The sequence below is a fragment of the Vipera ursinii genome (genome assembly GCF_947247035.1).
Source record: "Vipera ursinii genome assembly, chromosome: Z".
Classification (NCBI taxonomy): domain Eukaryota; kingdom Metazoa; phylum Chordata; class Lepidosauria; order Squamata; family Viperidae; genus Vipera; species Vipera ursinii.
Genome location: NC_139517.1, coordinates 77,575,468 through 77,647,556, shown reverse-complemented (window position 1 = coordinate 77,647,556; position 72,089 = coordinate 77,575,468).

The window sequence follows — 72,089 nt, the reverse complement described above, 5'->3', positions numbered from 1 at the left end:
CCATTAACCAAGCATAATCCTTTGGTAACTAAAATAATTGCTTGTATAAATTTTGCATTACATAATCATTACATGGGAAGATAAAGTTTTATATACCTATGGGAAAGGTAAACACCATTATCTAATTTATCCTTGCCAATCTGGTAAAACCATCAGCACTACAGATTCCCAAGCATCACTTTCTGAATTCAACATAATAAGAAGGAATGGAAATCCAACAACTAGTATAAAATGGTGTCAAAACTGCCAGGAAGTCCAAGATAATAATGTGATTGATGGTATAAAAAATCTTTAAGAGCCTAATGAAAACCAGAGAGATTGTGTTCCCACCTTCTACTTCTCTCTGCACAATCTGTACCATGTTCCAAGAAGGTTGAAGTATTCTCATTATCTTATCCTCTTAAAAAGCTTAATAACAATAGTTAATCTTAGAAAGTATATAATCTATATCTTTTAGTTGTAATGGAAATTGTGATATCATCATTTTCTCTGTTACCTTGATCCAAAATGTACACTTCAGGCTAGTTTATAATATTCCATTTTGCCCAAGTCTGTGGTTTAATTTAAATAATATACACATAACATTAGATTTTTGCTCCTTGCCATCTTGCACAAATTCATGCACGCTTGTTTATGTCTTGATAGCCTTGCTCTGAATACAGTCTTACTGTGCTGAATCTTGTCAAAGACAGAAATGTGCTTAATTTGTAAATTCTACTAACCGATTATCTACTGAAAACGGAAGAGAGAAAAGATGAACTGCAGACCACAATGCCGAAGTAAAATTCATCTAGAATTGCGCCAACTTTTTGGAAAGCAGTGAAAGCTGAATCTTTAACTGGTATCTTAGCAGGAGAACACCAATTTTGTTTCAATATTCAGTGATGATTTCATAATTGTGTGTAAACATAATAAAAATCATGTTGGATTAGATCAATTACCCACTTCATTTAAATTTCAATCTTTACACTATGATGGTAACTAGAATATTTTGCATTTTTCCAGCAATTGATAAATCTTATTATTCTCTATTTTCAACAGACTATTAGATTCCTGTTCTATCCACAGATAAAAGGAATATGTAGGATATACACATCCGCTGATCATGTTAGCTTTCAAAAAAAACAACAACCTCAGGTTGGATTTCCTAACTACATGTAACGGATTGAAAACTGACTGGAGCCCTCTATTTTACTCTTCAAAGTGATTCCCTTCCCTGGGATACACTCAGTGGTGGGATTCAGCCAGTTTGCACAAGTTCGGCAGAATCGGTAGCTAATTTTTTGTTGCCCAGGCCCAGAACGGACTTCCAGAAGCGGCATCCACACAGAGAAACAGTTGTTTATACATTTGAATCCCACCACTGGATACGCTATTGAAGTTCCAGGAACACATACAACACTGTGGAGTGGAATGCAGCGGAATGGAATGGAACAGAACACAAAAGAATACAATTCTTAAACAAATTTATATAACTGCCCAACTCACAACCTTGGTGACTCTGGACAGTTTGCAACATTAAAAATCCACAACATAAAACCATGAGACCAGTGCCCTCTGTGGCAGCAGCAACACCAACCAGATTAACCACTTTTATCATTTCTATCTCCATTCTTGATCCCATCTCATTAGCAACATCACTTCCCAGTCATGTTTATGTTCAAAATATAGCGCCCATTGCGAAAATACCAATAGAGAGGAACACCTGTAAATTCTGTGCAATGGAGTAACTTGGTGAACTAAAAGGAGATTTTATACACAGTTGCAGGCCTTCCTGGACTATTCTTTCCACTGAATTGGAACAATTACTTTGGACCTTATTTGGTATATCTACCTAGCCTAAGAGGATCCCCAAGCTGTTATAACCAGCGGTATCTTATTTACAAGAATTCCAGAAACTTCACTTCTTTCTTCTTCGAGTTTGTGAGCAGTTGTGGCTCTTGGAATCCTCTCTGGAGCCACAGTGGGATGGAGGGAAGGCAGGCATGTAGTAGATACTACGCTGCCTTTTCGGTACAGTCATGGCACCCCAGTGCATCTGGGTAGCTGTGGAAGCTCTCTCAGTATTCTCCTATCACTACCTTCTCAATCTTAATGAAAAGGACACAGCTACATAAACATGTGCAGGCATGGGAAACCTGCTCATTTCCTCATAAAGGAGCCAAATGATTATGCAAGTGTGGGGATTTCTTTCTTTATATACTTATTTGTTTATTTATTGGCAGTTTACAATAGTATTGTAACTATATATAGAAACAATTATTAAAAGACACAGTGGTTCAAAAATAATATTAATACTGAAATACCTCAATAGGAAATATATTTATTCTAAGCTGCAGTAAATGTCTTGTTTCAATTCTAGAGACAGTTTTTTTCTATAGAATGGACCTGATAATGGATTTTCTTTTTTTTAAAATGTTCATGTTAAATGCAACTGTGATAGTAGGAACTGCAACCCTATCCCTAATCCTATTGACGATGAGGATAAGGAAGATTTACAGTATTTCAGTGTATTGCTTTTCCATGTATGGAAAGAAACAGTTTGGGTGGGTTGCAGACATGAAGCTCTGCACCCCGCAGAAGAATGTCATCTCTTTTTTCATATGTAGCAGAGAGGTGCAGAAATGGAGGTCAAATCATCAGGATCTGAGCTTGTTTCTGAATCCTATAGGAAATGATAGTTCTCCACGCATGGAAAGGAACACCTTCCATGGGTGCAGAAACACAGTTCATTGTCAAGCTTTAAGCTCTTTTTCTCCACCCCAGTGAAGGAATTCAATCCCTGTCAGCATGCAGCTGCAGACCCCGGGGATGAGAGAGAGTCCACTTGGCAGGCAGCAGCAATCTTCCCTGCCAATTTCCCCACTGACTTTCTGGGGAAGCTGGCAGTGAAGATTGTGATCCCATTTTTTTGTGATGCTTGACAATTGGTCGTAATAGGTTTCCATGCATCCAGATTGCAATCATGTACTTTGGACCTAAACTGCAGACATTTTAAAGCAGAGGTCTCAGTCTCAAATTGCCATATGTTATTGTTAGCGAAATTGTGTCCAACCGAGCTTGATCCCATGGACAACGTTCCTCTAGGCTTTCCTGTCCTCTACCATCTTCTAGAGTCCATTTAAGCTCACGCCTACTCCATCCAGCCACCTCATTCTCTGTCATCCCATTCTTCTCTTTCCCTCAATCTTTCCCAGCATTAGGCTCTTCTCCAGTGAGTCCTTCCTTCTCATTAGGTGGCCAAAGTATTTGAGTTTCAGCTTTAGGATCTGGCCTTCTAAAGAGCAGTCAGGGTTGATCTCCTCTAGGACTGACCGGTTTAATCACCTTGCAGTCCAAGGGACTCGCAGGAGTCTTCTCCAGCACCATAGTTCAAAGGCTTCAATTCTTTGGCGCTCAGTCTTTCTTATGGTCCAACTTTCACAGCCATACATTGCAACTGGGAAGACCATAGCCTTGACTATACGCACTTTTGTTGGCAGGGTAATGTCTCTGCTTTTTAGTCTGCTGTCTAGATTTGCCATGGCTTTCCTCCCCAGGAGCAAGCGTCTTTTAATTTCTTGGCTGCAGTCCCCAATCTGCAGTGATCTTGGAGCCCAGGAAAATAAAATCTGTCACTACCTCCATTTCTTCCCCTCTATTTGCCAGGAATTGAGAGGGCTGGATGCCATGATCTTGGTTTTCTTAATGTTAAGTTTCAAGCCAACTTTTGCACTCTCCTTCTTCACCCACATCAAGAGGTTCTTTAGTTCCTCTTCACTTTCACTTTCTCCAAGAGTCTCTCTTCTCCAGAGAATTTTCGCTTATCACATTTATTTGATTTTGTTAACAGTACCTACTTACTCCCACATTAGCACTGCAGCTCCTCAATACCAGCACTCAATCAACATTCAATGGTACTTTGATGCTTTGGTGCAGCTGCTATAACATCTCAGCACAGCCAAAGTAGCCCCTTTATCTACCCAAAACCAAAGGAACCATTGGCATGGAAGGCCTTTGATCTGTGGCCAGATATACAGCCATTGCCTTAGGCATGCCTCCACTTAGGCATGGAGCCAAGTCCTCTGGAGGGCTGCAGTAGACAGGTTGCGTATATGAGGCATCCTTTGCTGTTTTGTCCAACCTTTCTAAGCACTGTTGTAGGCCATAGATCATGACTGAGGCTTCTGATTAAAAGCTGCTGAACATCCAGAAGTAGGGCTGAAAACACTGAACCTGTTTCAGAAGGGGGGTATAATGTGTATCTTATAATAACACCCCATTCTCTATTTATGTTGCTATAATATATGTCAGATGCAATATTTACATTGCTTTCAAGAGCACCTCACAGGTTATTGTATAATGCAGCTTAAAATTACCGGTTCATGAAGCTACCTGAAACAATTGGTGGGAATGATCTTGGATAAAGAGATGCTGACTAGGGAAAGGTCAAATAAGAGGGTGTGTAAACAACAGCTGCTGTAAAGGTGATGGCAGGAGAATTGTACTTTCAGGCTTTCAAAATTCTACTACTGTAGCTTTACTAGTCTACCTGATAAGGCAGATACCACCAAGTCAAGCCTGGTTTATCATCCAAGGCTGATAAATGGAGATCCAATCAACTTGACCCCTCATTAGTGCTGGATCCCAGAAGCTACTATGTATTATAAACCTGTTCTATATAAATAGGTCTATTCCCTGAATCCTACAGTTCTAGCCCTGCAATCTATTAATGTATTTGTTTTATCTGCATTTAGCTTCATTTTATTCTTCTGCATCCCATTCTATATGACCTAGGACACACATCTAATCTTGAACTTCCAGAACAGATAAAATACTGCTGAGTATGTCAGCTCTAGCTGTCCTATAGATCTATAGCAGCTTATTATATATCTAAATAACAGACAAGATAGATACTGGTGGGAATTGCAAGTCATCCTCAATTGAAGGGACATGTGTCCCATCATACTTTTATCTATTAAATTACTGCATGCCAGATCAACACAGCCAAGAAATTAAAAGACGCTCCTGGGGAAGAAAGCCATGGCAAATCTAGACAGAAGACTAAAAAGCAGGAGACATTACCCTGCCAACAAAAGTGCGTATAGTCAAGGCTATGGTCTTCCCAGTTGCAATGTATGGCTGTGAAAGTTGGACCATAAGAAAGACTGAGCGCCAAAGAATTGAAGCCTTTGAACTATGTTGCTGGAGAAGACTCCTACGAGTCCCTTGAACTGCAAGGCGATCAAACCGGTCAGTCCTAGAGGAGATCAACCCTGACTGCTCTTTAGAAGGCCAGATCTTGAAGTTGAAACTCAAATACTTTGGCCACCTATATGGAGTCACTGAAGCAATAGGTGTGAGCCTAAATGGACTCCAGAAGATGGTAGACGACAGGAAGGCCTGGAGGAACGTTGTCCATGGGGTCGCAATGGGTCGGACATGACTTTGTAACTAACAACAACAAACAACATGCCAGACATTTGTGCTAAGAGCAAAAGATCAAAATCATTTTAAAAACGAGGATGAAAACTCATGTTACACCATGTATTCCATATATTTCAGTTATTTGAAATTTAATTCATCCCCAAAGCTCTAGGATTATCTTGCCTTGTTCTTACATTATTGACTATTTCCATTTCCCATTTTCCCTCTAAAAATGAATTTTTAAATTAGATCATTACAAGTGCTGCATTGCCATTTGTCACAAAGCCCTAGTTACCAATAATTTGAATTAATGTTTGTTCTCTCACTTTATACGTTCATCCCTTTCCAGAGAAGAAATATTCATAATCAAGATGTGAGGGAGTTTTGTTTTCCTCCTTAGGAAAACTATTACCTCCTGAATCTTGACTATCACTATATGGCAGAATTGGCTAAGAAAGGTAAGAATATTTTTGTGAATTTGTACAGTGAGATCAATTGTCTATGTTTATTTTTAGCATGTTGGTGCATAATTGATCTTCTTGAAACAGAAGGACTCTAGTAACACCTTTTCAGATTAACAGATTTTTAGTAAAATACATTAGCTTTTGAGTGCTACAGCTAAGTGCCTAAGCTGTTACAGGCATCTTATGAAATAGCTGCAACTCATGGAAGCTGATCTTTTCTAAAATGTGTTAGTCTGAAAAGGTACTACTAGATACCTCCTAATTTTGGGCATCATGGATTACCATAACTCTCAAGTCCTTGAAACGACGTGTGTTGTTTATATCTCTCCTTTGATCTCAACTCTCTTTCATTGCCCTGGCCATTCCCTTGCTCACTCCTCTACAATATTTACATGTTTGTTTATGTAAATACCACCCATCTCCAGAAAGATTCTGAGTGGTATACACAAAACATCCATATTAGCCAAAGTCTGTTAGAAAAAAGTATGTTATAAAGTAGTTGTGTAAAGCCTGGAATAAGTAAAGCCTCCTTGGGAAATGCTAGAGAGAGCCTCTAGAGCAGGGGTGTCAAACTCACAACGTCACATGATGTGTCGTGACGTATTGCAACTTTTTTTCCATTGCCGGCATGGGGTGGGCACGGTTTCACCATGATGCATCCAGCCCGCGGGCCAGCAGTTTGACACCCCTGCTCAAGAGCCTCCCTTAAGTAGATGATACATGTGAGATAGATGGCTGTTAAAAATGGGTCCGTGTGCCATAGCAGATACGACTGATATGCTCTTAACTAGCGCTTCAGAAAAACTAACTTCAGGGTTGGGGAGAACAACATGGTATGGAAAATTTTCCATAGGCTGAAAAGAATTCAGCTATGAAGTCAACTGGGTGCCAAATGACTATTCTTTCTGGATTGTACTTCCTTGGAAGGCTCAAACGATCATGCAAATTCAGTAAAAAGCTATGAGCATTCAAGACATTATAAGATAAAGAGAATTAAGACTGAATTCAAAATTGAGATCCTGGCTGTGTGGTACCCTTATGCAATAGAGTAAAAAAGTTTTCCTGCATCTTCATAAATCAGTCAAGACATTTTCTAACTTTTTTTGGTTGTTAAAAATTCACAGAAAAATGCACTGTACAGTAAATGCAGTCTAGTCATAACTGAATAATAATTGGCCAGATTTCAAGAGGTAGACAAATAGTGCTATGCTATACTGTTGGCCAAATGTGGCTTCTAAGTAAGTGCCTTGGTATGCTAGACCCCGGTTATGATATTGAAACAAGAAAGATCAATTAATTCATTATTTATTTGAAAAGTTTAAATTAAAAAGATTATTCATTTCACAAGAGAGAGAACAAAGGGAGAAATCACACCTTTCTTTTCATGGTTTGCAGAGTAAAAAGAAAAGAACATTTTGATTGGACAAGGAAAAATCCTCTGTCCAATTACATCCTAAGAATTAAAGCATCCAATAGTATATGAGCATTTAGGATTGAAAAGAGCATTGTATTCTGAATAAAAATAAAAGAAACATTTGCAAGGGGAAAAAATGTCAGAATGGATATATGACAGTTTTCCAGAAGATGGGCTTGAATTCTTGTTTTGTTCAGGAAGGGTTGAAAATTTTATCTACATTGTATCCAGTACTTCTGCCAGACCTGGTTTCTAAAATACTTTTTTCATTCTTTTTGAAGGTTAAAGGCTTATGGCAAATTATTAGCAATACATTTGAAAAATGCAAATTTAAAATATAAGAAAACCCACATTAGTTAGCCATGCTGTTGTGATTCAGGGTCAGCCTGTGGGTTCGGCAGTTGGGTCGGACGACGACTCAGAGGAGGAGGGGGGTGTTGAAGATCTTGCTGATGATAGCCCTCAGGCAGGCCCCTCCCACTTGGTCACCATGGAGACCCAGCTGTGTGAGCCTGACAATGTGGATGAAGATGACCCACAGCTGGCCCTGTTCAAGGACGCCCGACGCAGGAGGCAGTCAAGTAGGAGCAAACAGAGGAAGGCTGTGGGGCTTCTCGGAAGGAGGCAAAGAGTGGCCACGCCCTGAACTCTTTATAAAGGGAATGTTTGGGGAGGGCTGGTTTGCTGAAAGCAACTGCTCAGATAGTGTTTCAAAGCTCCTGTATCTTGGTACTTGTCTTGTTTGTTTTTGTAATAAATTTGGCAGACGTATTCCAGCCTCTTGCCGTTTATAAAGGGGTTGCATTTTCTGCAAGGCCGGTAGCAGGCTGGTACAGAACACATGCAATGTACTACACAAACCATACTGCAAGTATTATAAAGTCCATCCTATTACAAAGTCCCTTAAAGCCACAATAATTAGCTAATCCAGGATGATTCTGCACACAGAACAGGAGAACAGCCCTTACTCATATATTGGCTTTGGCCAAAAATGTTAATTTTAATACAGAAATTTGAAGTTGTTATACATGAAATAATTTTAAAACATTAAAGCAAGTGTTTCTTGTTAATATGGCCTTGGCAGCTACATCTGGATAGTTGTATAAGTGTCCGATTTTCCAGTCCGACTCCAGAAAAGTGTATTTTCCAATTAGAAACACAAACTGTTAATTTATTTATGGTTCTTCTTGGACATAACAACCATTGGAGCAAAAGTGGATCCCTAGTAATTAATCAATTGATGAGCTTTACTGGCTTGCAGAAATTTCATCACAGATTAGCTCTGAAACTCTGCCAATCACTATGCTCAAAGTTGTACTTGAAGAGATAGACAAACGTTGCACTAAAGCAGGGGTCAGCAACCTGAAACAGTGAAAGAGCCACTCGGAACCGGTTCCCTCACAAAAGGAAAAACTGGGAGCCGCAAAAAATGTGTGCACATGCGCGTACATGCGCACATGCGCAGAACAGGGTTTGACTGAAGAGTGGAGCCAAGGCGAGATATACACCTACCCTGCATATTTGAATTGATTGGTTGAACTTTTTTAGTCCCACTTTTTTTTTGGGGGGACTGCACATGGAAGAGGACTGGGAGCCACAGGAGACGGCTGAAAGAGCCGCATGTGGCTCCGGAGCCGCGAGTTGCAGACCTGTGCACTAAAGCTACAGGTAATCCTCAAATTATGACCACAATTAAGCCCAACATTACTGTAGCTAAGTGAGACAATTGTTAACTGAGTTTTTGCCCCATTTTACAACTTATCTTGACACAGTTGTTAAGTAAACACTTCAGTTGTTAAGTTAGTAGTAAGATTGTAAAGTGAATCTGGTTTCCCCGTTGATTTTGCTGGTTGGAAAGTTGCAAAAAGATGATAACATGACCTGGAACTATGGATATGAGCCAAACTGCCAAGTGTCCAAATTCTGATCACATAACTATCAGGATGCTGCAACTGTTGTGAAAAACAATCATAAGTCATTTTTTCAGTGCCATTGTAACTTCTAACAGTCACTAAGTGACATATTGTAAATGAGGACTACTTGTGCTTGGTTATGGGGATAATAAACAAGAAAGTAAAGAGAATTTGCAGAGAAGGATGCATCATTACTGAATTTTAATTGACGTCTTGTTGGTTTTATGCTATGAAAGAGAGAGAAAAAACTGCAATGGGGAATTGCACTTGCTTGGACAAAATACACATGAATAGTAAGTCTTTATCTCCCAAACTCAAAAATAGACAGACAGACAGACAGACAGACAGACAAATAGACAGGCAGACAGATAGCCAGAAAAACAGATATCATTCAGTTTCCTTGCAGAAAATCCTAAGTTTCTATCCCACTGTCTGGGAGACAGGGAAAGGCTGAAAATCTTAAGAGAACCACGGACCATCATGCAGACATTGGATTCATTTTCCTGTATTTGGGCATTGAGGTTGATGAGGAAGCCGGGAGGTCAACAACGTAAAAATGATAGATGTGACTGAGCAACTGAACACACATTCCTATTTACATGCCTGGGATGGGACAAAATAGATAACTCAGAAGTTCCTACAATAATTGCTTCTAGAATGAAACACTGGTATAAGTATTAAAAGAGAAAAATATCATCCAAAAATAAATGGAATAATTTTTATCAAGTATGCACAACTTTGGAAGGAGAGCTGAAATTCATATTTGATCCTTAACTGAAACGTCTTATATCAAGAATGTAAGGTGGTTCTAACTTTTGCCCTAAAATTCGGAATCATTTACATAGTGACATATAGTTTGTATTTTGTCAAGATGTACTTCTCTCTCTGCTTAGTGAATTTTATTCTGTGCTAGAATTTGAATTTTGCTTTCCTTTCAATTCTAATTTTCCATCTTGAACTCATTCCATTCTGTTTCTACAATAATACAATTTTTACTCTTTATTCCCCAGAAACAATTCTTTTTTTTTTTTGCATAACACTTTAAATGAAGAATTGTCTGACATTGGGTTCCATGCATCTGTTGGCTTCCCAACTATCCTCAAAAAATTGTCTGACATTGGGTCTACAAGCAACTGGTGGATTCCCACCTATCTTCAAACAAAATAATAAAAATTAAATTAAAATAAACCAATAACTCATATGAATTGTATAGAACCAAGATAGAACTAAGGAGAAATTTCCTAACAGTTAAAACCATCACTGAAACGACTTGCTTCCAAAAAATAAGGGTTCTCCAACATGAAGGCTTTAAAAAGAGACTGGACAACCATTTGTCTAAAATGGTATAGAGTTTCCTGTCTTAGCAGGGGGTTTGGACTAGACAGGGGTGTCAAACTGCTGGCCCACGGGCTGGATGCATCATCTGGAAGCCACGCCCACCCCACTGCCAGCAATGGCAAAACTTTCCTGATACGTTGCGTGATGTCACATGATGTCGTGAGTTTGACATGTCTGGACTAGAAGATCTTTAAGGTCTCTTCCAGCTTTGTTGTTCTATCATTTCACATGATAAATCTTGTACAAATTTTTATAACGTATGATCATGATTAGTAAATGTGATGGTAGCAACAGCCAAAATGGGTTCTGACCCTCTGGATTGAATTGATTTATCTTCCAGTCCATAATATTTGGGGAAAGTGGCTGTACATCAGCTTTTCTACATATGCTAGTTCATAGAGCAAAATTCTCCTGTGAATCATGTGGGTGACAGGATTACTGCAGATATGTTTAATAAGAATCAAGGATTGCATTGAATAAAACCCAAGCCATTGTGCTCAAATATCAATATTGTCATCATGCACTCCATCAAAGGAAATATTTATTTAGCCTCTAGAATGCTGTTTCATTGTATATCTGCCTGTAATGGGGCTTGAAAATGGCCAATTCATTTTATTCTGAAATAGAAGTTCATTTAAATTGAAAGATGATCACATTTATGGCTAATCTACTTTACCACGAAGCTACGTAAATTAGATTAGGCAACCCTGACCTTCCAAGTTAAAGGTAAATGGCAACCAATGGTTACTGCGAGCAGTTGAAAAGGCAAGCCAGGAGGCAGGCAGGCAGACAAAGGTAGTTAGTTAGTTAGTTAGTTAGTTAGTTAGTTAGTTAGTTAGTTAGGTTGGTAGATATAGATAGATAGATAGATAGATAGATAGATAGATAGATAGATAGATAGATAGACAGACAGACAGACTGTGGGTTTTTCGCACCCGGCGGGCTCCTCATGAACTTGCCAATGAATGAAGACACATCTCTCTGAGCTTTCTCGGGATGAGGGCCCAGACCGAAGTCCCAAGCTCTCTTTTATTGAGATACCAGCAGCGCATAAGCAACAAGCAATTAGCAACAAACAATTATCTAAGCGTTCAGCTATCCATGAAAACCGTTATCTTAAGGTTGCGAATGGTTACATCTCAGCCATGCACTAAGCAATTATCTTAAGGTTATAAATCAGCTACATATCTGTATGGAATGTCTTTGTTCTTCTAACTATCTTGTATGTGTTACTTTCTTGTACGTGTTCCAACTGGTGTCCGTCTGCACGTAGCAAGGTCATCTGATTTTTAGTAAAACACAACTTATGAACAGAAACGAAACTTATCTCTGCCCTGAGCCAGACCTGCGCCATTTTATGTGAGCCTAAGGTGGAAATATGACAGGTTTCCTACATCTCCTCCCTTTTTGTTTTTTGACCCAAAGGGCTCAGTAGGACAGAGATGTGGTGCATTCCGGTGATAAGCATAAGGCTTTCTTTTGGCCCTCCTCGCCATCTGTGTCTAATACGAAGGAGGCCTTTTCAATGGCACGGTCCGTAGTATCTGACTCAAGGTCTTCTTGAGGCAATAACTGATATTTCTTTTCCCACAAGGCATTTACATGCTTGATGGCACGTTGTTCTGCTATAAATGAAATACTATTAGAGATAGTTCTAACAAAAATAGGTAAAATACAAGGCAAAATAATACATCCTAAAGCAATCATACTAATTAAAGCTACAATAGCTTGCAAACCAGGTAATTTGGGAAACCAGGAGCCAAATAATTCCTGAAAGTTAAAACCATTCTATGTTTGAACAGGAACATGAGCTACTTTTATCATTTTATCTGTGATCTCCTGAATCACTTTCCCACTGTCATCAATTTCAATACAACAATTTGTAAGATTAAATTTTCCACATACCCCCCCTTCTTTAGCTAAGAGATAGTCCAGGGCCAATCGATTTTGCATAATATAAATGTTTTGGTTATTGTTGTACCTAGCTTGGTGGTAACCATACAGAGTTCACATTGTCCCTCAGTCTGAGTATCAGTGGAACGTTATCTGTCTTGCCTTGGTCTTATGACGATGCATGTAAACAAACAAGTCCTGGGAGAGGGGAGGTTTAGCAAAGTTATCAATGGAAGCAAGTTCTACCCAGTCTTTAAATTGGCGTCCTCTACTGAAACCTTGACAATAATAGAAGCCAGTGGTCCCGGGGCTAACAATAAGTTGAAGCAAAACTCGACATGGATGATGATGGCAAATGACCATAGACTCGTTGACAACAGGTTGGTCCTTCTGGGTCCATGCGATGGGGCAATAAGGTTGAGAGTGATCTGATCAATGAAAATAAACAATATCTCCAGTATGTCCATAAACAAAGGTAGGGCCAAGTATCACCCCATGGGGTGGGGATCGAGAGGGGTGAGGATGTGGCTGCCAAATGACTCGAACCCCTATCCAATAATGTTCAAAATTATCAATAATGTCATAGCCAAAACACCAATAGTTGGCGGTTTGATCGATCATGGGTGGAAAAAGAATCAAGGTTAGCACTGAGTCTTGAATAAAAACAGTGTGAAAAGAGTCATTTTTGACTGGAACCAATGTCAAAGGTGTGAGCCATTGTAAAGAACAGGATGGGATAGCTGGTGAAGTGGAGGCACAATGAAATGCTGCAGGCTGAGTAGACAGCAAAACTTGACATCTGGGGTAAGCTTTCAGATGGAATTGTGTTTTAGTGGCATCAGTCTGTGGTGTTAGAACAAGGCTGAAAAAAGTCACAAACCATGCTGTCTTCGTTAATGGGTTCTGCTGTTGTGTTTGTGGAGGCATGATACGGATGAACGTGGCGACCAGGGATCCACAGCACTTTGTCTGGCAGTTGGACTGCAGCATAGCTTCTGCCCCAGGTGATAAGGTCTGCGGGGCCTTGCCAAGTCAGGTCTGGAAGTTGTCGGTACCAAACCTGTGGCTTAGGGAGATCTGAAGAAGAAGAAGAAGAAAAATGCCGCTCTGCAGCTGTGGTTAAGGGATGGCCAGTCAAGTTTGAAAAGTTCAGAGTGTAGAGGCAAAGGTTAAGAGTGTCTTGCACTGCTGGGAGTTTGGGGCTTCGTTTTCCCCCGTTCTGATTTTTATAGCGATCTAAAGCATGTTTCAAGGTTTGGTTAGCTCTTTCCACCAAGGCATGGCCTTGGCTATATATGGAATTCCAAATTTGTGTGTGATTTGCCAATGATGACAAAATTCTGCCATGGCTTGACTGCTATAGGCAGGGCCATTATCTGTTTTGAGTTCTTTTGGACATCCCAGCACTGCAAAGGTCCGAATACAATGATTAATGACATGTTTGGTGGCTTCTCCCCTTTGGGGGGTAGCCATGATGAATCCTGAAAAGGTATCAATTGAAACATGCAAATACTTCCATGGGGCAAATGGTGCATATTGTGTAACATCCATTTGCCAAATTTGGCAAGGCTCCAATCCCCTTGGATTGACACCCATAGGGATTGCAGTGGCTTGTTGACTGCAGGTTGGACACTGCTGGTGAATTGCAATTGCCTCTGCAGCAGTGATGCCAAACTGCTTTTGCAAAGCTTTGGAATTTTGATGAAAATATGAATGACTTTCCCAGGGGGTGAGGGGTTGCAAAGAACAGGCTGAAGGTCCGGAGGCAGCCTGATCTGCAACATTGTTTCCCTCTTGCAAAAAACCTGGAAAAGGCTGATGACTACGAATGTGAGCAACAAAAATAGGATGTTGGCGTTCAAAAAGCAAATTTTGCAAGGTTAAAAAAAGTTGTAACAAATCTGGTTGAATGGCGGGGGATAAATAAGATCCATAAATCACTTGAATTGTGTGATAAACATAAAAGCTATCCACAATAAGATTCAAAGGTTGAAAGGAAAAAAGTTGACAAGCCAATATTGAAGCAGCCAGTTCAGCTTTTTGAGCTGACCGCTGGGGTGTTGTTTGCTTGGTTCTCCATTGACCATTTTCCAACCAGGCACAGGCGCCACACTCCTTGCTCCCATCTGCAAAAACTGTAACAGCCGAATGTAGGGGGTGAGGAGACAAGGGTGACAACCAGTCAACGGGTACAGTGCGAACAATTTGCAAACGATAATCGGCAAGAAACCTTGCCATGCCAATCAGCTAAGGAAAATTGCAATTCACTCAAGGTTTGAAAAAATGATTCCCAAATTTGCAAAGACATAGGCACAAAAAGAGTGTCTATCTCCAGCCCAATCAAGGCTTTCGTTCGGATTTTAAAAATCAATTGAGCCAATTGTGCTTCTCTGGTTAAAACAGAAACTTTGGGCGTGTGGGATAAATGAATCCACTCCAAAATTTTCAATTGGTTAGCACGTTGAACAATAGCAGCAGTAAATAATCCAGGTGTGTTTAAAATAATAGCAGCAAAAGGAACATCCGACTCACATCATGCAACATCAACCTTTCACTTTCTTCTACTTCCCATGTTTCTCCCTATCCATATTTCTATAGTACATTCTTGTTCCTTCAGCATTCTAAGGCTTGTGTTAAGGCATACAATTCATGCATGCAATTCACAAATCTGTGCAAACCAACTTAAAAACAACTTTTCTGTTTCTCCCTTCTCTTTTCCATTCATTCACTGCCCTTCTGCCATTCTGGCCTAACTTCTGTCTTTTCTGCCTATCAACTTTTGCATGAGCCAACTGTTTCCCTTAGCTATTAATCAATCCTCTACATTTCTCTTCTCCAAAAGTATTGAAGATTCCATAATCATATTTGGAGTCAGTGTATATGTTCCTCCTTTCCTGTATTAACAATCTCAGAGCCTGTTGTAAGGCATAAAATCCACAGGTTAGTGCTGATTAAGGGAGGGAAATTTTCCCAGATATCACCTTCTATCAATGTGTCCTGCACACAGACACAAAAACATCAAAAACAAAAAAAACAAAAACAAAAAACAACTCCACAAAAAGATCAGAGTAATTTCTTTTGGGTGATGTTTAACTAAAACTCAAAGAATTCAAAAAACTTGTCCAACAAAGAATCTCTCCTCTTTCGAGTAAAAAAAAATTGCAAGCTGAAACTGCAAGAGTGGGCATCAAGTTTCACATCCACCCCCCTTACTCAGACTGGAATTCTAAGCAGAGAAAAAAAATGGTTAAAAGGACCAGCCACCCCCCCTCTTCTGGCTGTCTCTCCCTTTCTCACTCTTAAAGTAACAGAGCAGGGTTGGGGGGGTGAGTAAAAGAAACTTTACAAAAATCTCACCACAAAAAAAAAATAGTTTGTTCTCCTTTACATGCATTTTCTCTAAATTCTCACACACATTGTCCATGAAACTTGTCTCATTGTTTTTTTTTGTTTTTTCAATTACTTTCTGCAATTTACTATTCCTTTCACACCAGGGACTGGTGGGGGTGAGTGATGTTTGAAGACTTACACATACATTTACATATCAGCAAATTAACTCATTCACTTCCATTCTGACTGCTTGCATAAACAATTTCACATACCAAAATTCCATTTCATACTTTCTCCAGACAAACCATACATTGTTAAATAAGGCCTTTTTGTTTGGTGGTATCAGAGAGGATTTTGACCCTCTTCCAAGTCTTGGAAATAACACAGAACAACACAGACAGACATATATACACAGATACTATTAAAACAACATTTATTTAGACATATGGCTTGTCCTACGAGAGGCGAGAAAAATCATGAGTTGATTCCAACCGAACATGGTTTCTATAGGGCCCTTTAACCATCTCCTATTTTTCTCACCATTCCAAGTCCAAGCTTAATGTTCCAAATGTCCATATATATATATATATAAAACAAAACAAAACACACATATCAATTTGGGGTTTTAGGCCAAAACAATAGTCCAAAAAGCTAGATTAAAAGAAAAAGATAGAAGAAAAACTTGGTTTTATTTCTTTGATTTTTCTTTTCTTTAGGTTTACAACAACAACTATTTTCCTATTCTTTGATTTGGTAGACCAGAATTGTCAATTTAATGGGAAGCTAGATCTCAGACAACTCCAGGCAGTTGAAATCAACAGGCGCGCCCCTGGACTTTACTGAGAACAGCTCGCCCCAAGAGGCTCTTTCAAGCCCCACATTTGGTCGCCAAGATTGTGAGACATGCGTTTAAATAATCAGCAAGAGTGGCATTTGGCATGGCAATAATTGATTTTAACAATTTTTTACAGTCTTCATTAGCATTTTCATAAGCCAATTTTAACAGGAGTTCATTTCGGGCATATTCATTGTCTATTTGCCTTGTTATTTCTTCCTGCAGTCTATCCACAAAGTCTGAATAAGCCTGATTGGGATCTTGATAAACTTTTGCAAAAGAAAAGACATTTTAGCTTTTCCCTGAGGATATCTTGTGGAAAGCTGCTAAAGCCCCTTCCTGTATCAAATTAAAAGCCTCCCTTGGGCTTTGAGCCTGTTGGTCATTTGTAACGAATTGTCCTGTGCCAAATAATTGATCCCTATTTACTTCTTGAGGTAATCCAGCAAGAATTTTTTTCTCTATTTCTTTTTTATACTCAGATTCCCAAACTACATACGTATTGTGAAGGTGTCAATATCATGTGTGCAATGGACTTCCAGTTCCTCCAGCTGCCGGAGCTGGCTGGATGTTTACTGGATAGCAAGATAAATCTCCCAATGTTAGCTGTCCTGATCGGGCGGCCTGTCTAACAGAATTTGCCACCATTCCTTCTTAGGATAATTGTTAATTGCTTCTGGCTGAGCCTGAGGGGCACTGGGAGCCGCAGCTGAGGTGCCCTGCTGAGTTTCTCCTGGCTGAATAGGTTCCTCATAAGGAGGGGGAGCCGGAGAAATGGAAAAGGCTTCTTTAAGTCCCTTTTCGTGAATCCACAAACTTTCCATTAAGACTCGCCAGGCTGTTAACATTTTTGGAGGTGCTCGAGGAGGTTCGTGGAGCCATTCTCCAATTTTTCTCCAAGTCCCTGTTTTCAATGAGCCCTTTTCCGGATAAGCCGGAGTATTTTCCCAAATATATTCCATTAAAGCAATCAACTCCTTTTTTGAAACTGCTGGTAATTGTTTGCCACTACTTTTAAGTAAAATATTAGAAGTTCTGACTATTTCCTCAAGCTCTTTCAGGTGCGCTGCCTGTTGCTTAGAAAATTTGTTCCCCATACTCACGAATGGATCGTCATCTTCACGAGGCGAGATCGTGTGCACAGCCTATTCCAGGCGATGAGTATGGAGACCGTCAGAGACGTATCCACTCGCAGCAGATCACGTCGGGATGCTGGGAACCCGTTGCTTGAAGCAGCCGGGTTGCTGGGAACCTGCTGCCTGAAGCAGCCGGGTTGCTGGGAACCTGCTGCCTGTGAACAGCCAGGTTGAGCACGGCCACCATCGGGATGAGGATGGACGGCTGAAGACGTATTCCGCAGAATCACGTCGGGGTCACCAGTTGTGGGTTTTTCGCACCCGGCGGGCTCCTCATGAACTTGCCAATGAATGAAGACACATCTCTCTGAGCTTTCTCGGGATGAGGGCCCAGACCGAAGTCCCAAGCTCTCTTTTATTGAGATACCAGCAGCGCATAAGCAACAAGCAATTAGCAACAAACAATTATCTAAGCGTTCAGCTATCCATGAAAACCGTTATCTTAAGGTTGCGAATGGTTACATCTCAGCCATGCACTAAGCAATTATCTTAAGGTTATAAATCAGCTACATATCTGTATGGAATGTCTTTGTTCTTCTAACTATCTTGTATGTGTTACTTTCTTGTACGTGTTCCAACGGGTGTCCGTCTGCACGTAGCAAGGTCATCTGATTTTTAGTAAACCACAACTTATGAACAGAAACGAAACTTATCTCTGCCCTGAGCCAGACCTGCGCCATTTTATGTGAGCCTAAGGTGGAAATATGACAGGTTTCCTACAACAGACAGATGAAGGAAGGAAGGAAGGAAGGAAGGAAGGAAGGAAGGAAGGAAGGAAGGAAGGAAGGAAGGAAGGAAGGAAGGAGAGAGAAAAAAAAGAAAGAAAGAAAGAAAGAAAGAAAAAGAAAGTAAAAGAAAGAAAGAAAAAAGAAAGAAAGAAAAAGAAAGAAAGAAAGAAAGAAAGAAAGAAAGAAAGAAAGAAAGAAAGAAAGAAAGAAAGAATTATTAGAACACTTCCAATCTAGTCAGTGCGGTATAGGTTTTGATTGAGATATAGAGGAATAACTCTGGAATAGGAATTGATTCTGCTCTCATTAGTTCTTACACTTTGCAGGTGTTACAAAGAATTCTCCTTATTGTTCCCACAAAATATGGCAGAAATATGGACACACTTGGCAAGGAATACAATCAATCTGTTTCTGCCTAGTGAAGATGCCTGGAAATGAGATGCCAAGGTGAAATAGGTCAGATATTGCATCATCTAAAAAGGAGGTTGCCAAAGGCTAGAAATTGAGCTAGTTTATTGGACATGCAGTTGTAAGAAGGGGAAAGAGGGCACAAGTGGAAGGAGACAAAAAGAGAGATGGAAAACGAGGTTACTCTTTAATCATGTTTCTGCCACCCACACTCAGTATCTGAAAGAGATCTGAAGTATATCTTATATTTCACAGTGCCAAAGACAAAAAGACAAAAAAGGTTAGAAGATGAAAGGAGGTGGGGTTTTTTAAAAAAAAATAAAAATAAAAATAAGGAAGCTCGTATACAAGCTGCTAGATAAGCACTTTCAAACTCCCAGGTGGAATCATAAGTAGTTTCTTCTATCTTTGGTTGAAACTTTCGAAAGACACAAGACTTCAACATTTGCCTCTTGATGGCAAAGGTGTGTGTGCGTGTGTGTGTTTGTGTGTGTGTGTATCTTTGTCTCTAATAGAGAACTGATCACTTTGTTGCTTGTTACACTGATTGTTAGGATCTATGAGTTCAGACTTGTAACTAATGTCACCTTTAAAAGTATCTGCGCAGGAAGCATTTGTGCAAAAGCAACCTGAGTGCCAGAATCATGGCCCTGGAAGTGTTGCACTATAAGGGATGAGCCAAAATAAGTGCCCCAAGGGCTGCCTCCGGGATCCACATGGCTGTTTGAGACCAGTAGTGGTGCATCTCCAAAACAATTTTTTTTTGTGCAAAATAGAGTTTATGACTCTGAAACGGAAGTATCACAGTCTTATAATATTGTCAATGTATAGCTCCCTCACGAAGGTGAATATAATGGGGTTTGCTATATCAGCAGTTTCATAAACATGATCCAGATTCAACTCTGTAAATGCCAGGAAACCATCAGCTTCCATTTTCTCCGTGAAATAGCAATATCCACTTTCCTGAGTCCTCTAACGTTGTTGAAAATCCCTTACAATGTTTGAAATGGTGTTAAGCCTATCTCTTTATTTCCTCTCCAGCTGCTCCTTGATGTTACAGTCTTATCATGAATAAAAGATGCAATACAATGCCAGTATTAACAATTAGCTAACCCTGGCACTCACTCATCAGGCTCTAATTATAGACCAGAAGTCCATCAATGATGTTATACATCATACTATAAAGCATCTGAAACAAAGATGAGGGGGAGAGAGAACAGATAAATGAAAGATAAGAGAGAGAGAGAGGATGGATGGATAGATACATGGATAGAGATAATAAGATAAATGTCTGCATTAAATGAATGTTTTCATTGAAGACTATTGCAAAGAAACAGCTATCATAAGTATTAAAAGTTGCCAGTACTGTAATGTCAAATATAAGTATCAGTTCACTACAAGAAACAAATCAACCAATGGCTATAAGTGGTACTTGGGTATTTGACTGCTTCAAAACTTGTTGAATTTGAAACTAGACACATTTTGATGAGACAATATTATCCTGGTACTTGTTTGTTTGGTACTTGACGTATTGTGATGGGAAAAGGAGGACGACCATGGAAAATGGACAGGAAGTGAGCCATGCCAGGAGAATTGCTGCAAAAGGAAGAGGGGAGCAGCCAGAGAAGGCTGTGGCTAGGGGACAGCCACAGAGGAAGTTGGCCATGCTAGGAAGGTCATTAACATAGAAAAAGGGACTAGACAGGAAGTCCTTCCTAGCCAAAACAAAGGGTTACATGGTAAGTCACATTGTTTGTTGGGCACTCATCATTTTTAGTACCTGTTGTACCTCCTGGAAGCAAGTAATAATGAGTACTAAGGTACCAGTGTAGTTATAACTGAATACCAGGGATGCAAAATTGATAAACAGGAAAAAGCTATGTGATAACCCAAAGAAATAAAACAAGAATGCACAAGTGAGGTAGATAAGAATAAAAAAGAAGTTGAAATGAAAAAACATGTAATAACAGAAATGGTGGGGAAAGAGGCAAGGAAGATCAAGAAGTGGTTAACACCAGGTAAAGATGAACTGCATCATTTTTTATTGAAACAACTCACTGGTCAACACCCAGTCATTGCTAAACAGTTTAATACCATACCACAAGAAGATACAATTGAAGATTGGCTAACATCTGGCAAAACCTACCTAATAATAAAAGATCCAATAAAAATGCACCATGAGGCAACTACTGACTAATTATATGCACACCAATAACTTTCAGATTGATAACTGGTATGGTAGCTGATGTCCATACCGGTTATCCAACAGCATTTGGTTGAAAACAAGCTCTTTCTACCTGAGCAGAAAGGAAACCACCCAAACAGCAGAAGAACAAAAAAAACAACTCCTTATTGACAAGATGATTTTGGAAAACAGAGGCTTTGTGTGTCTCAGGAGATTCACAATGGGCTAACCTTGCTTTAGCATATTCCAAGTCAATATTAAGAGGGCTTGGAATGGCTTATAATGAATGATAATTTCCCATCTCTAGGAATGTATGAAGATGTTAATACATAAATGTTTATGTTTCTTTCCACCTGACATGGGTAACTTGGTGTGCTGTTGTTTGCCAGAAAAGTGGAAGAATGGAATTGCTTCAATAGGTAAGCTTATGAGTTGCAAAAGATTGTGTTAGAACACACTGACTGAATCAGCTACTTCCTAATCACTGGTAAAGTTTTTCTAGTGTGGTAGTATTTTGTTGGCTGCAGTGAACTGTGAATGCCTTGCTGCATGGTAAAGTTGCAACACTGGAAAGAAAAGAAAGATTTGTGCCTATAATATTATTTATTTTATTGTTCAACCCTTAATCTTATATTCCATTATATCAATAATTTTGTAGTTTGATAAATTGATACAAACTGTATTATTCAATATTTGGTTATGTTCCAAAATGTAGATTTCTCAATTAATTGGGTATATTTCTTCTAAAATCATTGTCATATAAGACCCATGGGCTGCATGCATGCCTCTGCCCTGTCCAATTCACAAGGAGTTTTTCTCCCTGCTAAAATTCACGGGCAAATTCATGGGCAAATTTTCAAGAGGGCAGTTCAGTGGTTGTATTGTGTGAGATAGATAATGTCATGTGGAGGATTACCTCACAATATTTTCTTTAGTAGTAATGATAAAATATGTTTTTTGTTCTGTTTTTAAATGATTACAATTAACATTACACCACGGCATAAATAGAGATATAGTTTGAAACAAATTGTTTAAGCAGGTAATGTTCTTGGTCTGAAGTAATCAAATCTATTCTTTCTGATGTAGACATTTAATGTAACAGACAGGAACTTGGTGGCTCACAAGGTTAGAATACTGGGCTGCCGGTCAGCAGGCTTGCATTAGACACCTGTTGCGGTCCCAGAGTGGGGTGCGCTCATGTTACATGCTCCAGCTCCTACTGACCCTGCACTTCCAAAATGAGGTAACCATGAGTAGATTAATGGGTACCATGTAGTGGGTAACTTCAGGGGGACACAAAAGGAGCCCTCAAGTGGGCATCCCCCAGACAACAGTGATATCACCTGCAAATCTTTTTACCACAGAAAAACTTCAGTACTACAGTGCTACGGAAAAGAAAGTGTAACTCATGAATTGTTTCATTTTTCACTTTCTTCATATATCTCTATCAGAGAAAATAAATTGTCAAACATCTAAATTAGACATACATAGCCAAACATTAACATAGAAAAGCAAATAAACATTTTGAATTATACAGGCCTTTAGTTTTCACTGATCTGGTTTAGATTACAATTTCCTATGATCTGCAGGGGGAAACCAGATTTGTGTATTGGTTTAAGACACCAGGGTAGAAATTGGGAGAGTAGGACTTCATGCCTTAAGCATGAAGCCAGTTGGGTGACCATGGCCAGTCACACTGTCTCAGCTCTAAGAAGGAGACAATAACAATTTATGACAATTTGCCAAGAAAACTGCACAGATTTGTCCAGTTTCCAAGAATCAAGACTTGAAGGCACACACACACACACACACACACACACACACACACACAGAGAGAGAGAGAGACACAGAGACACAGACACAGACACAGACACACACAGACACACACAGACACACACAGACACACACACACAGAGAGAGAGAGAGAGAGAGAGAGAGAGAGAGAGAGAGAGAGAGAGAGAGAGAGAGAGAGAGAGAGAGAGAGAGAGAGAGAGAGACCCATACAAAGGCACACAAATGAAGAAACTGAAAGGCTGATGAGAGAAATAAGGTCATATTAGCAAAATAGTTCAGCATAGAGAACTGATTTTCTCTACATATCAAGTGATACCTGCAGTTAACATTTCTTCATGTTTATTCATAACAAAATGTTACTTATCCAATTACTTTAATATAGACTTCCTTACCTGAATGTTAATTTAAAATTCTTTGCTACTGATGAGATAAATTAACATATGACCACTTCCAGAGATGGTTCTTCAAAAACAACATACATTCATTTTGTGTAATGTTAGGTGCATACACTTTAAGACTTTTAACTTAATTTATTAACTTTTTAATAGCAATAATAATTTGAATTTTCTTTGTTTTTTATAATCAGTGATTAAAAATTGAACATATTTGTTTTTGAATAAAGTGAAAACTTTGATAATAAAAAGTGCAGCCTTAAGTTCTAACTTACTACTTGCAAAATATTTATACATTTGAAATAAATTTTGGTTTGTTATATTTATGTATTTATTTTCAATTTTTTTTCACTGTAAATGAAGAGCTATTTTGAGAGAATTTTGTTTGTATAAACTATCATTCTAAGTTATAAAGTTTAAATTGTACATTCTTAACTCAGGAGAAAAAAGTTAACATGTGGGAATTCTTTCTTCAATATCAAGGGAAACCTAATATGCTTACCTTCTACTCAAGATAAAACTCTGTTCTATTCTGCTGTAGTTATTTTACTTCTTTTTTTATTATTGAAAAGTTTTACAGTACATTTTATCTTTAACAATCCCCCCTCCCCCACCCCTACCTAACCCTCCCTATCCCTCCCCCCCATTCCCCCCTCCCCCCCCGACTTCCCAGAGCTAAGTACAAGGTATAAAAACAAAGAACAATCATAAACATCCATATGCTAGCAACAATAAACTATTAATTCTATCGCCCTCTAGCTCATATAAGATAACTACAAGCAATATTAATATTACATATAAAAAGAAAAAGAAAAGAAAAAAGAAAGGAAAACTTATTCAAATGCTAAATGAAACTTTTTAGTCCCATATTTGTTCTGGATATAATCAATCCATTTTTTCCACTCCATAATATAACGTTCTTGCGAATGATCTTTCAAGTAAGCTGAGATCTTTGCCATTTCCGCCAGGTCAGAAACCTTTAGAGTCCATTCTTCTATAGTCGGCAGTTCCTCCTTCTTCCAATATTGACCTATTAAGAGTCTTGCTGCTGTAATTAAATTCAACATCAACTTAGTGTCCACAACAGTAGCATCTGTAATTATGCCCAACAAAAACAATTGCGGACAAAACTTTATCCTTTGCTTAAAGATCTTCTGCATATTCCACCAAATTTTTATCCAAAAAGCCATAACCTTTTTGCAGGTCCACCATATATGAAAATATGTTGCATCTTCGCCACCACACCTCCAACATTTTGGCTGATAGTTCGGATACATACTTGCAAGCTTTTTAGGATCTAAATGCCATCTATAAAACATTTTATAAAAGTTCTCTCTTAGGTTTTGGGCTTGCATAAATTTTACGTTCCTCACCCAGATCTTTTCCCACGTGTCCATTGTAATAACTTCTTGAATATTCTGGGCCCATTTTATCATACAATCTTTAACAAGTTCTGTTTCTGAGTCAATTTCTACCAATGCAAGATATATCCGTTTTCATCAATCATTGCAAAACCAATTTTCTGATCTTCTTTCCACCTGGCCCGTAACTGAGTATATTGAAACCAAGTTTGAACGATCTTCTCATCTCGCAAGAGGTTGTACGGCTTCAAACACCAGACATTTCTTTCCAAACTTAAAATCTCCTTATACGTAGTCACATCATGTTTGAAGCCAACATTTATGTTTTCTATTGCGTGTTTTGGAATTGCCCACAACGGCATCTTGTAATCTAACTTATGTCTATACTTCTTCCAAACTCTCAACAATGCCTGTCTTAAAATATGCACTTTAAACACACTATCTACCTTCTTATCATACAACAAATATGCATCCCAGCCAAATAACAAGTCATGGCCCTCAATATTTGATAATCTCTCTTGTGTCAAATTAATCCAATCGCTTATTCCTGATAACGCAACAGCTTCATAATATAATTTAAGATTAGGCATTTTAAGACCACCTCTTTCACGAGTATCCTGCATAATCTTAAGTTTAACTTGTGGCCTTTTCCCTGCCCAAACAAATTTATTGATACCCCGTTGCCATTCTTCCAAATTAGAATCTTTTTTAAGGACCGGTATCATTTGAAATAAAAATAAAAATTTAGGCAGGACATTCATTTTCACTGCTGCTATTCTTCCCAGCAAAGACAATTGCAATTTTTCCCAGCTCTCCAATTCTTTTTGAATTTTTCCCCATAACTTTTCATAGTTATTTTTATATAACTTTGTATTAGAGGGTGACAAAAACACCCCCAAATATTTGACCCTTTTAACAATCTCAAATCCAGTTAATCCTTCTAAAAGGGCCTTTTGCGATACTGTCATATTTTTGGCCAAAATTTTAGTTTTTTGTGCATTAACCTTAAATCCAGAAACCTTCCCATATTGCATTATTATCTCCATCAGGTCCACAACAGAGTTTTCTGGCTGGGTCACCGTAACAACCAGATCGTCTGCAAACGCTCTCAGTCTATAATCCTGATCTCTAATTTGAATACCCTTAATTCTTTCCGAATTCCGTATTTTTACCAATAATATCTCCAATGTTAAAACAAATAATAAAGGTGATAACGGACACCCTTGTCTTGTGCCCTTCTCAATATTACATACTTCAGTCAAACTATTGTTAACTATTATTCGGGCAGTTTGTTTTTGATATAATGCCCTAATTGGTTGCAAAAATTTATCCCCAAAATTCATTTTATCTAAAACCTTCATCAAAAATTGCCAATTCAATTGATCAAAAGCTTTTTCAGAATCTAGAAAAATTAGCGCCGCAGGGATCTGGTTGTTTCTTTCCAAAAACTCCACCACATCAACTATATGCCTCACATTATTTTTCATTTGTCTACCACTAATAAACCCGGTTTGATCCCCATGAATCACCTGTTGCAGAACCCTCATCAATCTATTAGCCAACACCTTGGCAAATATCTTGTAATCTGTATTTAAAAGTGATATCAGTCTATAGTTTTTTACTTGAGTAGCATCTTGATCTTCCTTCGGAATCAAAGAAATAAAAGCAGTTCTCCAAGACGGAGGCACCTTTCCCCCCCCCTTTCAATTGTCTGAAACAATTCCTTTAACGGTTTTATCAGCTCCAATTGTAAATTTTTGTAGTAAGCCGCAGTCAGACCATCCGTGCCTGGCGATTTATCCACCTTCAATTTCTTAATTGCTATAAGAATTTCTTCTTCTATCAATTGATTAATCTCCTCCTTTTGTGCTTGCGTAAGAACCGGGATGCTAGCATTCTTCAAATATACTTCAATGTCTTTTTCATTAACCTTCTCCTTAGCATACAATTTAGAATAAAAATCCACAAAGGCTTCCTTAATAAGATCCTGTTGAAACACAACCTTTCCCTTATATTCAATTTTATCTCTATTAGAAGCCCTTTGCTTTTTCCTTAACCTGTAAGCTAGCCATCTACCTGGCTTATTAGCATTGCAAAAAGTATTATGCCTAGCAAACCGTAAATTGGTTGCCACTTGATCAGCCATCAACTTATCAAATTGTCCTCTTAATAGGTTAATAACCTCCTTAATCTTCACATCCAATGGGTTCAAAATTAGGGCCTTTTCTTTTTCCCTAATTTCATTCTCCAGTTCTTTCCTTCTGGCTTCCAAGGTACGTCTGTATTTATTATTCATATATATCAACACCCCTCTCATGTAGGCCTTGCTAGCATCCCAAACCATGTCCATAGAGGTATCCTTATTCATATTAATTTCAAAGAAATCCTTCATCTGCTGTTTACATTCTTCCACATTTCTCTGATTTCTAAACAAATTCTCATTTACGCGCCAAGAGCGCCTATCCCTATTGTCCTTATTGATCTCTAACCAAACTGGGCTATGGTCAGAAATAGTTCTTGCACAGATCTTTACCTTCTTAATCCTAGAAAAAAAGTCATTAGTCAACAAAATAAAATTGATCCTGGAAAAAGATTGATGTCTATCAGAAAAAAAAAGTATAATCCTTTTCATGTAGATGTGTATCACACCAAATATCTCGCAATTCCAAATCGTCCTTCATTTCAAAAAAAGATTTAGGCAATCTAGCATGGCTCGGGACACACTTAAAAGAACCAGCTTTGTCCATCTGTACGTCTAGGACACCATTCCAGTCTCCCATAAAAATAAAAGATTTATAATCCAATTGGGTAACCTTTGTGTGTAGTAAGTTAAAAAAGTCAGCTTGTTGTTGATTAGGAGCATACAGTCCAACTAAAAGCGTTTTTTACCTTCTAACAGCAAATCTATCATAACATATCTTCCTTGCTTATCTACTTCAATTAGTTCCGCTGTTAGAGTACTTTTAACGTAGACAACCACTCCATTTTTCTTGTTCATCGCAGAAGCAACAAATTGCGTACCCAACCTTGAGTTCAATAAGTACTTTTGGTCCATAACCCTAATATGCGTTTCTTGCAAACAAATAACATCAGTCTTAAATTGTTTTAAATATTGAAAAACTTTCCTTCTCTTCTGTGGTGAGTTTAATCCATTAACATTCCAAGTTAGAAATTTAGTCGCCATTCTTGGCGTCCCGAAGCTTTTGGAGCACGTCTGCGATGACCCCTGTAACTTCTTTGGGCCGCGCCCCTCCCACAGCTTCACTGTAAGTACGCTTTGGAAGTTCCATAACTTTCTGCTGGTCTTGCTCTTGCTCTTGTCTCGCTTGTCTTAAGGCGGCACGCGTCATCCTCTGCTCTCCAGCAGCAGCTGATGAAACTGTAACTTGATCCCCTCCAGCACCATTCTCCTCTGTCTGTCTGCCTTCAGCGTCTTGAGGCTTTCCCTCTCCAAATCCCTTTGCAGCTTCCAGAAGTGATAGAGGGGTTGCTTTTAACACATTGCTGTAAAAATCACATGCCTGAGTCACAGTAACCAGACGATATCTTTTACCTTCATGCATCACCACCATTCCGACTGGAATCTCCCATCTAAACTTGATATCACATTTCTTAAGTTCCTGTGCAAGGAATGCAAAATCTTTCCTTCTCCTTAAAATCTTTGGAGGAATCTCTTTTAAAACCAGGACTTCTTGCTCAGCAACCACAAATTTAGTATCGTAAGCAGCTTAAATAACTTCATCTCTAGTTGCTCTCTTTGTAAAGTAGACCACCACATCTCTAGGTAGCTTCCTCTGCCTTGCAATCCATGAATTTACGCAAAAGATTTTATCCATACTTCCCTCTATTTCAGATGCTGGCTGGCCCAATACTGCTTCCAAAGCCTCAGAGATCAGCTGCTTTAAGTCTTCTTTAGGATTCTCTTTTAAGCCCCTGATTCTAATAGCATACTGCATCTGATGGTACTGGACAAGGCTCAATTCTCCGTCCATTCTGTCCCTTATATTTTCATTCTCTAGTACCTTTACTTCTAATATAGAATTCTTTTGAGTAAGATCCTCCACTTTTTCATCCAAACGTTGCACACATTCAGCCACACTTTCAATTGTAGACAAAATGTCTACCCTCATTGCACTAAACTTCTCTTCCATCTTCTCCTCCAATTTCTCCAATTTCTCCTCCAGCTTTGCCTCCAGCTTTTCCATCTTATCATCCATCATATCTGACATTACTTGCGATTGCTTTTCAAAGGCATCTTGTAAGTCCTTAAGCATCAATGCCAAAGGAGTTGCAGGAGGAAGCAAAGCTTGCAACGAAGTCTGTTGCACCGGGGAAGCTCCCGCACTCCGAAGAGCTTTGGAAGTTTTAGCCGCCATCTTTCCCCACTTTCACTTGTTGCGTACTTTCACTTTAAAGGTATAAAATCCATTGAGCTAGAGAGTAAAGATAAAAGTCCACTTCACCTTGACCTCCTGTACCGCTCTGCCTGCACCTTGATGCTCAAGAGTCTTTCCTTCTGGCAGGGGTGGTTGCTAACGCCTGGCTCTGCTCCAAAAATCACGGAGCAGAGACGCTGCGCAGCTCGGAGCTAACCCAGGCTTCGGGGGGGCTCAATCCTTCAGCCGCCCAAACTTTCAGCTCAGGCAGCCCCGGAGAGCTCAACCCCTACCTGGGGTCTCACCCCCTCCTCTTCTCCCGAGGAGGGGGCTTCAGATCCACCTAAACAGCTGATCGGCGCTGTTTTCAATGGAATAAACACAGCTGCGGAGCGGACAGCCCAGAGACGGCTGTCTTCGGCGCCGCGTCGCCACCGGAAGTGCAGTTATTTTACTTCTTGAGTAATCTGGTTTGAAGAAGTGAAAAAACAGTTTCCTTACATCTAAATCAGGGGGTATTGTGATTTTAAAATTGGCAGCTGTCCATTTTTAGACAAAATTGAATTGGTATGGCTTTTTTGTAACTGTTTACACACACAGTTTAAGTCTTTCGTCAGTGGTGGGATTCAAATATGCGAACAACCGGTTCTCTGTGTGGGTGCCACTTACAGAAGTCCATTCTGAGCTGGGCACCAAAAATTAGCTACCAGTTCTGTTGAACTGGTGGGAACTGGCTGAATCCCACCACTGTCTTTAGTGATCTTTCAAGGCTTGAGCAGATTTCTCTGGAATTGCACATGAGAGAATGCCATTTAGGGATGTTTTGTTTTGCCCAGTTTTTTTAATGTATATTCATTTGTTTACTTATTTTATTTAAATATAAATTTATGTGTATTTCCTACAGAAAGAGTTACTTTCAATGGTTCCCCATAACCCCTGTATAGGGTGACAGCCATTACACTTGAAAATGAAAATGCAGGTAAAGAGTCTATATAATATATCATTTTTTTTTATTTTTAATCCCATTTATATCCCGCCCTTCTCCGAAGACTCAGGGCAGCTTACAATCTAAAGCACAAATCAATGTGCTTAGCAATAGCCTTCATTCTATGTATATGTCTGCTTATTAGGGCTTTTGCCCCCCCCCCCCCAAGTGGCATTATTACAAAGTCAGCTTATTGCCCCCAACAATCTGGGTCCTCATTTTACCTACCTCGGAAGGACAGAAGGCTGAGTCAACCTTGAGCCTGGTGGGACTCGAACCTGCACTAATTGCAGGCAGCTGGTGTTACCTAAGGAGGCATTAGCCCACTGCTCCACCAAGGCTCTTGTTTAGAGAGTTTTAGCTGGAGCTGGAATTGTTTAGCTGGAGTTTTTAAAAATAAATGTCTGATTCTCTGCTTTTGGTTTTTAGGCATCACAGAAGAATTCTGACTCCACTAAGTTTTCCAAAGAAGTTCATCTGACAGAAAATATGCCTTTGGACATTAACAGTATGTTATTAAAGATCCACATTTCAATGGTTGGCTTGAGTAACATTTCAATTCTATGGTTCTTAAGTATCATGAAACCCATGTTAACAATGTAAGATCTTTCATAGAATTAATGATAGTAATTACATTTGTTTTTAATAATTAAATCTACAGCTGTTTAAGGAAATGAAAAATATTTTGTAGAGATCATGGGCATAGATTTAAAAAAATAGGTGTCTAATGAAAAAGAAGAGAAAACATAACTTCAAAAAGCTTCTCACTTCAGCTGAATTGGATGAGGTTTAGTTTTGTGTAAAGAATAGATTAAATCAGTAAAACAAATGAAACTTTCTTTCACTTGATTATTGTGAAATCTTCACATTTCTTAGCAGTCATTAAAACTATTAACAATGTGAAATCTTTCCTCTAAACTCTTGGTTTCAACCCCAGGGAAGAAAGAGAAATTCCAAGGCTGCTTGTCTGTTATGAAATACAAGGTTTTTTCATTGTTCTGGGGAGAGTTTGATAACATACCAAATTAAAAAAAATTTCACGATGTAAACTGTGACCTGTAATTATAGAAAGACTGCACTCAATGACACATTTCCCCTTCAATCTTCTATCAGCAAATTATGGTTAATTTGGAATTTGGGTTTGCGTTGGCAGTGATTGGCAGTATTTAAAAATTCTCCTATTTTCTGTTACCTATACATTTATAGAATGATGTTTACCTTCAGATTAATGAGCTTGAACAAGTAGCATTGAGCCTGAGCATTTTAGTCAATTTATCTTTTCAATAATGCTTTCTATTCTTTCAAAGGTGGAGATGCACAGGGCTTTTTTTGTCATAGAACGCTTAGAACGGAGTTCCGGCACCTTTTTTGGATAGAACCTTGTAGGGTAGGCAAGGCAGGTTGTATGACATGTGTGAGTTCCGGCACCTTTTTGTTTTACAAAAAAAGCACTGGTCATTTGTATGTCTACCTATGTCTGGATGTTCAGCACTGGGAGAATGTATAATTTGGTGTTCACAGAGATATAATTCTCTTTCTGCCTGAGAAAATGCATCAACCAGGAAAGGGCATTTCAAGGCAAGAAAGAGAACCTCACAAAGAACAGGAGCTAAAACTGCTACTTTTCATGAAGACTTCAAGCAAAATATCACAACCATCTGGATGAAGTATTCTAGTGGTCTTTAGGCTAATACACTCCTTTGCCCTAGAATCCTTTGGAGATTGACTTCCTCTCAGAAGTATGTAGTCAAATACATTTCTGAAAATCCAAAAAAGGCAATTCTCTATCCAAATTCACTGGATATTTTTAAAAAGAGACTAGACAGTCACTTGTCTGAGATGATACAGGCTCTTCTGTTTGAGCAGGGGACTGGACTAGAACAGGGCTTTTCAACCTTTTCACCCATTGTACCACTTTTAGGATATGGCAACATCTGAGTACCACCAGTTGCCTAGCAAGGTGTCAAAAACTTGATGACAAAAAAAGAGGAAAAAAGTGATGAAGTACAGGTAGTTCTCGATTTTCAACAGTTCGCTTAGTGACTATTCGAAGTTACAATGGCACTGAAAAAAGTGCCCCTTAAGCCGCCTGCCTGCCCGCCTGGTGGCACTCTTCCTCCTGTGTGAGGTTTTCATTGTTGTGAACATTTCTGTTGAGGATTGGCAATAAGGGTGGGGTGGGGGGTTGGTTTTTATTTCCCCCCCCTCTGCTGGGTGGTTGCAGCAGGGTTTGGTCACTTCACATGACCCTGGGACACTGTGACCGTCATAAATATGAATCAGTTGCCAAGCATCTGAATGTAAATCACAAGACCCTGGAGATGCTGCAACATTCCAGTTGATCGGCACTCCTTCTGGGCTCAGCAAAAGCGCCAGGATCAGCGCCAAGCTCCAGCTAAAGCCTGGCGCTGATCCTGGTGCTTCCACTGAGCCCTGACAGCCCTGCAGCTCCAGCCGTCTCTTGGTCAAGCTTGTGTGGTGCTGCCACCGGTTCAGCTCATTCCCCTCCCCTGCTACCACTTTTCTAAGATGGTCACATACCACCTGCCATGTGCCAATGTACCACAGGTGGTACCTGTACCACTGGTTGAAAAGCCCTGGACTAGAAGACCTCCAAGGTCCCTTCCAGCTCTATTCTATTCTAATTGCAAATCCAATAAAGCATGCAGGAAGCGGTATTGCTAACAATTCCACTCATGAAGACTAACAAAATTCAGCTGAGCAACAGTCTACTAAGGAAAAGCATGAATCCAAAGAAGATGACTTTGAAAATATAGGTTCGCTCTCAACCTATGACCATAATGGAGCCTGCCCATTATCATTGCAACTGGTAATGACCATTAAGCAAGACAGTCTCACTTAGCAACCATCACCTCCTGCTGTTTCTGATGCAGTCATTAAAAGAATGTGTGGGTCATTGAGCAGAGGGTGCCTCAGGGGTGGGAGAAGTGCTGGGAGGCCTTGCACTGATTCAGGCTTTCCTGACCAAGGCCTTCTTGGACCTCCCTCACCCCGAGACACTGTGCTCTGTTCCCATTTCTCAGGGTTCCTGTAGCTCTTGGAGCTGCTTCCCTCCCCCCAAATGGAGGCTTTGTTCTTGAGTCATGTGTCAAACTCCAGGAAAGCGGATGCCATTTTGGTTTATTTCAAGGAATTGTGGGCATGCTGAAAGTTGCAGCCCTTCTGGGAAGCAACCAAGCAGCTCAAGGATGTGTGGCCAGCCATCTTTCTTCAACATTAGGACTGGAGATCTTCAAAGACAAGTGTGTGATAGGTAATGTGGGGTGAGTGGGGAGCAGGCCCAAGCCCTGAGGGACCCAGGAGGGTGGGATGAGGAAGGAAAAAGGTGAGTGGGGGGATGCTTCAGCATCCCTATGATTGGTTATAAGGATGAATAACTGTGGGGATGCTGCAGCAGCTTTAAAGTGGGGTTGTCAGCTTTGGGAGGATCTGTTGTAACTTCAAATAGCTACTAAGCAACTGGTTGTTAAGAAACGACTGAATGTATTTCTGCACCTCCTTTAATTATCCCAGCAGAATTATCTGTGTTGTTAATGGTTCTAAAATCTAGAAATGAAGTAGTTGTTAGGTATGCGTATAGACTTCTCCTTGAGATTTCTTTGATGCATGGAATTACTAAAAATCTTAGGTAAGAATGGGAAAATTTCAGTTTGAAGAATTCAAGGGCTGTTTCCTATTTTGTTGTTCTTTCATTTGGAGAAGTTTCTTTAGGTCAGCAGACGTCCTCAGACAAGTGCTGGCTCTTCGGCTTTGAAACGGAGATGAGCACTGGCCCCTAGAATCGGAAACGACTAGCATGCATGTGCGGGGGAACCTTTACCTTTTTACCTTTATGGAATTCACTCATTCCAAAAGAGTTTGGATAAGAAAATGAAGGCACTGTATCTTTGTTTTTATTATATTTTAGAACTCTTTTTAATTTAAAAATTGATGGATTTAAAAATTCACTTATATTTATTTGTTAAATTTGTATGCTGCCCATCTCACTATCAAGCAAAGCTGGGCAGTTTACTTTACTAAAAGTATAGTAAATATATTTCATATGCCACTTGTTTCAGCAGCGTTCTCTTTCTATTGAGAGACCCCTGCAGCTGACCGGAGGCTGTTCTGAGTCACAAACAGACTTCCATTCTTAAAGCAGCTTTGGAGAATGTTCTTCTCAGGCCTCTAAAGCCTCTGAGAACTGCAGAAAAGCACAACTCATTCTTGCATGATTTTTAGAGTGTCCAGAGGCCGGGTAGGTGCATACCCCATTCATGTGCAGCCTCCCCAATCTTCAAAAAGTGCAGAAGAACAGGACGTGCTTTTTGCTGGTGTTGGGTTTTGGTAAATGATGATGTGTCATCAAAAAAAGAGTGGCACTGTCATTTTTGACACATGCATTATACAGTAGGTTTGCCATCACTGGATTAGATCCACTGACTAAATATGAACTTAGTATAAATATGAATTTTGGGTTCATATAAAACACATCTCAGTTTTTGCTCCTACAGAATAGTGGAACATATGAGAGGAATAGGGATTGGTAAATTCCAGCAACATTATAAATTAGGGGTGGGGCCATGGGAGAGGAATTAAATAAAGTGATATTTTATTCTCCTTCCTACTCTACTAACATTTATACTTCACAAACCTTACATCTATTCTTCTTTTTCTAATCCTTCCAGGAAGGAGTTGAAAAAAGAAGAAATTAATATGAATATACATAATAATATACATAATATACATACAACACATACAAATATACACATGTTTTTGCATGGCACCCTGATTGGTACAATATCTGTTTGTACTCATAAGCTAAAATCACCCATAGAGTTTAATTGGGCTAGGCACAGAATTCATTTGCTAAGTTGAATGTCAGTCCTTGCTTTGAGACCCAGTAGTATATAAGCTTTTTGAAATGCACGCAATCTTGCAGTATTATACTGTTCCCTCACTAATGATTTACGGTGTCTTCTAGTATTACCCCAAAAATGTGCTGATACGACTCTCACTTAAACAGCTTTTACTATGGATGAGTAGTACCACAGAGTGCTGTAAGTGCCTTTTCCCACTGCTAACTTGAAGGGTGACCTACTTTTTGTTGAATAAATAGAATATTATAGTAGCATTAAATATGCTACCCCAATAGAGAACTTCTAATTCTGTATCCTGTTTCTATTGCTCTATTGCAACCCATCCAATATCAATTTCCCAAATACAGAGGAACCCCCTACCAACAGCCACTCCATCTTACTAGGGTAGAGTTGAACTCTGTTGTTCCCCATCCAGATCCTCAGACTCTTGGCACTGTAAAATGGTATCCATTGTATCGCTTAGTTCAATCACAACATAAATGTACAACTGGGTATCCTCCACATACTGATTCACACACATACATGCATATTAAGTAAAAATCTGGTGCCCCAACCTCAAATTGGATCCAATATAAGTATCCCCCTCCTAAGTTACTTTCTTTAATTTCTATATTATTGCCAGTTTTGCCCAGAGGATTTTGGGAACTAACAACTGATACATTTGGAAAGTTCTTCCAAAGATTCCTATGCATCGTCTCCCAGCCCTTCTGCATTTTCACCATACTAGCCACTCATGCACCCCTATACACCCCCTCCAACCCATGCAGCACCTCTCGCACAACACCTATATGGCCTGGGTCCAGGTTATTTGAGGGAACACCTGCTGCCGGCATCAAACGCCCTTCGCCCAGTGCGCTCCCACAGGGAGGGTCTGCTCAGGGTTCCGCCGGTGAGAGATTGCCGGCGGGTGACACCCAGGGATAGGGCCTTCTCGGTGGGAGCGCCTGCCCTCTGGAACCAGCTGCCGGTGGAGCTGAGGACTGCCCCCGACCTCCGATCATTCCGCCGGGGCCTGAAGACCTGGCTCTTTGAGCTCTCGGGCCCAGACTGAGGAGGAATTTTTAATTTGGGGTTCTTTTTAACTGACTACAGGGTCAATTTAATATTTTTTAATTTGGTTCTTAATTTTTGTATTTTGGATTTTTAATTCCCTGTAAACCGCCCTGAGTCCTCAGGGAATAGGGCGGTATATAAATATAACTAAATAAATAAATAAATAAATAAACCTGACCTGTGCAGTGCTACTCACACATTCCCATACATTCGCTCCATTCTGCGCAGTGCCTCTGCACCCTCTTTCACCTTTATATCTCCTCAATGTGCCTCTCATGCACCCTCCCCCACCCACTTGCTCCTGTCCCACCTGTCTGTGGACCTGGACTTGCAACTTCCTGCCAGTTTTCCCACATACTTTGGAGAATAACGGCCTTGGGATTCAGTTAATGACTGCAACCACAAGTATAGGGATTGCAGTCACTAAGTGATGTGGTCACAGAAATCCCAGTCCCAACTGCTGTTGTAAAACAAAGATTACTGTATTGCATTTGAGTTTCAGATCTTGACTTTAAATGTTGGGGTTGAGGAAGATAGTTCATGTTCCTGGCCATCAGCAACATAGGATTAAACAGAGTCAAGATAAATTTGGAAGAATTTTTTTTAAAAAACAAAAACAAAAATTAAAAATAATTGCTTAATGGATTGACAATAGATATTAGCAGTACTGCAAGCAAAACGTTGCTCATAGCATGGAGTTCAATCCTGAAGCGGCTCAAGAGGTTTGTTCTTCAATTTTCCGTATATCTTTATCACTTGATTTAGACCTCTGTTCCAAGCATAAGTCTCTCTATTTGTGCAGAAATAAACAGCTGAAAGTTGCCTTCCTTGCACTAGTGTGGTTTATTGGCCACTTGGGCCCAGAAAACAGAACCCAGCTGAAGTTTTGGCTAACAGAGAACCAGCCACAACTCAACCAAAAACAGAAAGCGTAGATGTGCTTCTAGGTACACAAATAAAAAGAACCTTGTATTTCTTTGTGGAAAAATAAAGATAATATCTTCATAAGCTTCTACTTAAAACTAGTAGGTTTGATTCCTAAATACCTGAAGGTTCTTCTCTTGCATCTCCAGTGCTTTTTTTGTAAAAGAAAAAGGTGCCAGAACTCACACATGTCATACAACCCGCCTTGCCTACCCTACAAGGCTCCATCCAAAAAAGGTGCCGGAACTCCGTTCTGAGCGTTCTGTGACAAAAAAAGCCCTGTGCATCTCCAAGCATCTGGAATAAACACAAAGAGTGAGGCACACAAGAGTGAAAGAGAAAATCAAGCTTCATCCTTTCAGTTTTCAGGTAAGCTGTTGTGCATGCAGACGTAGCTGAATAGGGCAGCCTAAATAAATTAAGCTATCTGTACAGCAAATTAACTACGGTATTCTCAACATTTTTATTCTTATTTTATTTTATTAAACTTCAAAAACATTACAATTAACATTTCCTTAAAAGAAACTTTAGCAGATTGTGATATTACTTATAAACTAAAGAGCAATACATTGTTATATATCTATAAAAAGTGTGAAAGAATTTTAGTTTAAAAAAGAAACCCAAAGCATTCCAGAAAACAAAGTTATGATGAAAAGAGGGTGGAAAAAATAAAACTCCATATTAAACTTAATAGAATGCAAAATGAAAAATAAAATAGAACAGGAAGAAACAGAAAACGGGCAAAGGGGAGAGGGAAGAAACCTCTATAAACTAAAAATAAAGCAAAATACCTAAATACTATCTGTCTGTCCACCTATGTCAGGGGTGTCAAACTCAATTTCACTGAGGGCCGCATCAGCATTGCGGTTGCCCTCAGGGGGCCGGGTGGGTATGGCCAGGGTGGGCATGGCCTACTGGGTGGGCGTGGCTAGAGTGCGTATGGCCTACTGGGTGGGCGTGGCCAGCTCTACATCGTTTGCATCAAGGGTGCCTAGGGGGGCCTGGGCAGGAGTGGGACAGATCTGAGGGTCTCTGGCAGAAGGAAGGTCTCTGGGCCAGGGCCATGGCCAAGGCAGTGGGGGCCATTCCTTCACTGTTTCCAGGATGGCTTTGCGGGCCACATGAAACCACTTCGCGGGCCGGATCCGGCCCCCGGGCCTTGTGTTTGACATGTCTGACCTATGTCAATAAGCCTTCAAAATTTATATTCTATCTAAATTATTTCATAGATTTTTAGGAGTTATGATTTTATAAATTGCCATTGTATTTCACAGTAAATTAGACCAGAAGCCACATTTAACCTTAGATATTATGGTAAAATTGTTTCTGCTCAGCCCACCAGTTCCAAAAGGAAGAAACTGGATCTCTTGCAGCAACACCAGCGTCTTTTTTGAGTCATGATTCTGCGTTCTAATGACTAGATGGATGGATGAATAAATGGATAGATAGATAGATAGATAGATAGATAGATAGATAGATAGATAGATAGATAGATAGATAGATAGATAGACAGACAGACAGACAGACAGACAGACAGACAGACAGACAGACAGACAGACAGATGATTCATAAATAATGATAGATAGATAGATAGATAGATAGATAGATAGATAGATAGATAGATAGATAGATAGATGATAGACAGACAGACAGACAGACAGACAAATGATTCATAAATGATAGATAGATAGATAGATAGATAGACAGACAGACAGACAGACAGACAGACAGACAGACAGACAGACAGACAGATGATTCATAAATAATGATAGATAGATAGATAGATAGATAGATAGATAGATAGATAGATGATAGACAGACAGACAGACAGACAGACAGACAGATGATTCATAAATAATGATAGATAGATAGATAGATAGATAGATAGATAGATAGATAGATAGATAGATAGATAGATAGATAGATAGATGATAGACAGACAGACAGACAGACAGACAAACAAATGATTCATAAATGATAGATAGATAGATAGATAGATAGACAGACAGACAGACAGACAGACAGACAGAGACAGACAAATAGAGATCTAACAAAATAACTAATTAATTGACTTTATGACGAGAGAGAATGGGTTCGTTTAAACATTAAACTCAATCAAAATGTGATTTGTTTAGAATTTGATTAAAATGGAGCTGGTAATACAGATGTATACTTGCAGACTCCTCCTTCACATGATGCTTCCTGTCCCACCAAATACTTCCTAATCTTGCCTGAGCATCAATAAAGCATTCATTCCCTTTTGATACAACAGTTACCACTTTAACTGGTCATGATAATAAAACCAGCAGGCTTTTAATCTGATTTAATGGGAGAAAAGAGGCAGCTTTGTACTTCTCCATTTCTTTCAAGAAATATGATTTCCTGTATATTGATCAATCAATCAGAATAGAGCTGGAAGGGACACTGGAGGTCTTCTACTCCAACTCCTTACTCAAGCAGGAGACTCTATACCATTTCAGACAAGTGGTGCCCAGTCTCTTCTTAAAAACCTCCAGTGATGAAGCACCTACAACTTCTGACAGCAAGCTGTTCCATTGTCCTCACTGTTAGGAAGTTTCTCCTTAATTCCAGGTCGCTTCTCTCCTTGATTAGTTTCCATCCGTTGCTTCTTGTCCTGCCCTCTGGTGCTTTGTTGAATAACGTGACCCCCTCTTCTGTGTGGTAGCCCCTCAAATCCTGGAATACTGCTATTGTGTCACCCCTGTTTCTTCTTTTCTTTAGACTAGCCAAACCCTAGTCCTGCAGCCATTTTAGACTCCAGACCTTTGATCATTTTATTTGCTCTTCTCTGAACTTTTTCCAAAGTCTCAACATACTTTTTGTAGTATAGTGACCAAATGGTTGCACTATTCCAGGTGTGCTATTACTAGGGTTTTATAAAGCGGTACTAATACTTCACGTGATCTTGATTTTATTCCTCTGTTTATACAGCCCAGGATTGTATTAGCTTTTTTGGCAGCGGCTGGATATTGCTGGCTCATATTTAAGTGATCATGCACTAGGACTCCAAGGTCCCTCTCACAGTTACTGTTTTTGAGCCAGGTCTCACCTCACTCAATCTGTACTTGATTTTTCCTGCCTAAATGTAAAACTTTGCTTTTCTCCACATTAAAATTCATTTTGGTGGATAGGGCCCATTATTCAAATTTGTCAAGATCTTTTTGGATCCTGAGCTTGTCTTCTGGGGTGTTGGCTATTCCAGCTAGTTTAGTGTCATCTGCAAATGTGATAGGTTCCCCTTCTATTTCCTCATCGAAGTGATTAATGAAGACATTGAAGAGTACTGGGCCTAAGACAGAACCTTATGGTACCCCACTACTTACTTTCTTCATGTGGATGTTGTACTATTGAGGACTACTCATTGACTACAGTTTGTCAGTCAGCTACAAATCCATCTGGTGGTGATGTTCTCTATTTCACGTTTTTCTAGCTTACTAAGTAGTAAGTTGTGGTCTACTTTGTCAAATGCTTTACTGAAATCTAAATATATTATGTCCAGAGCATTTCACTGATCTACTAATTTAGTCACTTCATCAAAGAATGAAATAAGATTGGTTTGACATGATCTGTTTTAACAAACCCATGTTGGCTACTAGTATAACTTTGTTTGCTTCTAGTTGTTCTCAAATTTGTTTTTTGATTTTCCCAGGTATTGATGTTAGGCTGATTGGTCTGTAGCTTCCTGGGTCTGTTTTTCTCCCTTTCTTGAAGAAGGTGTTAATACATAAAAGTTTATGTTTCTTCCCACTTGACATAGGTAACTTGCCACTGTATTTGCCAGAAGAATGGGAAATCCTGCCTCAATAGGTAAACTTGTCAGTTGCAAGATTTACTTACTGAATGAAACAACTACTAGCAAGGCTTTTCTAGTGTGATAGTATTTCATTGACTACAGTGAACTGTGGATATTCTAGCTGCATGGTAAAGTTGCAATATCGGAAAGAAAGATTTTGCCTATAATGTCGTTATCTATTTTGTCATTCATCCCTTAATTTCATATTCCATTATATTTATAAATTTGTAGTCTGATAAATTGATACAAAAGTGTATTCATCAGTGCAGGTAACCATTCAAAACAATGATTCTCACCCCAAAATTATGAGGGCAATTCAGAAATAAATCTCTGTTTGATTATCAATGACAGACACTTGCAGATACAGAACTTTTATTATACACATTAGAAAACTACAACATTACATTACTTTTTGACATAATTGCCATTCAAATTGAGGCACTTGTCATAATGTTTACAAGGTTTGAAATTCCTTAGTAGTGGTCGGTAGGCACCAACTCCAGGCTATTGGGGGAGGGTGATCAAAAACATCCTTAATGGAACTGCTTCAAAAGTTCTTGGGTGTGTTTAGTGGTGTTCTAGTGAGCATTATCATGAACCAACACCACACCAGAAGTGGTGCCATAGAAAATCCCGCCAAATGTGAAGATGCCAAAGGAGTACTGCTAGTGAAGACCATCAATTCAGAACTCTATTTTGAAACATTACAAAAACTCAGCTGAGCCATCCATAACAAGTGTCAGGGCATGCTGACTTCCGGTGTGGAGTTTGTTCATGATAATGCTCATCCGCACACCGCTAAACAAAATGAGGGCAGGTATTTGTGGAGGGGTTTTTATGCTTCCTTCTATCTCTGGATTATGTCATTTCTTGTTCAGTTTTCTTGCATTCCTTCCCCCTTTAAAGCCTTTAAAGCAGGCATGTCAAACTGCTGGCCCACGGGGCTGGATGCATCATGCTGAAACCGCACCCACCCCATTAATGGCAATGGGGGGAAAGTCATGATATGTTACATGACATCATGTCATGTCACAAGTTTGACATGCCTGCTTTAAAGCCTCTGCCATATTTTCCGTGCAATCAGTATTAATTCCTTTACAGAGAAGCTGTCAAAAAGTAATGTCCTATATTCTGTTAAGGTTCTGATTAATAGATCCAAACAAATCAGAACTCCAAGGCTTGAAGTTTCCTCAAAGAACAAGTTTTTGGGATACATAATTTCAGCACAGTCAAAAGTGAAACCAACCCTAAAATTCTTTTTAGGGTTTCAATGTAACTAAATATAGCAATTCCCTCCCCTCTGCTATGCAATTGATCATGCTACCAAATAAAAGCAATTGGGTTCCATGAAACTTCTTTTCTCCACCTTCCAGCGCCTGTCAGAATGACCTTGGTTCCCACAGGACTGCTGCGTGTTTAGTCTATCAATACTGTCATTTTCCCCTTTCCCCCCAGGCTGTGGCAACTTAGAATGACAAAGATGGCTTCAGCCAGGTTCATTTCAGAAGTTGACATATTCATTATGATGTTTAAATGAACCCATCCCCTCTCATAAAGTCAATTAATTAGTTACTTCATTAGGTCTCTATTTGTCTATCTATCATTCATCATTTATCATCTATCTGTCTGTCTGTCCGTCTGTCCATCTGCCATCCGTCCGTCCATCCATCCATCCATCCATCCATCCATCCATCCATCCATCCATTCATTCAGGATTAAAAGGAACTCACCCAGTGCTCTAAAACATATCATTATAAAGATTCCTATAGATTAAAAGCAGTTAATGAACAATGTTCTAAAAGTGATTAGGAAAAGAAATACAGACAGTCCTTGAGTTATGACAGTTCACTTAGCAATCATTTGAAGTTACAACATAACCCCCTCCCCAGTACTTATAAAGTTCCAAAGATACAAATGTTGCAGCACCACGGCAGTTGCTCACTGTTACAATCAACCCCAAAGGCACTGCAACATTTGCCCTGTCTATTTCCCCCCCCCATCCCTGCCCAGGTCTGCATAGGCACTGGGCTTGTGGAGACTCACCTTGCGAATATCTAGTGAGTCTTTGGTTTCTTTGCCTGCTTCGTTGCTTCAGGCCTTTGGTGCATTCACAGAGAACAGAGGCCTAAAGTAGTGTAAGATCATGTAAGATCAGTAATGAAAGATCTTGCACTACTGATCTGGCATGATCTCGCACTACTTTAGGCCTCTGTTCTCTGCGAATTGAGGCCTGAATGAGATCTGCGGCAAAAAGGCTTTGAAAATGGAGGGAAGATTTTGGTTCTTCAGGCCTTCCCTCCTTTGCCATTTCCTTGCCAAAGCCTGCAGGGGCGAGAGATTGTGTCCCTGTAGGCTCCAGTTGTCTTTGCAAAATCCTTTGCTGGCAAGAATGGAGCCACACCGAAAATAGAGTTGTGGCTACATTCCTCCCGGGCTCTGTTTTCAGTGCGGTTCAGCTTTCAGTGGCAAGGGCTTTTTGCAAAGATGATTGGAGCCTAGAGGTATGCAAAGACTCTGTTTTTGGCAAGCCTTTGCTCAAGGCGAAACCATGGTAGAGAGGCTGGAGGGGAAACAGCTCATCGAGATCTCCAGAAGGTAAGTGGATCCAGTTGGGCAGGAGTGGTGGGGAAGCATGAGATATCTCAGTGGGTTGGGAGAAGGCTTTGGGTGGTCAGAAGCACTAGACCCCTCATGACCTCCCAACCCTGAGATACCTCATGGACTTAACAACCCGCACATTCAATTAGCGAATGCATGGGCGAAGGCAGGGAGTTTCCATGTTCATTTAATGTGATTCACTCCAATGAATCCTCAGGTTACAGATGTAATTGGCAGGCTCCATTACATTTGTAACTCAAGGATTACCTGTATACAAACCCAGTGTCCTCTCAAAGGCACCAAGCAAAGAAAAGATGGGTATTTCCTCATTTTCCAAAGTTCTAAGGTATTGTCAAATAGGAATACATTTGTCAGGAATATGTAAATGAATAAATTTGTCAGAATTATTGGTGGTTTCACTTGAGATATAATCTTTGTTGTAATAATAGATTAAACCTGTAAAACAAAGATTCTTCAGGCAATTATTGAAAAATTTTCGCATTTCTTAGCAGAGGTTAAAAATATCAACCCTATGAAATCCTTGCTCTAAACTGTACCTCAGATAAGGTTTTAAAATAATATTTTTAAATACAGGTTTTGTTTAATTGTTCTGGTGAGAGTTTGATAACGTACCAAACTGAATATATTTTCATAATCAAAAATGTGACCTGAAAGGCTTGCAGGTGAAAATAGAGAGGCTCTCTTCAGAGTGAGGCATTTCCTCTTCAATCTTCTATTAGCTCCTTATGGTTAATTTGGGATTTGTGTTTGCGCTGGCACTGATTAACAATATTTAAACATTCTCCTATTTTTTATTGCCTTTATATTTCTAAGATGATTAACCTAGAATGATGAACACTCATTTTGTACAAATGAAAATAGCAGAGTCATCGTCTCTAGTGGTTTGGTTTTGATACTTTTCATGATATCATTTCATCCATACCATACCCTTCATACCATTTCATTAGTATGGTTGTTGCTTAGTGCCCTGAGATGGTAATGGGGCTTCTCATCTGCTGATCCCTTCTGATTAAAAAAATAATTGAATAATATCTGCCAGCCATCTAGCCAATGGTAATATTAAATTAATGAATGAAGCAACTTTCAGTGTATGATGCTTAAGCTAGTTCAACTCTTCTGAAGCCTCATTTATGTTTAATAAGTGTATCTAAAGATTTGTGTTTTTTGTGGTAGAATTCCCCATAAAGAAAATCTGCTTTCTTCAATTACACTATAGTGTTATTCTGGACAGAAGGTTTTAGGGAGAAGGAGAAAATAAAAATTTCACAGATTTTGAAGCCTCTGAATCCATTCAGCCTTCTAGCTTTTTAGATTTAAGTGGGCATTGATTAAAGCGCTAGGAGCTCCAAGCTTATTTAATACTTGTAGCATTTCCCATAAAAAGTAGAAGAAAAACCCAGTAAGTGGCCTGAATAAAAATTATATCACCATTGTAATATAATCCTGATATTAAGTATTTACAGTCCTAAAAGGCACATGAAACATAAAACTCCAATTTGCAGTGCTCAATTTGCTTAACTGTCTTATTGTAGGTTTAGAGGCCTTCTGTGATGATCCAATCTTAATCAAGACAGTAGTCTCAAAATTGTGGCAAAATATTTGCTGTTGAGATACTGGAGAAAAGTGACATTCCCCTTATTATTTTATATGACACATCAGAAGATGATAAGATCAATATCAATGCCACTTGCCTGAAGGCACTGCATGATAAATCACTTAAATTTTATCTTCAGTACTGCCTTCATCTCTCTTTATCACTTTAATAAAACAGATAAGTTTTCAAATTGTAGAAGCATTAAACATCTCAAGTACCTTGCTTTATAGGTAGATGCATTGTATAGAGGTATCCAGATAACTGGTGTTTCTTCAGATGGAACTTTATATTGCCATGAAAGGGCCTGACCAAGCTTGCTGTAGCTCTGCAGGAACTGAAAAAATATTTGCACCACCAAGTCTGCTTTTAATATTGGCTTCAGTCTTAAGAAATTTCCAGGGCAGTTGTATTATAAACAAGTGAGGAATTTTAAGGCTATTGGTCACTCATTCTTGCTGAGTAGTGTAGAATAGGTATTAATCACTTTTTAAAATGTGTGTATTTTTGTTATCTACACAGTAGTAGCTGTACTAGGTTTGCATAAAGCCAGTTTGGTTTAATGGTTAAGACATCAGGCTAGAAATCTGGAGACTATGAGTTCTAGTCCTGCCTTGGTTATGAAAGCTGGTTGGGTGTCCTTTAGCCAGTCACACACTCTCATCTCAATACATCCCACTGAGTTATTGTGGGGAAAATAGGAGGAGGAAGGTATGTTGGATATATTTGCCGCTTTAAGTTATTTATAAAAATAATAAAGACAGGATATAAGTAATTAAGTAAGTAAGTAAGTAAGTAAGTAAATACATACATACATACATACATACAGTGCTTTTTTGTAAAAGAAAAAGGTGCCGGAACTCACAAATGTCATACAATCCGCCTTGCCTATCCTACAAGGTTCCATCCAAAAAAGGTGCCGGAACTCCGTTCTGAGCATTCTATGACAAAAAAGCCCTGATACATACATACATACTAAAACAAGTGTTCCATGCTGAAGGAAACACATTTCTATTTAACATAAAAATCATTTCATGGAATGAAAATAAAATGAACTGAATGGTTTTCTAAATATTACAGATATTTTTCTTACTTGGATCTTTCTTTCTCTTCATTAGCCAATAAAGTAGTATGTCCTAATTTTGAATACTGTGAGATTGTGGCCCCTGAATGCTTTTGCATTAAGATTTATATTCAACATTCATTTTAGATGGTTAATAGCAGTGATTGCTTCAGACTTGTTGGCAATGCTTTAATCTTTTGATGCTCTGAAGTGGAAATAAGAAGGTAACACAATCATTTGCTTATTGAGATTAGAGGAAATAAGGAAATGAATTAAAAATAACATTAAAAGGTAAGCAATTTATATAAGCCTATGAACTCATCCTACATTTCATTGTAATCATTATAATTACATAATCAGGCTTCAACTCTGTTTCAGTAGAAAACACAGTATTCTGTATTACTACCTTATTGTGGAATGAACTGCTTGCTTAAATATTAAGGAAAATGGGCCTGAGTAGAGATAAGTATAATATTGAGATGATAGATAGATAGATAGATAGATAGATAGATAGATAGATAGATAGATAGATAGATAGACAGACAGACAGACAGACAGACAGACAGACAGACAGACAGACAGACAGATACATAGATGTAAAGACAGACACACAGATAGATGATAGACAGACAGCATGATTCCACCTGTTGCACTAAATTATTGACTAGTTCTTCATTGCTTGATGCCTTATATAACAATTATATCTATAATCATTATTAATGACTTCCCAAGCCTAGAATGCATCTTAACTTTCAATATGTTAAATATAATTTTTGATGATACCTCTTTCCCTTAAGCATCTTTCAGATAATAAGTGTTCACAGAAGTCAGATTCTTGATGTTTGGCTTATGGATACCAGAACAGAAGTGTTGGAACTGAGAACTATTTCCCCAATATACATTCATGAAATCATTGCAATACTATCTCAGGTATGAGGATCTCTATTAATTCTCATGACAATTTCAAACAATTTGTGAAGTAACCATTTATCTTGCTACCATGTGTAACTTGTATGCTGTTGCAACTATATATTATTTAGGCAATAAAATGCTGCTTGGCTGGCCTTCCTCTTATATTTGCATGCAGACTCCAGATGCTGTACTTTGGCTGAAAGATAATATACAGTATTCAACTGTTCTGGCTCCATCATGAAGGCAAAAAAAGTTATGTTTGCTCCTTAAGATTTAAGGGAAGATGTAGTTGAAATATTACTTGATTATCAAAATAAAAGTAGCTGAAGTATTCTAGATCTAATTTTCTTGTTTTGCTATATAACTGCATTTTATCACCACATTTAATGATATGTTTCAATTCAGTAACATTTTAATACTCTACTATACCCTCATTCTTTATTATAGCTTTATACTTGACAGTTAAACTTTTTTTTTAAATTCCCACTTCTTTACACTGGTTAAATCGGATCTGCTACTCCAGTTCATATCTGCTGTTTTTATTTTTCCTCCTTTTTCATTTCTCTTTTGCATAAATTTCTCATTTATCTTTTTCCCACTTGCCTTTTCCTCCATAATATTGTTACTGAATTATACCTAAATCTGGTAATTATAAAAAAGAAATAGTCCTTCTCAGTATACTACATATACTATTGACCTCAGTTTTTAAAAATATTAAGTACATTTGTTCTCAGTAAAGTAAATTAGAGGGATATGGACTTTCATTTTATAAGGCGTTTGCGGGGGGGGGGAGTCAGACTAATTTGCCTCTTATCTATTAAAGCCTCTCCAAATATATTTAAGGACCTGAAATATTAACATCAGCTCTGATGTTAATTACACTTTGTAAAACCTTCCTCAGAGATAAAAGCAGTCAGACTACCCTCTTGTATATTGTATGCTACATCAGTACTATCAGACATAATCAGCAGATGGTTTGTGAGTGCCATATTTGTCTTTGTATAATTAGCTTTGTGGTTTGGTGTAACATTACCATTAAGCTTTTTTCTTCTTCTTGAATTAATGACTTGGTTTATACAGTATATTTGGTTGGTATTATCTTAATTTGTCACTTGTCTTGGTAACATTTTAATGCTGAGGCTAATGTTTTCTATGCTATTATTCTGATCAAAAAAATTATTTTTCATCACTGCATTGCTGCCTTTCCCAATAAGGCTGTTAAACTGGATGATCAGATGGCACACATCTATCTGTTTACACCAAAGAATTTTCCGGACCCAGATCATAGTGTAAATAGACAGATCATGAGGGCTGTCTTTTGGAAGCCACAGGAAGATGACTTTCTGAAGATCAATCCCAGTAGTTTCCCTGGATTTAAGGAAAAAGATTTACCAGCGTATTCAAGCTTATGGCCCAACCAGAACTCCACAGATGCCATTCCTTATATTCTGGAATCCAGCAAGGATGAAATCATTTTGAACAGGACACTAGCATTGCCATTAGACCAACCCCAGGAACAGAGGGATCATTTTGTTTCACTGGCCTATCACCCATGTTCCTTTAGCCTCCAGTCTCGGCAATAGATGCATAATTTAGAAGCATTGATGGAAAACATGCTTCTATATGATAGCACAGCAGATGTTAGAGCTGTTGCTGTTGAAAAAAAAAACCTATGTAGCTGAAGTAAAAAAATAAGTAAGCAACTGTTATATGTAGCTTGATCTGTATTTGGGAATTGTATTGTATTGAATTGTTAACTATGGTTTCAAATGAGACAAATTTAATTTCTAGCCTATTGATTTCAATGGGACTGAAATTTGACCTTGTCTAGATTCAATTCTCATAGTCTTCAAAGTTGTAAGAGAATATCTATCCAACATTTTTCTAGCCAGCTTCCAGACAAAACACAAGCCGTCCCCTGCTGTTTATCGTAGCATTGAGAATCTTTCCTTTAAAGAGAATATAATCCTCTTTCTCTCAACTCTCAAGATTAAACTTATATTTTTATATCTTTACATTGGTTTTCTTCTTCCTAGGTAAAGCCTCTGCCTCTAGCTTGTCATCTGCTTTTGTTTGTTTTTGTTTTTTGATAGTTTTTGTTTCATATAGTAAATTTTTAAAATTCCATAAGTTTTCTGGGAGATGGGGGAGGGTGCAGCTATGTATTCCTGAGGTACCCCCAAAACGATGGGTATTCCTTTTCTTTTTTTAAGTAGACTTCATTTTTTGATTTGAGAAATAATCCAGGGCAGCAACTTGGAATATGGGAGACACACCATTGTAATAAAGAAATACATTAATACATGTTTAATACTTCAATACCTGAAAATTGTGTTCTCAGGGGCATTGGGGAGGGAGTTAAGTTCACCCCTTTTGATGAATCTATTCACTAAATAAAGTCCATCTTTGTTTCTTTCCCCCTTAGGTGGCACAGAGTTTTAGTAACAGGAATTTTGACAAATGGACAGATATCAGTATATTTGCTGGATTATGGTAAGCATGAGATGATTGATATCCAGAATATAAGACCTCTTATCAATATGTTCAGAAAGCTATCATTTCAGGCCAGAAAAGCCCAGCCTGCAGGTGTGTTGTATTACAATGGTCTTCTGTGGTCTCTAAAGCTTCTGAAAACTACAGAAAAGCACAACCTATTCTTGCACGATTTTCAGAGTCTCCAGAGGCTGTTCAGGAGGAAACCTTATTCTTGCCCAATTTCCAGGCCTTCAAAAATTGCAGGACAATGAAATGTGCTTTGGGTTGGTGTTGGATGTTTGTGAATGCTGGTGTGTCATTGAAAACGTAGTGGCATTGTTACCTTTGACACATGTATTATAGGTTTACCATCACTGGGCTAGATCTAGAGGGAATAAATATGAACTTTTGTTCCATTTAAAACATCTCAGTCTTTGTTCCTACAGAATAATCTTAAATGGACATTTTAACATATGACTGAAATAGGGATGGACAAATTTCAGCAACATTATAAACTGTGAGGTGGGAAAAAAATTAAGTAAAATGATATACTATTCTTCCTAGTCTATTACTACTTATACTTCATTAAGCTTATCTCTATTCTTTTTTCTCCAATCTTTCCAGTAGAGTTGGAATAAGAAGAAATTAATATGACTGTGTGTTGTGCATACATATATAGATACTTCTACTTCTGTATCCTGTTTATATTCTGTTACCTGTTCCCAGATACAGGTGATAAAGCCTAACAGAGTTACATACTTCAAATTGCCCTTAGAATATGTGGAAAATACTACTTTAGCATTGTTAGAGCTATGGACAATTTAAGCTAACATGATCCAAATGAAGACTTCATGGAAATTTGGCAGAAAAAGTGCCCCCACTTGTTTGTAAGTGGGGCAAGGCCCCAACCTGAAAAAAAAACCCTTTTTACTCCTGTAAAATGTTTTGTATAAAACCATAATAATGTGACTTAAGCATCTGGTAGAATTGATTTTATTTAGAAGAGCATCGGAGCAGCAAGGCAAAAATGGCACTTTATTTTATGCAGAAACACAGACACAAAATATTAACAAGTCAAGAAGAAGGTTAGTAGTGAATACATCAGGAGAGAATAGATGATCTTAAAGTCCAAACTCAGTAGAGAAAATAGAATCAAGACAATTAACACTTGGCCAATTTCAGTTATTATATGCACAACTGGAATACTTGACTGAATTCAAGCAGAACTAGAAGGCTAGGCAAAGTATTAAATGGCTAGTATAATAAAAACAACTAGAAGACAAATAGGATAACAATTGGCATTCCCAATAAAATGAAAATCCCAGCTACATCAATATGAATATTGTACCAACCACCCAAACCAACCCATGTGCACACTTTGCATTATCTGTCTTGCTTTCTGGTAAAGCCAGTTCATTTGTCCAATAGGAAGAGAAACAGCATATAGGGCCTATGGATTCACTTCGTATGGCTTGGGAGAAAATGTTTGTGAAAAAGGAGCATATGGAATACAGATAGAAAGGCAGCGCTATCTACATAATATGCAGTGATGGTGGTTCATATTCTGAAAAGTGTTCCTCTTTTTAAATCAATGAATTGTAGAAATGCAGAATACAATCCATTTATACAATCATCAACAAAATCATCTCCTTTAGAGCAGTATAAAACCTCTTTTCTGCAATTCTCTTTGGAAAGATTACTGAAAAACACCTTTATGCGAGCTAAAGATGCACATCTTATAACCTGTGGCCCAGACATTTCTAAAAATTATTACAAATTATAGTTTTAATATAAGAGAAAGGACATATTATTAAATATGTGACTGGAAAGAAATCATCTTAATTAAATTTAATATTTGGCAAATATGCATCAGTATATTTATTTGGATCTCACATATTTCTTTCTGGAGTGCAATCTTTGGTAGGCCATTCAGAAGATAATCTTTGGCATTATAATTTTACACAAGGGAGCTCTAAACAACAACATAACATAAACCTTCTTGGAGGAAAAATATGGGATCCCCCTAACCAACTTGATCAGACGTTTCTTGGGTAAGCAGTGAAACATTTCAAGTCAACAAGAAAAGAAGTCCAGTTGCCATGATTCAACTCTACCTGGATGATCGAGAATCTTCATTGACATTTAACATGAGCCTGTTCATAAAGGACATGCTGATTTATGCCAACATGATTTTCTGTTACTACAGAATGGGATTAAAGTATAGAAAAGCAGCTGTGAGGATGAGCCTTAATCCAATCCTGATCCCTGTTGTAGTATAATCCTATACAGAAATAAAGATCTTAAGATATTCATTTGGATTCCTCTCTAAATAATGGCAGCTAAAACTGAATCTTCAAAAGCAGCTCATGCTTTTTCCCATCCATCATTAGTAATGACTCATGGAATGAAGAAGATCTGGATTGCTTCCATTAGTTGTGCCATCAAGTATGTAATCTTTCCTCCAAGCCTACAACAACAATGGCTTTTGCTTGCCTTTTCCAGTGTTTCTTTTGTCAGCAAGTTCAGCAAAATTGTTTCTCAAGTGCCAGCCCTGACCAGACTGAGGAGCCAGTGACAGAAATGGTAAAAATGACCAAATCCAAAACCTACCTGCCAAATTGTCACCGAACCTACAGTTGTATCCACTGCAGAGCCCACCTGGCCAATCATGATGAGCTCATTTCCAAACCTACAATCATATCATAAAAATGTTTTAGAAGTTACATTATATTTTTTCATTATTATAAAATTATTAATAATAATCATTGACAATACTATAAACTTAATGCCACTTGTTTGTCTCTTTATTCCAATAGCCAACACAGTGCTAGGCTGCATTAACAGAGGGATAGAATCAAGATCAAGTGAAGTACTAATACCACTCTACAATGCCTTGGTAAGGCCACACCTGGAATACTGCATCCAGTTTTGGTCACCACAATGTAAAAAAGATGTTGAGACTCTAGAAAGGGTACAGAGAAGAACAACAAAGATGATTAGGGGGCTGGAGGCTAAAACATATAGGGAACGGTTGCTGGAATTGGGTATGTGTAGCTTAATGAAGAGAAGGGTGAGGGGTGACATGATAGCAGTGTTCCAATATCTCAGGGGCTACCACAAAGAAGAGGGAGTCAAGCTATTCTCCAAAGCACCTGAAAGCAGGACAAGAAGCAACGGATGGAAACTAGTCAAGGAGAGAAGCAACCTAGAACTAAGGAGAAACTTCCTGACATTTAGAACAATTAACCAGTGGAACAACCTGCCTCCAGAGGTGGTGAATGCTCCAACACTGGAGGTTTTTAAGAAGAGACTGGACAGCCATTTGCCTGAAATGGTATAAGGTTTCCTCCCTGAGCAGGGGGTTGGACTAGATGACCTCCAAGGTCCCTTCCAACTTTATTATTATTATTATTATTATTATTATTATTATTATTATTATTATTATTATTATTATTATTATTATTATTTTACACTTCTTAAGGTTTCTTCAATATTTATGACTTTATGAGTACATAGATGGCTGCATGACGTGACTCCCAAACTGATTTCTTCGCTTCCACATTTTATGAAATAAAAATATATTGATAGTTTCAGGTAATAAAGAGTTACCTAAAATTTTGCTGATTTCCAATCTCTTGGCAAAATTGCTAATATGTTTCTTTTAACTCCTGGCAAAAATCTTAATCTGGCAAAAATAAGTATTGCATATTTTTATGACCAATATTTAATTATCTTTTTATCTTTCATTGTCTACACATCTGATTTTCCATTACACATTTGAAATGAATTGTTTTTGGTATCCATAAGAACTTTCTCCCAAATTTCTGTTGCTTGAAAATAAATAAAAATAAAAAATAGTGCAGCATCAATCATAATAAGTTAATTTATTTGTCTATTCTGGAAGATGATGTGTCGATATGAGCTACTATCACTTCAACTCACATCCCTTTACTTAAATGTACAAACACACACACACACACACACACACACACACACAAACACACACATCTATGTATATATTGATGCCAGTGACTTACAAGCATTTTTTTTTTCGTAAGTTTGGCTAAAAGGGTATCCAGAAGAGCAAGCCACACTGAGATTTCAGTCTCATGCCAATTGGGATGAGGTATTAAGCAGACTGAAACTGTTCCTCTGGTAGGCCAATGGCATATAAACATTTATATGTGTGTTAACTAATGGGAAGGTTAAATTCAATTCATGGTTGTTCTAAAATGTTCTCCCAATTTACAGGCAGGCAGAAAAAGATACTACACATTACAAGCATTAATAATCCTGTGAACTGAAACGCTTGCTAAATGCAAGACTTAACAATGTATTTGCTTTTGTGGTCTAATCTTGGTAAGTCGACATTTTGACAAATACAAAAACACAATCCTCTTACAGAACAGATTTCTATAATCACATCATACAATAAGCCATCTCCATCAGGATACCCTTTAGGTATCAATAACTGGGATCTCTTTTTTTAAGGTCAGCAGAATCTCCTACCATGCAGTTCTAAAGAACATGGCTTGGTGAATACATTGTTGTTGTTGTTGTTAGTTGCGAAGTCGCGTCCGACCCATCGCGACCCCATGGACAATGTTCCTCCAGGCCTTCCTGTCCTCTACCATCTTCTGGAGTCCATTTAAACTCACACCTACTGCTTCAGTGACTCCATATAGCCACCTCATTCTCTGTCATCCCCTTCTCTTGCCCTCAATCTTTCCCAGCATTAGGCTCTTCTCCAGTGAGTCCTTCCTTCTCATTAGGTGGCCAAAGTATTTGAGTTTCAACTTCAAGATCTGGCCTTCTAAAGAGCAGTCAGGGTTGATCTCCTCTAGGACTGACCGGTTGGATCGCCTTGCAGTCCAAGGGACTCACAGGAATCTTCTCCAGCACCATAGTTCAAAGACCTCAATTCTTTGGCGCTCATCCTTTCTTATGGTCCAACTTTCACAGCCATACATTGCAACTGGGAAGACCATAGCCTTGACTATACGCAGGGTGGCAGGGTGATGTTTCTGCTTTTTAGTTTGCTGTCTAGATTTGCCATGGCTTTTCTCCCCAGGAGCAAGAATCTTTTAATTTCTTGGCTGCAGTCCCCGTCTGTGGTGATCTTGGAGCCCAGGAAAATAAAATCTGTCACTACCTCCATTTCTTCCCCATCTATTTGCCAGGAATTCAGAGGGCCGGATGCCATGATTAAAATTTTCTTAATGTTAAGTTTCAAGCCAACTTTTGCACTCTCCTTCTTCACTTGCAACAAGAGGCTCTTTAGTTCCTCTTCACTTTCTGCCATTAGAGTGGTATCATCTGCATACTTTAGGTTGTTGATATTTCTCCAGGCAATTTTAATTCCAACTTTTGATTAGTTAAATAGGCAGGGCGACAGTATACAGCCTTGCTGAACTCCTTTCCCAATTTTGAACCATTCAGTGGTTCTGTGTCCAGTTCTCACTGTTGCTTCTTGGCCCACATACTGTATAGGTTTCTCAAGAGACAAATAAGATGGTCTGGTACTCCCATCTCTTTAAGAACTTGCCACAGTTTGTTGTGATCCACACAATCAAAGGCTTTAGTATAGTCAATGATGTAGAAGTAGATGTTTTTCTGGAACTCCCTAGCTTTCTCCGTGATCCAGCGTATGTTGGCAATTTGATCTCTAGTTCCTCTGCCTCTTCAAAATCCTGCCTGTACTTCTGGAAGTTCTCGATGCACATACTGCTGGAATCTAGCTTGTAGGATTTTAAGCATAACTTTACTAGCATGTGAAATGAGTGCAATGGTGTTATAGTTTGAACATTCTTTGGTATTGCCTTTCTTTGGAATTGGAATGTAAAGTGATCTTTTTCAATCCTGTGGCCACTGTTGAGTTTTCCAAATTTGTTGGCAAATTGAGTGTAGCACTTTTCCTGCATCGTCTTTTAAGATTTTGAATAGCTCAGCTGGAATACTTTCACCTCCACTAGCTTTGTTGTTGCTCAGCTTTCCTAAGGCCCACTTCACTTCACATTCTAGGATGTCTGGCTCGAGGTCAGTGACCACCTCATTATGGTTATCAGGGATGTTAAGCTCATTCTTGTATAGTTCTTCTGTGTAATTTTGCCACCTCTTCTTAATCTCTTCTGCCTCTGTTAGGTCCCTGCCATTTTGGTCCTTTATCATGCCCATCTTTGCATGAAACGTGCCCTTCATATCTCCAATTTTCTTGAACAGATCTCTGGTCCTCCCTATTCTATTGTTTTCTTCTATTACTTTGCACTGTTCATTTAAGAAGGCATTCTTATCTCTTCTAGCTATTCTCTGGAATTCTGCATTCATTTGGGTATATCTTTCTTTTTCTCCCTTGCCTTTCACTTCCCTCCTTTCCTCAGCTATTTGCAAAGCTTCCTCAGACAGCCATTTTGCTTTCTTGCATTTCTTTTTCTTTGGGATGGTTTTAGTTGCTACCTCTTGTACAATGTTGCAAACCTCCATCCATAGTTCTTCAGGCACTCTGTCTATCAGATCTATTTCCTTAAATCTATTTGTCGCTTCTAGTGTATTTTCATCAGGGATATGATTTAGCTCATGTCTGAGTGGCCTAGTGCTTTTCCCTACTTTCTTCAGTTTAAGCCTAAATTTTGCAACGAGAAGCTCATGGTCTGAGCCACAGTCAGCTCCTGGTCTTGCTTTTACTGACTATATAGAGATTCTCCATCTTTGGTTGCAGAGCACATAGTCAATCTGATTTCTGTGTTGACTGTCTGGTGATGTCCATGTGTAGAGCCGTCTCTTGGGTTGTTGGAAAAGATTGTTTGCTATGACCATCGTATTCTCTTGACAAAATTCTGTCAGCCTGTGCCCTGCTTCATTTTGTACTCCAAGGCCAAACTGACCTGTTATTCTGGTTATGTTTTGGCTTCCTACTTTAGCATACCAATCCCCCATGATGATAAGGAGATTGGTTTTTGGTGTTAGTTCTATAAGGTGCTGTAGGGCTTCATGTTTTTGTTGTTAGCTGCGAAGTTGTGTCTGACCCATCGCGATCCTATGGACAATGTTCCTCCAGGCCTTCCTGTCCTCTACCATCTTCTGGAGTCCATTTAAGCTCACGCCTACTGCTTCAGTGACTCCATCCAGCCACCTCATTCTCTGCCATCCCCTTCTTCTATTGCCCTCAATCTTTCCCAGCATTAGGCTCTTCTCCAGTGAGTCCTTCCTTCTCATTAGGTGGCCAAAGTATTTGAGTTTTAGCTTCAGGATATGGCCTCCTAAAGGGCAGTCAGGGTTGATCTCCTCTAGGACTGACCGGTTTGATCGCCTTGCAGTCCAAGGGACTCGCAGGAGTCTTCTCCAGCACCATAGTTCAAAGGCGTCAATTCTTTGGCGCTCAGTCTTTTTTATGGTCCAAATTTCACTGCCATATATTGCAACTGGGAAGACCATAGCCTTGACTATACGTACTTTTGTTGGCAGGGTGACGTCTCTGCTTTTTAGTGTGCTGTCTAGATTTGCCATGGCTTTCCTCCCGAGGAGCAAGCGTCTTTTAATTTCTTGGCTACAGTCCCCATTTGCAGTGATCACTACCTCCATTTCTTCCCCATCTATTTGCCAGGAGTTGAGAGGGCCAGATGCCATGATCTTGGTTTTCTTAGGGCTTCATGGGGCTTCATAGAACTGGTCAATTTCATCCTCTTCAGCACTGGTGGTTGGGGCATAGACTTGGACTACTGTGATATATATTTTTTATTTTTTATATTTTTAAAATTCCATTTATATCCCGCCCTTCTCCGAAGACTCAGGGCGGCTTACAAGCTTAGCAGTAGCCTTCATTCTATGTATATGCCTGCTTATTAGGGCTTTCACACACACCCCCAGCAGCATTATTACAAAGTCAGCTTAATTGCCCCCAACAATCTGGATCCTCATTTTACCTCATTTTCTGTGGGTGCTGCCCCACCCAGGGTGGGCATTTTGGACCATCCCCGGAGGCATACTCGCGCCCCGTTGTGAGAGGACGGGTTGTGGTATGCCCCTGGGAGCATCCAACCAAGTGGCAGTTGGTTGGTGGATGGCCCGAATGTCCCACTCCTTTCCTTCGATCCTCCTGTTGGTTTTAATTATTGGACTGCCCTCTCTGGACTTGCTGACTGGATGCATCGATATTCCGATACGGACTTACTCGCCCTCAGGGGTGCCCCCCTCTCCTGGGTGCGTCCCGCCTTTTTTTCTATCCCTAGTCTCGATGAGGGGCCCAATTATTGGGACCCTGAGAGATGGCCGGGAAAGGCCAGGGGTTCTCGATATAAATCTAACAAGAGGCCCCTGGTTAATTTTTTAGTCAAATTTTTTAGGGGGTTGGGGAGGGGGGTGGGGGGTAGTGGTTGTCTGGCGGTGGGGGGTAGCCAAACAACTTTGTTGCAGGCCAGGCCTGGGTCTGACGGCGTTCGGGGGGAGCGGGTTGTGGTTACATCTGGGGCTCATGAGCGGGTCGTGGGATTACCAATTCCCACGACGGGGAAAGGCAGCAGGCGGATAGACAGGGGGCCATATCGTTACCGGGAGGGCCGTCTCCGCTGTCTACAAGCGGTGAGGCGCTCCGACCCTCTGGTTCTTCCCCGAGGTCCCGGGAGTGGGGATGTGCAGCCTCCTGAGCTCCGGCTGGTGTACCTGAATGCCAGGTCCGTGGTTAATAAAGCTCCCCTCGTTAGGGATTTAGTTGAGGGTGAGCATGCGGACCTGGCTTGCATCACGGAGACTTGGTTGGGCCTAGAGGGTGGGGTCCCTTTGGTTGACCTCTGCCCACCAGGCTTCCGGGTGCTACACCGGCCACGAGCTCAAGGTAGGGGTGGGGGAGTGGCGGTTACCATTAGGGAGACCTTATGTCCGCGGGAGACCACCGTTCCTCAGATAGTCGGGTGTGAGTCTCTCTTTATGAGATTTGGTCCTGGGGCGCAGTTGGGCTTGCTGCTGGTGTACATTTCGCCTAGTCGCACAGCGGCAGCCCTGCCCGAGCTGCTCGATATCCTCTCGGGCTTGGTGGTTGAGTTTCCCAATCTTACAGTTTTGGGAGACTTCAATCTACCATCCCTGGGAGGTTCATCTGAGCTAGCTCGGGAGTTCATGGCTTCCATGGCGGCCATGGACCTGACGCAAGTAATTTCAGAGCCAACTCATGAGGGAGGCCACACCCTTGACCTGATTTTTTTATCTAGACGGTGGTTGGATGATCTAGGTGGGGGCTCTCCATTTATTATGCCCCTGTCATGGACCGATCATCATCTCCTGCGGCTGGTCTTCCGCTTTGCCACCCCCCGCCGTGGGGGTACGGAGCCAATTAGATGGTACCGCCCCAGACGCTTAATGGATCCTGATAGATTCCAAGCGGCGCTGGGGTCCCCACCTGCCTCCACTGCTCACAGCTCGGCTGATGCCTTAGTGGAAGCCTGGGAAAGGGCAGCCGCTGAGGCACTTGACCGGGTTGTACCCTTGCGGCCCCTGACCCGGCGCAGATCCCAGCGAGCTCCATGGTTTTCCGCGGAGCTCCGGGAGATGAAGCGTCGGAAACGGGGCCTAGAGAGCTGCTGGAGGTCTAGCCGATCCGAACCCGACCGGTTGCGGTTAAGAACCTATATTAGGTCTTATCTCGCAGCGATGAGGGTGGCGAGGTGTAATTACTTCTCCACCCTCATCGCGTCCGCAGATAATCACCCGGCCGCCTTGTTTAGGGTGACTCGCTCACTTCTTAATCAGGAGGTGAGGGAGGATCCCTTGCAAGGTCGTGCCGAGGAATTTAGTCAACATCTGTCGGATAAAATCGCTTGGATTCGGACCGGTTTGGACTCCAGCTGGGCAGAGTCAGGCGATCAGGACACGGGCGGTCCTGTCAATGTTATCTGGGAAGAGTTTGATTCTGTGACCCCTGATGAAGTGGACAGGATTATGAGAAGGCTGAGCTCCTCCACATGTTTGTTGGACCCGTGCCCTTCCTGGCTGGTTTATGCAGCTAGGGAGAGGACACGAGGCTGGCTCCAGGCGGTTATATCTGCTTCTCTGAGTGAGGGTTATTTCCCCACCGTCTTGAAGGAGGCGGTGGTGAGACCTCTCCTCAAGAAGCCTGCCCTGGACCCAGCCGTTTTGAACAACTTTCGTCCAGTCTCCAACCTTCGCTTTCTTGCGAAGGTTGTTGAGAGTGTGGTGGCGCATCAGCTCCCTCTGGTCCTGGATGAAGCGGATTATCTGGACCCCTACCAATCGGGTTTCAGGCCCGGGTACAGCACGGAGACGGCATTGGTCGCTCTGGTGAATGATCTCTGGAGGGCACGGGATAGGGGATATTCCTCTGTCCTAGTCCTATTAGACCTCTCAGCGGCTTTCGATACCATCGACCATGGTATCTTGCTGCGGCGTCTCAGGGGATTGGGAGTGGGAGGCACAGTTCTTCAGTGGTTCTCCTCCTATCTCCTGGGACGCTCGCAGTCGGTGTTGGCAGGGGGGCAGAGATCGGCCCCTAGGTCTCTCATTTGTGGAGTTCCGCAGGGGTCGGTTCTCTCGCCTCTCCTGTTCAACATCTATATGAAACCGCTGGGTGAGATCATTCGTGGTTTTGGAGTTGGGTATCATCAGTATGCCGATGATACCCAACTTTTCTTTTCGACCCCAAACCACCCCAGTGATGCCCTCGCCGTGATGTCCCGTTGCCTGGAGGCGGTTCGGGTCTGGATGGGGAGGAACAGACTTCAACTGAACCCTGACAAGACTGAGTGGCTGTGCATTCCGGCATCCCGGGACATTCAAAATGTTCCATCTCTTTCTATGGGGGGTGAGCTCTTACCCCCCGTGGATAGGGCTCGCAACTTGGGAGTCCTCCTAGATTCACGGCTTACCCTGGAAGATCATATAGTGGCCGTGACTAGGGGGGCTTTCGCCCAGGTTCGCCTGGTGCGCCAGTTGCGGCCCTATCTGAACCGGGATGCCCTGTGTACGGTCACTCATGCGCTCGTGACCTCTCGCCTTGATTACTGTAATGCTCTCTACATGGGGCTTCCCTTGAAGACCACTCGGAGGCTCCAACTGGTACAGAATGCGGCCGCGAGAGTTGTCTTGGGAGTTTCCCGGTACTCCCATGTTACACCTTTGCTCCGCGAGCTGCATTGGTTACCAGTTGTCTTTCGGGTGAGGTTCAAGGTGTTGGTTACGATCTTTAAGGCCCTACATGGCATGGGTCCGGGATACCTCAGGGACCACCTGCTGCCGGCATCGACTCCCCTCCGCCCTGTGCGTTCCCACAGAGAGGGCCTCCTCAGGGTGCCGCCAGTCAGGGAATGTCGACTGGTGGCCCCCAGGGGGAGGGCCTTCTCTGTGGGTGCTCCGGCATTATGGAATCAACTGCCGGTGGAGCTCCGGATGGCACCAGACCTCCGAACTTTCCGTCGGGGCCTGAAGACCCACCTGTTCGAATTAGCTGGTCTGGCCTGATGGGGGATTATGGGTTTTTAATTGTTTTTTAAATTTGTATTACTGTTTTTAATTGGGCATGGGTTTAATCCTTTTTTAATTTTTGTATTGTCTTTCTTTTTATATATGCCCTGTGAACCGCCCTGAGTCCCTACCAAGGAGAAGGGCGGTATATAAATCAAATAAACTATAAATCAAATAAACTATAAACTATAACTATAAACCTACCTCGGAAGGATGGAAGGCTGAGTCAACCTTGAGCCTGGTGGGATGCGAACCTGCACTAATGGCAGGCAGCTGGTGTTACTTAAGGAGGCATTAGCCCATTGCTCCACCAAGACTCTTTTAGAATTTTTATATTGAATGGTTTGCCTTGGATTCAAACTGAGATCATACTGTCATTTTGGGGATTGTATCCCAGTATTGCTTTTCCTACTCTTTTATTAACTATGAAGGCTACTCCATTTCTTCTGAGGCATTCTTGCCCGCAGTAGTATACCTGATGGTCGTCTGAATTAAATTCACCCATTCCTGTCCATTTTAGTTTGCTAATTCCTAAGATGTCAATGTCCAGCCTTGTCATCTCTTGTTTGACCACGTCCAGCTTGCCTTGATTCATGGATCTTACATTCCAGGTTTCTATGGAGAAAAAATCTTTACATCATCGGGCTTTCCTTTCACCACCAGATACATCCACAGCTGAGCGTCCTTTCGGCTTTGGCCCAATCGCTTCATTCTTTCTGGCGCTACTAGTACTAGCCCTCTGCTCTTCCCCAGTAGCATATTGGATGCCTTCTGACCTGAGGTGCTCATCTTCCAGCATCATATCTTTTTTCCTTTTGGTACTATCCATGGGGTTTTCATGGCAAAGATACTGGAGTGGGTTGCCATTTCCTTCTCCAGTGGATCACATTTTGTTAGAACTCTCTGCTATGACCTGTCCGTCTTGGGTAGCCCTGCATGGCATAGCTCATAGCTTCATTGAATTACGCAAGCCCCTTCGCCACGAGAAGGCAGTAATCCATGAAGTGGGGTGAATACATACTGCATCTTAAAAACCCACTGCATTGTTTGGAACAAAGAGAGAGGCTGGATTTCTACAATACATAAATGTGAACACAGTTTTAAATGAAGGCACTCTTCAGGAAGTGAGATTATGTGTAGTATACTGGTATGTGAGCGTCTTTTTTCCCTGCAGAGAATACAAGGATTCTGAAACACTGCTTCCTTTTATAGCACATTAATTCTGGACTGTAATAGGCAGAAGCAGTTGAGAGCAATTATGTGTAGCATTTTTGTGTTCAAGCACAGTGTGTAATTACAAAACGTAGCCTTGAGCATACAAGCAGGGTAACATGACACAGAATCATGGATTAGAAATAAAAGGAAATTATGAGAAGTAAACCTATTTTTACTCTAATAAATTCTTTCATACAGATATTAATGCATTGAACTCCGTATGCTATCCAAATGATTCTTTCCTTCATTTATTCATATACTCATCCATGATATCACCTAAAGCAAGTCACTTTATTCGACTGTCTGACAAAGCTCATTCTGATTTTAAAGACTGCTTCTAAGCCCATTCCTATGGAAACTTGTCACCAGCTTTTGTTCCAGACTGCTGGCTGCCAGAATAACTTTATCAGTCTTGATCTAGCCTTTTTAGCTATTTATTATTCTGGTATTTATCATCCTTCACATTGTTTCTTGTCTTATCATTTCTAAGACTCTTCATACTTGCCATGTGAATGTCATCTTGCATTTGGTTTCTCTTAATCCTGTGCAGCTTCACTTCAGTTTGGATTCTTAGGGGTAGATGTGTCATGGCAATTTAATGGTTCACCTTTATAAGCTAATCTAAGTTGCAATAGTACTTCAAATGGCTGGCAATGTAGATAATGTTTTGGTGACAAAGGAATTTGCTTTTGGCCATCATTTTATTTGCATAGGGATTGCATCTGCAAAGAATATTTTTACTTTGCCCATTTTTGCTGAGTATTTTTTGCTGATATTTCCTCACGTTCTGTATTGTAAAGACATTGAGATAGTACAAAATCAAGGGGAAAAAAACAGGTATGCAATGAATCCAACTACATTTCTTCAAGCCAGCTATGATGTGATAGCTGACTTAAAGCACGTACCATGGAAGTCAAATATTAAAATCAGATTTAATAGAAAGGACCAACATTTTGTTCTAGAAGTGGTTTCTGCACGCAGAGGAATGATTTTAAAAAACACTTTTATATGGGCAGTTTAAAGACTGAGATTTAAGCCAACCCAACTTGAGCCCAGCAGGTTCAATGAATTGAGTGAACTGCAACATTATTACAACCACATTGGGAACCAGAATTTCTATAACCAGATGCTAGATATCATACCTGTTTTTACAACCTTTTTTTTGCCATGTTTGTTAATTAAACCACTACCGTGGTTAAGTGAATCAAGTGATTATTAGTCAAATATGGCTTGCCCTGTTGATTTTATTTATAGGAAGCCAGCTGGGAAGATTGCACATGACCTTGGGGCACTGTAAGCATCATAAATACAAGCCAGTAGCCAAGTGCCCAAATTTTGATCACATGACAATGGAGATGCTATGATGGTTGTTAATATAAAAACCAATGCTGTTGTCATTTTGAATGGTCATTACACAATAAATTGGGGATTATCTATGTAGCACCAGATTCATGTTTGGGCTTCAAATATTTTCCATCTTCTCTTGACATAATAATGTAAGGCCTGCACAAAGGAAATGAGAACTTTCCCCAGCCTCAGATGTTTAATTCAAATTCACTGTGGTTTTCAGCTCCATCTAATTGTTTGAATTGAACATTGTTAAATGACATGATAGAAGCAAAATATGCCTAAGGTACTAGGGAGAATATGATAACTGCTCTTGGAATACGAAGAGCTTGTGGTTAGAAGCAACAATGGACAAAGAAGATAAATGAGAGCAGATGATGGGATGCAGAAGGAAGAGCCATTTGTGTAAAGTGAAAGAAATTACAGATGACATATGAAAGTATTAGTTCTGAATGAGATGAAATGGAAGATTCATATGGATAATAACTTGAGGAACAGCTTGTCTGCTTTGCAGCCAAGGATTAAATATTTCTCTTTTCCACTTACATCTTGTGTAAAGAATTTATACTCTTTATGAAAGGTGATATAATTTAACATAACCTCCTTGCACTTTGATCATCTTTGCCATTTTTAAAAAGGCTTCTGACATTTTTGAACTGATTCATGAGTCACAATTCAGGAAACAAGCTCAGCTTCCTAGGAAGAGAAGGAGTGGATGAAATTGGTATTGAGGCAAATTAGATTTTGTGTTATATAGAAAAAGAAATCAAGCCTGTAAAAAGTTTTTTAAAACTACATTTGAGAAAGTATGCATGGATCTGAAAAAGGCTTGAATTTCATTCATGGTAGACTTTCATAAAAGAAGTGGATCCTTTGTTTCTCTTCACTTTGAATTAGGCCTTGTCTGACAAGAATGAAATGAAAAGTCTAATGTAAGGTGTTTATCACACACCCCTTCAACTATATATATGGAGTGCTATTGGCAAATGATTTTTCATACTGGAGAAACAAACAAACAAATGTACTTTTTAAAAAATAATGATTCTGGATAAGATTCCCTATAGGTTTCCTATCCTTCTTATAAAATAGCTTTACATAAAAGAATCTTAATAAAATAAATCCCTTATCTGTAATTAAAATTGGATGTATCACCTTGTCGCAGGATGTAAGCTGTTCTGCCTTTTCCAGTTGACTGATGATGAATTTGTCAATGCTGATGGTGTTCAAGTAGTGCTTCAATTGTTTTTGGATTGTACCCAAGGCCCCTATTACTATTGATACATTTTGCTTTCAATTGTTATTATAAGCAATATGGCATGGTAAGAGTTTCCCAAGTCTTCCCAATGGGAAGACTTCATCATTGTTCTGTGTAGATAAACCAGGTCTTGAAGAAGAAGATTGTTGGAGAAAAGCTGTTGCAGAAATAAAAGCTTTGGGCAATGTTAAATAAGCAGATGCTACAACAGTTATTCCTGAGAAATGGCTGTTGCCATCTTGCTTCTTAACAATGCCCTAAAACCAAGTGGAAAAGAAAGGGAATTCTGCTAAACCAAAGTGAGATCTCTTCTGAATAATGAGCCATCTCCGTTTTTAAAATTATTATTATTAATAATTAGAAAATGTCTTCTCCAACTATGTCCAAATCATTCAGAGAGCCCCAGTTGGAAAAAAAATCTGCCAAAAATAGCCCTTACACATTACAGCTAAAAGAGTGTGTACATTATACCAGCACAGATGTGATATAAATGATTTATACTATTCATCCCGGACTGGTCTCATATACAGATGGTCTTTCCATAGGATATAATTTTAAAGATACATTTAATTCCCATCCTCTATAAGTTTCTCAAATCTTTTAACCCATCTGGTCTATGTACAGAGATAATGTCATATTAAAGAATGTTTTGAGAGAGAAATGGTCAGTTGCATAAGATTATAGTACTGTTTTTTACATCCTTCTTTTGTGCCTAACTGTAACTGTGCCACCAGAGGGAGTGTCAAGAATGACATTACTTTTGAGTTCTCAGATATTTGATATAGCATTCTAAATGTTCTTTAATGAAGATCAGCCTCTGTTCATATGACAACACACCAGCATATATAAAATATTATAAATGAATTGTTTCAATCGACTTGTGACTTAATTGTTATTACAATCTTGTCAAATGAGTTTTTTATATTATGATTCATCGCAGTCAGCCAGATGTTCAGATTGGATTTAGCATTTTTGTACCTGAAGTAGGCAGATGTGGATGGGTGATGATGTAACAGATATCGTCATAGGATGTAAGTTGTTCTGATAAAGCTGCCTTTTGCAATTGACTGATGGTGAATTTGTCAAATGCTGATGGTGTCCAAGTTGTGCTTAAAATTGTTTTGGGACTGCATCCAATTCTATTGATATATTTGCTTTCTTTTGCTACAATTGTTATTGTTATTATAAGCAATATGGCACTGTAAGAGTTTCTTAAATGTTTTTTATTTAATTAAACTGATCATTTGTTCATATTTTTTATCTTGAGAAAAAACTGCAGTGCTGAATTTTAACTGAAATTAAATTCATGTGCATTTAATATTTCCTGCTAAATTGCATATGTACTGCCAAAAAAGAGCAATATGAAGAAATGGGGGAGCCCACTTGTATAAACCCTTCACATTTCAGGTGTGATTGCAATAAGCCTATCTAAAGTTATCCTCGTTATGTTGATTGTGTGCCTATAAATACTCAAGATTGCTGCAGGTTTGAGGAGGGTTTTTGTTTGATTATGTGGCTGTAATTTTCTCTCCATCCCAGATATGTTTAATTTCCAGTCTAGATCATTTTTTGAATATTTTAATTCATCTGGCCTCCAGTATTAAAATTTGTCATTGGAAAAAAGAAAAAGGCTATTTTTCAAATAGTGAACAGAGATCTTAAAGAAGACAAATAAACATTAAAATCATGGGAAATATAACAGCAGAATTACAATACTGTTGACAAAAGAGAAACATTGTGGCACCATTAATATACTATGTGATTGACAACAAATAAGAAAATAGGTTCCCATCCTAAGGATATTGATCATAATGGGAGAAAGACAGAAAGAAGAGCATAGGAGGGAAATGCTTAGTTTTTTTAGATTCAGACGCTGATACCTTTTCAAAAGATCATGGGTTGTTCTGGTAGAAAATAGCAAAGCTAAATGTGAGCGAGCAAGGACAGAACTGGGTAAAGTTAGTGCAAAATATGAGTGTGTTTAAGTAAAAACTTCATTTTCTAAAACCCTTTTACATATTAGGTGGATTTTTCCCCCATTGACCTCTTCTATCTGATACAGTTTTAAAATGATTGTGTTATCCCAAAAGTGGATGAGAAAGAGACCAAAAGTTGCACAAACAGATTTGAGAGAATGTAGGTTGAAATTCCCATATTGTGCATTGGGCAGTCAGGGAGCAAAAGAAAAAGCTAAGAAGTTGACTCAAAAGCTTCATAAAAAAGAAATGGATGAGAATCATAGAGGAATTTTGGGAGACAATTTTCAGGTTCACAGACTACTTAAAAAAATTTTCTATATATTTTAACATAATTATTTTCTAAATGTCAGTTGGGTTGATTATCATAAACACTCAGTGTCACATTCAGTGGTATTATTCAATACTGAGAATCTTCTGTAACTCTGATATGTCAGCTAGTGCCTTTCTTGAACTCATCTTCACTGTGTCTTTTCAGATCATGGAAGCATTGGAAGAGTTCCAAAGTTAAAGCTTATGTCGAAAGAATTGGTGGGACAGTTGATCCTATAATCAACTTTCAAAAAATGTTCGATTTGAACCATTAGAACAGTGTAGCTACAATGAAAAGGCAACCCAAGTTGGACATTATTGAGAAAGACTGACAATAAAATAGAATCATATTGATTTTATGATTGCATTGAATGTCAGAGTATTAACTCAGATCACATTGTGCTCAGAATGTAATTATGGGCACTGGGAAGTGCCCAGAAAAAAGTTGTAAGGAAGAAAGTTTCCCCCCCCTTTGCTTTAGGACAGGGGTGTCAAACTCAATTTCATTGAGGGCCGCATCAGCATTGCAGTTGCCCTTGGCGGGCCAGGTGGGTGTGGCCAGGGTGGGCATGGCCAGCTCTACATCATTCGCATCAAGGGTGCCAATGGGGGCCTGGGCAGGAGTGGGACAGATTTGAGGGTCTCTGGCAGAAGAAGATGGGACCGGGGCAAGTGCCAAGGCATGGTCCACTGGAGGAGCCTCACTGTTCCTCTCAGGCCTTGGGGGGGGGTTGGACAGTGGCGTGGAGGACAAATGCCCAGCCCAGCCATCAAGAACCCATGGCACTATGCCCAGCTCCACTTCCCCAAGGTGGTGCCCAGCTGCACTTACCTCCTCCTCAAGGCTGCTGCTGCTGTGCTTGCTCTCCTTAGCCAGGTTGCTCATGATGGGTACGAGGGCAAAGTCAAGAGGGAGGCCCACTCCCTCTCCATGGGAGGAGACCTGGCTTTGTATCCAAAGCTTCCTTAGCAATAGGATCGGAGACCCCCCAGGATAGCCCAGGAGGAGGGAGCAAGGGGACGGTGAAAGGGCAGCAGGGCAGGACTAAGGCAGGACTTCCCTCAGACCCTCCCTCTCCTTCCTTCCTTCCTTCCTTCCTTCCTTCCTTCCTTCCTTCCTTCCTTCCTTCCTTCCTTCCTTCCTTCCTTCCTTCCTAGAACAGAGTGGTAGGAAAATATTTGAGATGAGGGAGGGAGAAAAACAGGCAAGAAACGCAGCTGGGGAAGTTTCATCCTTCGTGAGGAATGAAGAAATGCACCATTGCCTGGAAGTGGCCAGCACATGGCCCTCACCTACTTCACATATCCAGCTTGGTGGGCTCTGGGGGAGGGGATGCCATGAGCAGCGTGAGAGTCTATGTTACCTGCACAATGATGCCCAGCCCCCAGACTGCCCAGTTTTGCCAGGCAGTGGGGCACTTTCCTGACAGTGCCGAGAGGCTGAGCCGGGTGGTATGAATCTGAAGAGAAGCACAACGCTGCCCAGGCCCTAGCCTGCCCAAAGTAGGCAGGATCATATGCTGACCACTTCCAGGCGATGGTGCATTTCTTAATTCCTCACAAAGGGTGATACCTCCCCAGTGTGCACCCAGGGGGCAGTGCGGACATGGCATGGGCCAGTCCTTCACTGTTTCCAGCCGGCCTTGTGGAGCTAAGACTGAATGTATTTCAGCATAGATGACCACCACAAAATTGTACATTGGCTTCCATCTGGCCTGGGCCGGGGCCAAGGCAGTGGGGGCCATTCCCTCACTGTTTCCAGGATGGCTTCGTGGGCCACATGAAACCACTTTGCGGGCCGGATCCGGCCCCCGGGCCTTGTGTTTGACATGTCTGCTTTAGGACAATCTCTGAATATTTCAGCCATTTATGAGTAAGAAGATTGTAACTCTGAGAAACTATGATGGTTTATGAAACTATAAATGATAGAAGTCTGATAGCTAAAGAGTATGAATATCTCTTAGTTGGTCTTTTTTTTTACAGAAGGTTTTCTCAAAACTTTATTCTCTCCTCTCCTTCAAGGTCATTTTTCTCTGTCTGTAACATTTTAAAAGCACTATATGGAGTAATTACACTGGGCTCTTTGTACAATAATACCTATATATGTGTAACTATATATAATTATAAGTTACGACGAAAATGTTCTTTTAAAAAATACTGCAAAATTATGCTACTTCTGAGAATACCATTAGATTTAATTATATAACTATGTTAAAATGGCTCCTTACATATGATATAATTTTGGTAACTGAAATATATATTTTACTATAATATTCACTTTTTCGTTTACTGAAAGGAATAGTACTTTATCCAGAAAAGAGTACCATAAAACAGTAGTTCAGTGGCAGGAGGTAAACAATTTCTAATATATCCAGACAAATATTTGAAGTGACACAAGGTGTTGTACATGTCTTCCATCTACTGCCCCTCAGATGCATTGGATAGAAACAGTGAATTGTATGGCAATTCTGGGAGTTGTGACATTAATTAATCTGGAGGACATTAGGCTTAGGAAGCCTGGATATTACAAATTCTACCTGCCAATTCAAATAATCAAAGTTTTTCCACAAAGTTTAGCTAATTTTTAGGAACCAAAATGTATGTAAAAACCTTGGAAACTAGAATTAGAAAATTAGTATACATATCTCTTATTGGAATGGCTTTGTTATGACAAAAGTAAAGTCAGAACGTCTTCACTGTCATTTAAAGCTGACTGGCATGAAAGTGTCCTTCATTTCAGCTAAAGCAATACTCTGAGGGAACATGGCAGGTAAGATGCCACTCTCTTTTCCATCAGAATAATAGAATAATAGAATAATATTTTGGGGTCTTCTAGTCCAACCCCCTGTTCAAGCAGGAGAACCTATATCACTCTAGACATATGGCTATCCAGTCTCTTCTGAAAAGCCTCCAGTGATGGAGCACTCACAATTTCTGGATGCAAGCATTTCCAATGGTTAATTGTTCTCACTGTCAGGAAATTTCTCCTTAGTTCTAGGTTGCTTCTGTCCTTTGTGGCGGCGTTTCAAATATTGGAACACTGCTGCCATGTTATCTCTAGGTCCTTCCTTTCACTAGACTAGACATACCCAATTCCTGCAACTGTTCTTCATATGTTTTAGCCTCCAGGCCCCTAATAGTCTTTACTGCTCTTTTCTGCAATTTTTTCAGAATCTCTACATCTTTTTTGTAATATGATGACCAAAACTGGATGCAGTATTCTAAATGTGATCTTACTAAGTCTTTATATAGCAGTACTAACACTTCATATGATCTTGATTCTATTCCTCTGTTAATGTAGCCTAGGACTGGGTTTTCTTTTTTGACTGCTGCAACACACTACTGGGTCATATTTAAGTGACTATCCACGTACTATAAAGATTTTGCTTGGGAATTTATACATCTTTAAGATCCTTCTTGCAGTTACCACTAATGAACCAAGTTTACCAAATCTGTTCCTGTATATTTGGTTTTTCTTGCCTAAGTGTAAAACCTTACATTTTTCTCCACTGAATTTTGTTAGGTAAGGCCCAGTGTTAAAGTCTGTCAAGATCCATCTGGATCTTTTGCTTATCTTCTGGGGTGTTAACTATTCCTGCCAGTTTGGTGTCATCTGCAGATTTGATGAATTCCCTTTCTATTCACTACTCTAAATTCTTTGTGAAGATATTGAAAAGTACTGGATCTAAAACAGAACCTTGGGTATCCCACTACTTACTTCCCTGCCATCTTCTCCCATTAGTGGAACAATTGTTTCCTTGACTTTTTTCTTGTTTTTTATATGTTGACATAAATTTTCTTATTATTTTTGACATTTGTTGCAAGTCTTACTTCATACTGAGCCTTAGCTTACCTGATTTCATCTTTTCAGATTTGGGTTATATGCTGGTATTTTGCCTTAATTATATGTCCCTCTTTCCATTGTTTAATTTTTAATTAATTTTTAATTTTTTAATCAACTCACTATTATTTTCAAGACTTCTTTCCCTTAAATAGCTCTCCCAAGCCCCCTTGAACATCATTACTGAGATGATCAAGACTACAGTTATCTGTTGCTGTCTTATAGATATAATTTGTGCTATTACACAAATATAAATTTGCATGCTAAAAAGATTTTGCATTTCCAGTTTGCTGCTGCAGCCGCCATGGATGCTGAAAGGTGAGCTCTGTCTTCCACATCTGATTTCGCACTGCTAGGGAACCCTGTGGAGAGAGGGAAGGGAAATTCTATCCCACACTCTAAAAACAGCAGCGACTTACTATCCAGGGGAGTTTAAAATGTTGAAAGAATAACCTGATTCTAACTGGATCTTTATCTTTCTAAAATTTGAGGACTAAAAGACTACTTATTCTTATTGAAGATTTGGGTTTTTATTTACAAAAAAGAAGTAAAATTAGAAAAAGGATTATAAAAATCTTGGACTTAAAAAAAATTCTAATTGCTATGGGTGACATCCTGTGGCTAAAGCTGATACTACAACCTGTTATTGCCTAAAAGAGACTTGGCTTGAAGCCCAGACCATAGATAAGACTTTGGCAACCTTGGCAGATATCAGCTGTGAGAAGCCCAGCTGTATTCTATAGCCAATGACAAAACTATTTTTATTCTCTGATTGTAAAGCTTTTAATTTAACACACTACTAAGAGAACATGGATGAAGATCAGGAACAGATTCTCTTTATGTTGAAAGCAATTTATGAAATTATTCTTACAGCTACTGATGAAATAAGAAGCTACAGAAGGAACAAGATGTGAGCCTAGATATACAAACCCAATCTTTGATTACAACTAAAGAATCAACTACACAGAATATAATAGAAGTGGAACAATTAAATACTATGATAGAAGATTCAACTGATGATTAGGGGGCTGGAGGCTAAAACATATAGGGAACAGTTGCTGGAATTGGGTGTGTGTAGTTTAATGAAGAGAAGGGTGAGGGGTGACATGATAGCAGTGTTCCAATATCTCAGGGGCTACCACAAAGAAGAGGGAGTCAAGCTATTCTCCAAAGTACCTGAAAGCAGGACAAGAAGCAACGAATGGAAACTAGTCAAGAAGAGAAGCAACCTAGAACTAAGGAGAAACTTCCTGACAGTTAGAACAATTAACCAGTGGAACAACCTGCCTCCAGAGGTGGTGAATGCTCCAACACTGGAGGTTTTTAAGAAGAGACTGGACAGCCATTTGCCTGAAATGGTATAAGGTTTCCTGCCTGAGCAGGGGGTT